General features: G+C 45.7%; 1 protein-coding gene across 6 annotated transcripts; it reads right to left on the reverse strand.

The window, feature by feature from the left end:
* Nucleotides 1-13,595: 13,595 nt before the first annotated feature.
* Nucleotides 13,596-54,347, reverse strand: ACP5 (acid phosphatase 5, tartrate resistant). 6 transcript variants are annotated; one of them, XM_069231924.1, is made up of 7 exons: nucleotides 53,662-54,347; nucleotides 51,375-52,006; nucleotides 50,995-51,110; nucleotides 39,249-39,521; nucleotides 34,368-34,495; nucleotides 19,588-19,933; nucleotides 13,596-15,633 (listed from the first exon to the last, which is right to left on the reverse strand). In XM_069231924.1, the coding sequence occupies exons 4-7, from the start codon at nucleotides 39,519-39,521 to the stop codon at nucleotides 15,388-15,390; spliced, it is 993 nt and encodes a 330-aa protein (XP_069088025.1). In that variant the 5' UTR covers nucleotides 50,995-51,110; nucleotides 51,375-52,006; nucleotides 53,662-54,347; the 3' UTR covers nucleotides 13,596-15,387. The 6 variants fall into 6 exon arrangements, with proteins under 6 accessions (XP_069088025.1, XP_069088024.1, XP_069088027.1 ...); XM_069231923.1 differs by lacking the exon at nucleotides 51,375-52,006; XM_069231926.1 differs by lacking the exon at nucleotides 50,995-51,110.
* Between the last annotated feature and the right edge of the window lie 17,742 nt (nucleotides 54,348-72,089).

The following is a 72,089-nucleotide window of genomic DNA, read 5'->3' on the forward strand; positions in this document are numbered from 1 at the left end:
ATCAGCCCAACCTGAGGTCTCTAGGTCATTACCTAAGAGACAGTCTACAGGTAAGCTAGGTGATACCACCACCTGCTTAGGGCCAGTAACTCCACCCCAACTAAACTGAATTATAGCTAAGGGAAGAAACTTAGTGGAGTTATGGACATCAATAATTTTATACTGTTGTCCAATGATGTGTTGTTCAGGAGGCACTAGGTTTTCAGTCACCAAAGTGAAACTGGCACCTGTGTCCCTGTAGGCCAAGGCCTCAACACCATTTATTGAAACTGTCTGCCTGTACTTATCCATTGTAAGGGGACAAGCAGCCAGTGTGGCAAGGCCAATGCCACTAGGTGTGACAGAAACTGTCTTGGGACTGATTACATCAGTTTCCACTATGGACCCATAAGTGAACCCAACTACACCCTTTGCTTGACTGTTGCCAGCAGTCCCACCACTAGTACCACTACTGCTAGGGGCACTAGAGCTTGATGTATTAGTGGTGGTAGGCTCAGGGGGTTTACCTGGACAGGACTTATCCCCTGGCCTATGGCCTCTATTTTTACACACAAAGCACCAAGGCTTTTTAATGTGTGCAGGTTGGGAAGAAGAGGAAGAATTAGTTTTATCCCCACCCTCTGAAGAGTGTTTAAGATTTGAAGTGGGATCTTTGGTTTTACCCTTATCCCCATGCTTATCTTGAGATTTTTCACCATCTTTCTTCTTATTGCCATCTTTGTCACCCCCTGTATGAACTTTTCTGTTCACCCTTGTTCTGACCCATTTGTCTGCCTTCTTTCCCAATTCTTGGGGAGAGGTCAGATCAGAGTCCACCAAGTACTGGTGCAACAAATCAGACACACAATTATTAAGAATATGCTCTCTCAGGATTAAGTTATACAGGCTGTCATAATCAGTAACTTTACTGCCATGTAACCACCCCTCCAAGGCCTTCACTGCCTGGTCAATGAAATCAACCCAGTCTTGTGAAGACTCCTTTTTGGTCTCTCTGAACTTTATCCTGTACTGTTCAGTGGTTAAGCCATAACCATCCAGGAGTGCATTCTTAAGAACTTGGAAATTATTGGCATCATTTTCTTTCACTGTAAGGAGCCTATCCCTACCTTTTCCACTAAATGATAGCCATAGGATAGCAGCCCACTGCTTTTGAGGGACATCCTGTACAGCACAGGCCCTCTCAAGTGCAGCAAACCACTTGTTAATGTCATCCCCCTCCTTATAAGGGGGAACTATCTTGTGCAGATTCCTGGAATCATGCTCTTTTGCAGGATGACTATGGGGAATACTGCTGCTGCCACCATGGGTATCTAAACCCAACTTCTGTCTTTCCCTCTCTATTTCTAAAGACTGTCTATCCAAATCCAGCTGTTGCTTCTTGAGCTTCAGTCTGGTTTGTTCCACTCTCAATCTATTGAGCTCCCTTTCTAACAATCTGTCATCAGGGTGGGTGGGAGGGACATTTCTAGATACAGAGGTATGATGGGAATGAACAGAAGGAGACCTGTCCCTTACAGAGGGCACCCTAACAGCTTGGCTACCAGCATAATGTGAGATCACATCCTCAGTATGGTGTGATTCAACCTCTGTACCAACTATGCTAGACTGTCTAGTAATGGGCAGGCTGAGAAGTTTCTTTCCTGAACCTTTTCCTGGGGGAGTCCCTGGATCAGATTGAGAACCATTAGCTACTTTTTCTACAGATTGGGCACTTATGGCCTTATCCTGTACTCTAAGCATATTAATTAACAGTTCTAAGGAAGGATTCTTCCCTACACTCAAACCTCTCTCTATGCAGAGACTCCTTGCTCCTTTCCAGCTAAGGTGATCATATGCAAGTTTGGACAGTTCAACATTTTTTCCTGTGCCAGACATTTTTTAGAGAGAGTTAAAGTGATAGAAAAAGAGAAAAAAGTTTTCAGAACTTTTTGGAAAGACAGAAAAAAACTTTTTAAACTTTTAAGAACTTTTTGAAAGTTTAGGAGTACTTTTCAGCACTTAGAAAAGAGTGAAAAGAGGAAATGCAAAACTTTTTGGCTATGTGTATATACACTGACCTTGTTTTGTATATTTTTCTCTTATGAAAAGTACAATGACAAGAGTGGTAAGTAGTCTCAAGCACTTATCCCACCGCTGCACAACCAATGTAGGAGGCTGGACTGGCTTGTAGTGAGTACCAAGGGGTACTTGCACCTTGCACCAGGCCCAGTTATCCCTTATTAGTGTATAGGGTGTCTAGCAGCTTAGGCTGATAGATAATGGTAGCTTAGCAGAGCAGCTCAGGCTGAACTAGGAGACGTGTGAAGCTACTACAGTACCACTTAGTGTCATATGCACAATATCATAAGAAAACACAATACACAGTTATACTAAAAATAAAGGTACTTTATTTTTATGACAATATGCCAAAGTATCTTAGAGTGTACCCTCAGTGAGAGGATAGGAAATATACACAAGATATATATACACAATAGCAAAAATATGCAGTATAGTCTTAGAAAACAGTGCAAACAATGTATAGTTACAATAGGATGCAATGGGGAAACATAGGGATAGGGGCAACACAAACCATATACTCCAAAAGTGGAATGCGAACCACGAATGGACCCCAAACCTATGTGACCTTGTAGAGGGTCGCTGGGACTATTAGAAAATAGTGAGAGTTAGAAAAATAACCCTCCCCAAGACCCTGAAAAGTGAGTGCAAAGTGCACTAAAGTTCCCCTAAGGACAAAATAGTCGTGTTAGAGGGAAAATGCAAGGAAAACACAAATCAGCAATGCAACAACGATGGATTCCTGACTGAGGGTACCTGTGGAACAAGGGGACCAAGTCCAAAAGTCACAAGCAGCTCGGAGATGGGCAGATGCCCAAGAAATGCCAGCGGTTGGTGCAAAGAAGCTCTTACTAGGCTGAAGAACTGTGAATACTGCAGGAACGACAAGGGCTAGAGACTTCCCCTTTGGAGGATGGATCCCCCACGCCTTGGAGAGTCGTGCAGAAGTGTTTTCCCGCCGGATGGACGCCAACAAGCCTTGCTACACGCAAATCGTGCGTTTGGTGTTTTTGGACGCTGCTGGGGCCCAGGAGGGACCAGGAGGTCGCAAATTGGACCTGCAGAGAGAGGGGACGTCGAGCAAGACAAAGAGCCCTCACTGAAGCAGGTAGCACCCGGAGAAGTGCCAGAAACAGGCACTACGAGGATGCGTGAAACGGTGCTCGCCGAAGTTGCACAAAGGAGTCCCACGTCGCCGGAGACCAACTTAGAAAGTCGTGCAATGCAGGTTAGAGTGCCGTGGACCCAGGCTTGGCTGTGCACGAAGGATTTCCGCCGGAAGTGCACAGGGGCCGGAGTAGCTTGCAAAGTCGCGGTTCCCAGCAATGCAGCTCAGCGAGGTGAGGCAAGGACTTACCTCCACCAAACTTGGGCTGAAGAGTCACTGGACTGTGGGGGTCACTTGGACGGTGTCGCTGGATTCGAGGGACCTCGCTCGTCGTGCTGAGAGGAGACCCAAGGGACCGGTAATGCAGCTTTTTGGTGCCTGCGGTTGCAGGGGGAAGATTCCGTCGACCCACGGGAGATTTCTTCGGAGCTTCTGGTGCAGAGAGGAGGCGGACTACCCCCACAGCATGCACAAGCAGGAAAACAGTCGAGAAGGCGGCAGGATCAGCGTTACAGAGTTGCAGTAGTCGTCTTTGCTACTATGTTGCAGGTTTGCAGGCTTCCAGCGCGGTCAGCGGTCGATTCCTTATCAGAAGGTGAAGAGGGAGATGCAGAGGAACTCGGCTGAGCTCATGCATTCGTTATCTCCAGTTTCCCCAGAGACAGAGACCCTAAATAGCCAAAAAAGAGGGTTTGGCTACCTAGGAGAGAGGAAAGGCTACTAACACCTGAAGGAGCCTATCACAAGGAGTCTCTGACGTCACCTGGTGGCACTGGCCACTCAGAGCAGTCCAGTGTGCCAGCAGCACCTCTGTTTCCAAGATGGCAGAGGTCTGGAGCACACTGGAGGAGCTCTGGACACCTCCCAGGGGAGGTGCAGGTCAGGGGAGTGGTCACTCCCCTTTCCTTTGTCCAGTTTAGCGCCAGAGCAGGGGCTAAGGGGTCCCTGAACCGGTGTAGACTGGCTTATGCAGAATTGGGCACCTCTGTGCCCAAGAAAGCATTTCCAGAGGCTGGGGGAGGCTACTCCTCCCCTGCCTTCACACCATTTTCCAAAGGGAGAGGGTGTCACACCCTCTCTCAGAGGAAGTTCTTTGTTCTGCCATCCTGGGCCAGGCCTGGCTGGACCCCAGGAGGGCAGATGCCTGTCTGAGGGGTTGGCAGCAGCAGCAGCTGCAGTGAAACCCCAGGAAGGGCAGTTTGGCAGTACCAGGGTCTGTGCTACAGACCACTGGGATCATGGGATTGTGCCAACTATGCCAGGATGGCATAGAGGGGGCAATTCCATGATCATAGACATGTTACATGGCCATATTCGGAGTTACCATTGTGAAGCTACATATAGGTAGTGACCTATATGTAGTGCACGCGTGTAATGGTGTCCCCGCACTCACAAAGTTCAGGGAATTGGCTCTGAACAATGTGGGGGCACCTTGGCTAGTGCCAGGGTGCCCTCACACTAAGTAACTTTGCACCTAACCTTTACCAGGTAAAGGTTAGACTTATAGGTGACTTATAAGTTACTTAAGTGCAGTGTAAAATGGCTGTGAAATAACGTGGACGTTATTTCACTCAGGCTGCAGTGGCAGGCCTGTGTAAGAATTGTCAGAGCTCCCTATGGGTGGCAAAAGAAATGCTGCAGCCCATAGGGATCTACTGGAACCCCAATACCCTGGGTACCTCAGTACCATATACTAGGGAATTATAAGGGTGTTCCAGTAAGCCAATGTAAATTGGTAAAATTGGTCACTAGCCTGTTAGTGACAATTTGAAAGTAATGAGAGAGCATAACCACTGAGGTTCTGGTTAGCAGAGCCTCAGTGAGACAGTTAGGCACCACACAGGGAACATATACATGCACACCTATGAGCACTGGGGCCCTGTGTGACAGGGTCCCAGTGACACATACATATAGGCCACAAACCTATGAGCACTGGGGTCCTGACCAGCAGGATCCCAGTGACACATAACAACCATACTGAAAATATAGTGTTTTCACTATGAGCACTGAGGCCTGGCTGTCAGGATCCCAGTGAGACAGTGAAAACAGTGACAAACACCCTGACATACACTCACAACCAGGCCAAAAGTGGGGGTAACAAGGCTAGAAAGAGGCTACCTTCTCACAGCAGGAACCACTACCCAACCTTCTGTGGATATAGGACCAGGCCGACAGTGGATGAAGAAAGTCAGCAGTGCAGCACAGGACCAGAAGAGGAGTTCCAGAAGTGATGTCCCACGTCAGCGGTCATGATGCAATCAGTCAGTGGTGCTAAAGAACCACTAACAAGCCTTGGAAGTCGGTGAAGAAGGTTTTGCAAGGCTGAAGATGACCAGCAAGGCCCAGGGAACTCGACCCAAAGAGGGGGGTCTGAGGTGACCCTCAGCAGCTAGGAGAGCCACAAGAAGAGGAGGCAGTCCCCACAGGCAGCAGGCAGAGGAGTTGCAGTGAGGCCCACTCAGCACACAGCCTTGGTAGCTGCAAGTGTCACGGTGCACAGGGGTATTGTGTTGCGAGGAGAGGCAAGAGGTTACCATCTCCCGAGTTGGACAGCTGGTAGAGAGGACACAGGACACCACTCCAGATCACCACCTGTGATGCAGGATCCACGCAGTTCCAGAGGAGGGGATTCACACAGCCGGTCGATGTTGCAGTTGGTGCCTGCTGATGCAGGAGAGTGCCTCCTTCACTCCCAGGAAGATTCCTTCTTACTTCTTGTGCAGGCTGAAGACCCTGCACCCTGGGCTAGGAGGGCCTGCAATAGTGGTGACTTGCACTGACCTGTAGTGAAAGGGTGCATGCACCTTTTCACACAGGCTGCAGTGGCAGGCATGCAGACACATTTTGTATGGGCTTCCACAATACGTGCTGCATCCCATGGGGAACCCTTAGAGACCCAATTCCCTGTATACCTACGTACCATACACTAGGGACTTGTATGGGGGCACCAGTATGCCAATTGTGGGGTGTGCTAAGTACTGAACAACCAAATTTAGAGGGAAAGAGCACATTCACTGGGGTCCTGGTTAGCAGGATCCCAGTGAACACAGTCAAAAACACACGGACAGCAGGCAAACATTGGGGGTAACCATGCCAAAAAGAGGGTCCTTTCCTACAAGCATTCATCTCTGATTGGTAGTGTGGAAACCTGGCGGCTAAGAGTTGGCATTTTCTGTTCTCTTCCTACACGAAAAAGTAGGCTGTTAGTGTGCCCCGAATCCTGAAGATTTTTTCTAGGCTCTTTTGTTTTATCTCCCACTTGTGTGTCCTGCTTTCCTGTCTGCCTCTATGTTGTCCTTCCTCTGTAGGTGGACTGTTTGTAAGTTGATCCCTTGTGGTATCACCCATTTCCGTTTGCTTAGGGTAAAATACTTTGTGCCCCCTTGTTTGTTCAGGTAGAACATTGTTGTTGTATTGTCCGTCTGGATTAGAACAGTCTTCCCTGGTACTTGTGTTTGAAAGGCTTTAAGGGCTAGTCACACAGTCTTCATCTCTAGGAAACTGATGTGTTTATAGCATGTCTTCCTCCACCGGCCTTGAATTCTCAAGTTGTGTGTGTGCACCCCATCCCTTGTGAGACACGTCTGTTGTGATGGTCACCGATGTAGGTGTTATCTTGAAAGGTCTCCCCTTAGTTATGTCCTTGGATGCCCACCAATGTATCTCCTTCTGTATTCTCTTTGTTACAACCACTAGATTATTCCAATTCCCGGTGGTTTGTGACCAGTTGGTGCTTATCCATTCCTAGAATGGTCGCATATGGAGTCTCACAGGGGTTATGAGGGGCAGCATGATGCCATCATGCCCATTAGTTTCATGGCTGTCCTCACTGTCCGGTCGCCCCTTTTGGTAAAGGCGAGTATGATCTGTGATTGCCTGCACCCTCTTCTGTTAGGGTATGCATGTGCTTTCCTTGCATCCAGTCTGACTCCTAAGAAAGTCTTCTCCAGTTGCAGCTTTGGGGATGAATTTTTGTGGTTTATCCTGAAACCCAGCTTTTAGAGGGGCGTGATCACTGCTTAGTATTCCTTTGACATTTTTCTTTTGTATGTGATTTTATTAGCCAGTTGTCCAGGAAGGGATAAACGTGGATTCCCTTCCTCATTAGGAATGCCACAACCGTTGCTAAGTATTTAGTAAATAATTTTTTTTTAAAAACCTTGGTGCGGACTTTATTCCAAAGGATAAGACCTTGAATTGATAGTGAACATTCTCGAGTACGACCTGGAGGTATTTTTTGTGTGCTTGATTCATCTGTATGTGCAAATAGGCATCCTGTAGGTCCTATGGTTGCCATGTAGTCTCCCTTTTGTAGGAGTGGGATTACCTATTGTAGGGTTGTCGTCTTGAAAGGTGTGTAAATGACTGTTTATTAACCGGAGGTTGAGGATCGGCCTCAGTGAAAGGTCCTGTTTTGGCATAAGGAAGTAGGGTGAGTAGTTTCCCTTGTTTGAATCCTTTTTTGGTACTCTTTCTATTGCATGTTTTTGCAGGAGTTCTTTTACTTCTTTCCTCATTTACACCAGTTCTATTCTCTGGTATCTTTTCCTCTTTGGTGGGTTTGGTGTTGGTAGGTTTACAAGTTCTATACAGTAGCCGTGGAGTACCGCGTTTAAAAGCCAATTGTCTGTGGTAACCTTTTCCCATTCTTGTGGGTATTGTGCTATTCTGCCTCCCACCAGTGTTGTGTGAGGGTTTGGAGGTATTTCTGAGTCACTTGGATGTTCCTCCCCCTCTGGGTGGTTGGCCCCTTGCTTTCCCTCTACCTTAAAAGGGCTGTCTTGTAGGGTGTTGCCATTGCTGGTGGCCTGTTTGTTGTGTACGCCCCTGGGGCTGTTGTTGACCTGATGTAAAAAAAAAATCCCCTTCCTGAGGGTGTTACCCCTGTCTATCCCCTCCCCACCCCCCATTCTGAAGATCCCTCTGTATTGGAGGGCCCCCATTGCCTTTGCTGTTTCATTGTCGTCCTTAATTTGTTGCAAGGACTTGTCTACCTCTCGGCCAAACAAAGCATCTCCATCGAAGGGCTTGTTTATGATGGAGGCCTGTACTTCCGGCTTGAACCCGGAGATTCTGAGCTATGCATGTTTCCTCAGGGGTGTCTCTGTACACATTTGTCTACTGGCTGTGTCAGGGGCATCCAGCACTGTGTTGCCAATGTTTTTTCCCCTCTTGGATTATAGCCTTTTCCTATCCTCTTTCAGGAGCCTTTTTCATTAGCTCCTCGATCTAGTCCCACTGCTAATGGCCATATCTATTGAGGAGGGCATTGAAGTTTGCTATACACCATTGTGTTGATGCCTCCCTCTTCATCGTTCTCCCTACCATGTCCAGCCTCTTGCTTTCCCTTTCAGGAGGGAGGGGTCTTGTGGAGGTGTGTGCATTGCTCCTCCTTCTTACCGTAGTGATGATGACAGAGTCTGCCGCCGTGTTCCCCTGGATGTATTTGGGGTCCTTTGGGGACGGTTCATATTTTTTCTCCACACTTGGTCTCACCCCTTGTGTTGCAGTGGGTTCTTCTCCTTGCCCTGGTCCAGTATGCTGGGTAGCATTGGGAAATATAGATTACCCTTGCTTGCTGGCATGAGGGTTTCCAATAGGAAGCAGGAGTCTTCCTTCTCAGGGTAGACCATATGTCTCTGCTGCCCTCTTAACTAGGCTATTTTAGTCTATATGTCCTCGGGTGGCCAAGGCCTCGAGGGGTAGCTGCCGACTTCCTCTTCTGGGCTCTCTGTGTCAAGGTCATTCCACTTGTCCTCAAAGCTCCCTTTTGATTCTTCCCCCTCAGGGTCGTAGAAATCCTCCTCTGCCTCCTCCTCTTCGTGGGGCCTGGGGGTTGCTGGTGCCTCGAGGGCTGTCTCTTCCATGTCTGTGCTTATAAGGTTTTGGTGAGATCTTGAATTGTTTTGAGGCTTTGTGGATTTTTTTTGTGCGAGTGCTGCCATTTCAGCCTCGTCTACGCCTCTTTTCCACCTCCATGGTCTTTTCGACGTCTGGTATTTTCGATGTTCTCTTTTTCGGTGTTGGCTGTTCTTCCTCTGATGGTTTCGGGGTTTCTGTCCCAGCGGAGGTTTTTGCCTTTTTCAGCATTCGGCCATCTTCGTTATCTCTGGTCTGAGATCCGTGGACCTCCTTTGCTTATGGCTGGTCCTTGATTGTCGTTTTCTTGGACATCGGGCCTTGTGAGACATTTTTTCAGGAATCCACCCTGCCCCCCCCCCCCGAAACATTCGACAGCCTCTTTACCTTTTCGAGTCTCCTTCTGACCTCCTTGTAGTTTTCTTTGGCGCATATTTTTTCTCAGGTTCCCCATCGAGAAGTTCAATGTTTGACCCCCCCCAGGTCGATTCTGCACCTCCGACCAGTTCTTCCTCAACGATGGATAGGCATAGGTCCTTTGGCTCTGCATAGCTGTGTGGTGTTCCTCTCTCTGCTTTAGTTGCACCCGGAGTGTCTTGGGTACAAAAACAGCACAGTCCTCGTCCCTGTGGTCTCTGGGCAGGCAGAGATTGCAGTCTTTGTATGGGTCACACTGGGCAAATTTGTGGTGGCAGTTCAGGCAGAATTTAAAGGGGGTGTTTTCCATGACCACTATCTTGCGTCATTCTCCTGCCACGTGAAAAATTCCATCAGCGTCCCTTGAGGGGGGATTATGTCTGTCGATTCCCCTTCTCTCTGTCGCTCTTCTCTTCCCTTACGATATTTGTTCACAAAAAGTACCTCGATTTTTCTTCGACGTTGGCCCAAAATACTTTGGAGCTCCCCCTTTTGTTTTTAGACCCAACGAAGGGAAAAAAAATCTGAAGATGGCTACCACACACAGTCACTTCCACTGCGCCATCTGATGTCATGCAAGGGATGAACCAAGCACCAAACGGTGGTTGACGACACCCAAAAGAGGGAGGTGAGACCCGATGATTATCTTCTTCCACAGTGTTTAGTAGATTTAGTCTTAATGGCCACCAAATGTCCAAGGGCTTGGAAGTGTTTGGGAGAAACGTTCCATATTGCTCTGATTGCTTGTAACAATATGTTAATTCTTTTATCCAACCCTGAAGTGATGGAGTCTGTCCTCCACCCCAGTAACACAACACCTCTCTTTATGCTATCAGCAGAACCAGTGCTGGGAATTATTCAGCATTTGGGGGAATCCCCTTGACCCAATAGAGGAACCTTAGGGTCCATTGAGATGGCCAGTTCTGTAATGTGCAACTGTGTGGTCAATACTACACACCAATAGTTATTAGTTTGTGGACACTGCGATGCTAAATGCAAAGTTAGCATTGGGGTCCCTGCAGCACCTACAATATGAGTAATCAAGCAATCCACATTTCAAACTGAGAGGGGTATGGTATAGTCTGTGGAGGTACTTAAATGTGGATCATTCTATAGCAACTATTCATAGATCGAGCACCTACTTGCAAACAGCAATACACCCAGTCTGTGTTGGTTATCAGATCAACAATGTCAGCATTCCATTTACCTTTCTAGGTAGGAACAATCACTGGCAACTCCCTCTGAACCACTGAGTACAGCTTAGATGTCATGCAATTGATGGCTATTGACGAGAGCACTACAGTGAGTGCAGACAATTTTTTTTTCAATTTGGTTTATAAATTGGTATGATTTGTATTGCCTGACATTAGGAGTTATTAGCTGGTTTTACAAGTAATCTCTAGCTCTTATACATACACAGAGAGAGAGATCAGTATTGTTGTATGCTTCTAGAGTATAGTGTTAGCGTCCAAGCTTCCCCATACAGAGTAACCCATAGGTCTCTGACAGATATTAAGATCAAAAGTATATACAAGATATGGATGTATTTCAGATAGATTTGCTTCCCTGTGGGTAGAATAAATGTCAATTATTTATTCTTCTCTTGGATTAGGAAACCTTGCAGACGTGTGCCTTTTACCCCCAAATAACGCAGTTTGGGGTACAAAAATACCCATGACATTAGGAAGAAAAGTCCTAGGATGGACTGGAAAAGCTGAGCAACTCTGCTAGGTTTGCTGCAGCCTGCTTTGTGCCAGTGTGTTGAGGTAGGATGAACAGTACTCCCCTTTGTAATCTGAGTGCTAGCTGGCTTTGAACATGGATCCGATGGCACTGTCAAATGCATCAGGAGGGGGCTCCACATTCCAGACTTCGCCCACTCACTTCTGACTCTAATGTGGTATCAGAAACAAACAGGTACATAGTGCCTGCTTACCTTATTATGCTGTTTCCCATAATTCAGCATTACCAAACAGGGTGTCAGGTTTTTTTTTTTTTGTAAATCTGTTATACGTGAAGCATTGTTCTTGTGTACACAACTGATACTATGTCTCGATTACAGACCAAGATCCTGGCTAATTGCCTGAATTGTGTGATCGTAGGCAAATCACCTCTTGTTGAATCATTGTAATAGTTTGTAGCACCTAAAAGCGTTGGATTTCATGGGGCACTTCACAGAAAAAAATACACTCCTATATAGTTTGATAGCTATGCTGTTGCTACATTTATGTAATTTGAATAACATTGTATACTGCAAACCACACACTGAATTCTGACATTCTGCAGAGGTTCATAAATATTTCTCGTTTTAGGTTTAGTTATTCATTTTCGTAAACCTCATCCTGTGCTTTAATGTCGATATACAAAATGTTTAAAAACTAATTGTTGCAAGCCATTTTGATTGACAAGAACTGTAATTTTAAACATCCTTAGTAGCAGCTTTCAGGTGATTTTTTACAACGGCTCGGTTCTAGGTTTGTCCTGCCACTTAGCACAAACCAGACCACTCGCTTATTTTCAGCTCGTCCCATGGATTTTCTGGCTGCCCAACCCTAGTGCTCCAGAACGGACCGGAAGCAAGCTGTAGGAACTAACGGCAATCAGGGGACTCAAAGAAGAGGGAGCTGAACTGCCCAGTATGAGGGCGAGCTGCCTCCCCGCTCCCGTCCCCAGACCAGAATGAACTGCCCAGTATGAGGGCGAGCTGCCTCCCCGCCCCCTCTTCTCCCCAGACCAGAAAGACCGCCACAGGGCCCAGCTGACTGGAACATGAAGATGTCTCCAGCAAAGGATCCGCCCAGAGAACCTCATGTGTGTTGCAACCCTGCGGGCAGAATCAACCAAAAAGCAAATGGGTTAAGGAGCTCCAGAAAACCTTCTATGGCTGTGAAAATGGTGAGATTGCACTTGCCCCGACATGCCTGCACAGTACCGGTTTTGTTTGTATATGTGGGAAGCTTGCACTGTTATCACATTTAGAGTACTTGTTCTGTGGATGATCGCTGTACCAAGAGTATATGAAGCTCTTCCATTCACCTGCGCTTAAATAATCACATTTTGCACTGTATTTCAAAAAGGTTTTGGCAAAGCCAATAGGTCCTGCCTAGGAGAGAGCTATTTTTTTTTTTTGTCAATTTCTTTTAGCCACTTTGTACACCACTGCCACTGCTGAGCAGCATGGCTGACATTTTGAAAAATAAGTGCTCTGATGCAGGTCAGCGCTGACCTTGACGAACAGTGATCTGTTTTCTTAGTATGGCAATATTCTCTGCTGTTTCAAAAAAAAAAAAAAAACATTTTATTATCTAGGTCCACGCTGAAGTTTGGCATGTTGGCTGCTAATGAGGACAATACCAAAAATGCCATGCAGAACAGAGAGCATAGCGCCATTTGCATCTTTGTAGCATCTTGAAACCTGGTGTAGCTTTTTTTTTTTTTTTTACCCCCTGGGGGGGACAGGAGGAGGCAAGCAACACAGGGAGAGGTATTGGGGGTGGGGGGGGGGGGGGTTGAGACAAACAACAACACAGGAAGGAAAGCATGGACCAACACAGGAAGCATGGACCAGACAAGCAACACCGCAGGAGGAGGGCGGGTGGGAGAGGTTCATGAATGGTTAAAGGGAGGTGAGGGTAACATGAGGGCTCTAGGTGGGTAGAGAGGTAAAGGCAGGTTTTGGTGACTTGAGGATTCATTGGGGAGAAAAGGTAAAGGGAAATTAGTGTGACTTGAGGGTCCAATGGTGAGCCCAGGTAAAGGAACAAAAACCAGTCATATGCAACAAAGTTTTGTTATTAGTAGGGGATTGTATTCAGCTCTTTGAAATGCCAGGAAGATAAGCTTCAACTCTGATTGTTTCAGGTTGTCTTGAAAGCAAAATAATCAAGAAATGAATCAGTACTTGGTCCATGCCCCAGTAAGCAAAAGAATCACACAGAGACAAAGTGAAGCCTGAAAAGGAATAAAACGAGACTGACAAAGCCAACCCATGGTAAATACGGGCCGGCTATTATCCCCTTTTCAGAGGTGTTAAGAAACAACAGATCCTCACAAGCAAAAGTTAATGCACGCTGTCTCAATGAGACCTCAAAACACACTGCTCAACACTACTTAGCAGCCAACACTGTCAATCTCAAAATCGAGTAAAAGCACAAGAAACGGTATACAGTTTATTTTTCTCCTCATGTATTGACAGACAACATTAAACGTAAATAACAGTCATTATTTCTCCCTGAACACGGCAAGGGAAAGCAAGACCTTGCACTATCAAGCTCTGAAGAGTTAGACCCAAAAAAATAAATGTATGTTCAGAATTGTGTAAAAGAGCAAATTTAGTTAAAATCAAGATACAAATAAAATTGGAGAACAAAAAGACGACAGTCAAAACTCTGCTAAATTTAAACACAAAGGGTGATGGCATGCATAATTTTAACAGCCAGATTAGCCATGCATTTATCTCAAAGTGTTGTCCTTTTCCTTGAATTCAGTCTCTGGAACAATTGTTTTCTCTTTTTACTGGTACTTTCTTCCAGACCCAGCTGTTTGCGTGTGATATTACTATTTTTTTTGTTCCTTTTGACTTATTCAGATAAGAGATGGGCACTAACGACTAGGGTCATTTCGTCTTTGTAAAGACACTGCAGCCAGTCCTAACTCTAAAGGAGCATTACATTTTTTTTTTTTTAATTATCTTTAATGCACCAGGTGCACCTAAAACTGTGTCAATACACACAATGAGGCACTGGAATCCGTTGTCATACCTGCCACTGAGAAGCTCCATTGTAGGCCTACCCTGGAATATACCTTGCTAACAGAAAAAAAAAAAAAAACACACACACACACACACACACACACACACACACACACTCTACTCGCACTCAACAGATCAAAAACACTAAAATGAGAGGAAATAAAAAGTATGGAAAGTGCATCTGCTAAAGTGAATTTTGGTGAAGACATGACCAGTCACGCCCCACAGACATTCTATGGACGTATGGATCTCATTGGCTGTTCGTTGAAGTTCTACATAGCTTCAGTAACTTTTCTAGGGGAAAAATCAATAGGAAATCCCGCAGTTTATGGGCGTTCGGAGAACATCAATAATCACGCACAGAAAAACGTAGTCTTGAATTGCTGAGATTACCTACCAACTTGATTAAAAGAAGAAAAAAAAAACCTATCATTTTTAAATCTATACCTGGTTTAAAAACATTTAGGCGAGGGAATGATGGATTTGCTTTGATCGCAGGGAAGCTGTCTCTACCTATGGCCGCACAAGAACTGCAAATACTAAACCTGAGAATGAGGGATAAAAAACATTTAGAAAAATAACCCAAATTCAATAATCTCCATTCATTAATATGGGCACATAAAATCAGTTGGAAGACAATTGTGATAAACGAGCAAATGCTGAATAGAAAGGAATGGATGGTTATGGAAATATGGGATATCTGGCACTCAACAAGTAGAATAAAATATGCAAAATGTTCATAGAAAATGAATACTGCTATGGAGAGAAATCCCAATAAAACCAGTTTTGGTAACTCACAAAAAAATCACGTCTAAAAGAATGTAAGAAATGCCTTACACTTTTCGCCCTCATTGTTCTTCATTGCCGCAGTGCCCTCCCTTTCACCCCGGTCAACTTATGGCTAGTGAAGACCCCCTTCACTCTCTTCCCAGTTTCAAAAGTCCAACAGGTGTTTTACTGGGGTGTCAGGTCCAAGTGCAGTGAAACACAGGAAACAGAGTAGAAGAGGATAGTATAAGAATAAAAAGAACAGAGGGGGAAAGGAAAGTTCTTTCTATAGAATGAACTATCTAAAGACAAGGGAGATGGGAGGGGTGCACAGAAAATTGGATAATTTCAAAGATAACCACTTCTATAGCTTCTCCATCTAGCATTCATAGGCAGCTTTCCAAAATGTGGGCTTCCTGCGACACGGTGCTCAGTGAAAGCGCTGCCGCCGTGGAAGGGTGGTGTGAAACAGGCTCTTGCCTCCGGCCATGATGTAGGTGACTTCCATCTCGTCAGGGGTAATCTCCACGAAGACGAAGCCCCCCATGGAGGAGCCTTGGGCATAGTAAAAGCGCAGGAAGCCCTCAGGGACTTTGCTTTCATGCTTGAGGGAATGTTCCATAAAGTTGCCAGCGCCACTCAACACGTAGCCAATGCCAACGTCGTCCTGAATGTACTGCAAAAGGAAACAAGCATTGGCAAAAATGAAAATGGTTGACTTTTGCACAGCACATGGACACACAAGTACCTAACAGAGGGAAACGAAGACAGAGAGGCAACCCTGCAGACGTTCAGCCGAAAACAAAACCTAACACTCGGACAGGAACACATTTAATAAAAGCACAGGTGAACCAAGACCAACAGCCCAATCAATTGATCACAGAGACAGCACATGCAGATACCAATGTACAGAGAAGTGAAGGCTCAGACATGCAAAGTAAACACAGTGGCAAAAACACAGGTAGACATTAATGCATGTGTGTGGAAGTGGCGAATCGATGGATACACTGTCTGGCTTGCATGTGATGTGTATCACTCTGCCCTAACTGTACAACCTTTCTGAAATTCTTAGCCAGTTGGGAAAATCTACGACCACAGGTTTGTGTTTTAGGTGTGGCTACAAACACCTGTAGTTGTATGGAAGGCCAAATTAAATCAGTTCTTCAATAAAGTACCATGTGAAGTAAGGTCAGAGAGTGGCTTTGGATCAGCCCCTTCAGCCATTGGCTTTAATGTTTTTCGCAGTTTGGCATTAATTGGATGGGCTATCCTTGAAGGCCTGGGCATGGTGGGGGCATTTCCATTGTCCTAACATACTCACTTTACATTGGGTTTGATTTGTTTTTTTTTAATCATAAAGTAACGACGTGTGCACATGCATGCTTTCATAATTAAGCAACAAAATTATTGCCACTTTTCAAATGTATCTATTATGCAATATTTTGCTACAAACGCCGTTTAATTACTCCACTAACAGAAACCGTCTTCCGACTCCTTTTTATAAACTCTTTTTGAAGGCAGAGCTTAGCTCTTCTAATGCAGTACATTCAGGAGAGGGGCCCTCCTTTCAGCTTCAGCACTGCTGTAGCCCAAGATTAACTCCATGATGGGATTTTCATGTTTGGGACAGCTGAAGGAAACAGTTGTTCGATTGGCTTCGCCAATGCTTGTTTGAGGCTGATCAGTAACGCATTTACATTTTATCAGGGGCACCTATTACTTCCTAGAAAGTCCACGCTGCCTTGTCAAAAGAATTAGGGACAACCACGCAGCATTCCATTTGCCCACGTCTGGAGTATTTTCCGGGCTCTGCTCACCGGTCTTTTATTCCACTAGCAGGCCTGCAGTATCACACCAATGACAACATCCGAGGTCTAGTTCTTTGAGGACCCAATCAAGATTTAATACTGAGCACGGAGGCTCAGGACTTAATGAAAAAAATCCTGCACAGCTATTATTTGTACACAAAAATCCGGAGAGAAACTACGTCAGTTAATTATCTACCCTTGTGCCAGTCTTCCCCGGTAAGGGGCACTTCAACTTGGAGTTCAAATTCAAATGAAAGCAAAGCTATAAAATCCGTTTTTTTTTTTCGAAACGCGTGTTTTGAAAGTAGCATTTTACAACTCCCGCAACCAATAACACTGACTGGTCTGTAAATCTTTTTCCTAGCAACTGCTCTCCAGTGATGCCAAGTGACGCCCTGGGATGCCAGTTATGACTCGTGGTTGGATGACGACATCTGAATATATTAGGTGCCGACTGGTCTATTGGTGTCAGTTCCTAGAACATCTTCTTCACCCCTTCTAGGCACGCATTGAGGCATCGAGGGAATATCAATGCCAGCGACAAATACAGCACGTAACATTATTGCATACTTCGAGGAATGATTAATTGCAGCAATAACTCATAGTGCAAGGTGAGAAACGTCTTCCAGATGGACTCATCATCCTGTAGTTTCAGATCCCGCAGTTTATGAATGAGTCCCAAAGCACTACCATCTAGGAAGGGGCATTGAGTTGTGTCAATTATGCCAATAAATCGGATGTATGACTTTACAACACGTGCCTTTACCACAAATGTAATGCCACTAGTTGGCATTTATAACGCGTTGCATTACATCATGGAGCGGATATATATGTGCATTTATCGGTGTGTATGTGTTTGTCTACACACATTTCATGTACATTGGGGGACGGGGGGGTCCAAACCATCTTTTTATTAAAAATATTTCTACATACATATTTTTCATTTATTTTGGGGGAACCCCACCAAATTCCCTATATTCCTTCTTTACTTCAACTCACCCCCTAAGCCCTAAAATTACTCCTACCTCCCTTTACCACTACAAACCCCTAAACCATAAAATTACCATTACTTCTCTTTACTTCTACTCATCCCTAAACCCTAAAATTACACTTACCTTCCTTCACATCTACCGAGCATTAAACCCGAAGATGACCATTAACTCATTTTACCTCTACCCTTCCCTAAACCCTAATATTGGCCTTACCTCCCTTTATCTGGTTCCACACCTAAACCTCTTTTGTAGCCAAAAAAATATGTTATTTAAAAGTAAATACTTTCCTGCTTGGTAGAGTACGGTGTGGTAAAAGGATCAAAATGCTTTCTGATGATAAAAAGCATTTTGGAAAAGGCATATCATGGTAAACACAGCTGTTGCCCCAATAAATTACAGAGTACAGCTGTGCTCAATCCTCCTGCAACATCAGCATGACTTCAGACAGAAGTTGGATGAGGAAATGTGAACAGCAGGCCTCAAGACCAGATGAACCAGAAAGCAATAATTAGGGAAGCATGCAGGGTGAAGTGTATGGTTCAGAACTTCGGACACTTTCTGTTCTGGATCGGGGTGAAAAGATCGAAACATGGACATCACAATCCGCAGACGATTGCCTCCATCACTTGAAGGTGTACTTCACCCACTCTTGGTGCTCCAGTGAGAAGCAGCACAGTATCTGATTTCACGTTGAGGGAATCTGTAAAGTAAGCTGCCAACAAGAACACTCGCTGTTGCTACGCCCACTGCCACAGGCGAATTGCCTCAAAGCAGGGTCTACAAACCCACATTGTCAAGACTGTTGGCTAAATGGACTGTGGTGGCGGTGTCCCATATGGTGTCCCACACAATATGGATAGTGCGTCTCAATATGGAAGGGAAAATGCCCACACCTCCTGCATGTTTATGTACATCTGCTTCTCTAGCATGGACCAAAGACCTCTTACTATCATTTTGCCTAGGCAGGCAAAGAGTCCATGACACTGTAGCTGGTGCCTGTGAAGAGCTGAAAGGATGACCCACCAAAGGTTGGAGGCATCCATTTACCAGTGCAGATCTGGATGAGCTGACAAAAGAGCCAGCACCTGAGTAGAGGCCCTTGTCATTGGGGCCACTGTTTCTAGAGTCACTACTGAAGGACACTAATTCACCTTTAGAGGTGTGGCAGCAGCAGAATGCATGAGGCTACCCGGCCAAAAAAGCACAGGATTGTCAAACCAGGATCTGAAGTTAATTGAAAAATTTGGGAATAATCACCTAACTATCGGCAATCCTCTGAGCCAATGACACATTTGGCAGGAAGAGTCAAGGTGACAGCTAATGCTGCGGAACTGTTTTGCAGACAACCTGGGTGCTTGGACGGATGTTCATACAGGCGAGTAATCTGCAGGAAGAAGTAGCCTTCAGAACTGCACATTACCTTATAATCTAAACTGTAAACTGAAATGAACCGACCGGTTTAGTAACGATTGTGCAATACGAGGAGCAACAAAGACATAAACAGCAACTTGGAAAAAGAACTGAAAAGCTCAAATTCTCTCTAATATCCCGAATCTCAATTCACAAGAAAGAATGTTGGCACTTGCGATGACGGACTTCTGGGTGCGCTGTTGTGTAGCAGGAATCCCAGGGGATTACCTAGCACCTTACCCTACTGTTTGTGGTTAAAAGAAAAAAAAAGGTTGCCCCTGAGGATTCCTAGAGTTTGATGGCTATGACCACAGGAATGAAGACAGAAGCACACGCATCTCTAGGAGGCAGGAAATGATAAACAAGCTATCTGTACGGAGATTCCCTGCGAAGTGGCAGCCATCAGGCCTTGTAGCCTACCTGCAGATTATGGTCATGTCCGCAGAAGTAGGCTGTGGCATTGTACTTCCTCAGCAGTGGTCGGAGGTGCTTAAGGAGGCAGTGGGTTGGCCCATGCTCAGCCACTGACCACACTGGGTAGTGGCCTGCCACGAGAAGGTAGTCGTCCTTGGACTCTGACATCTTCGTCTTCAGCCACTCTAGCTGCTGGTTGGCCGCTTCCTCACTCAGCGGTTTTTCGGGCTGCTGGCTCTGGAAATCATCCGAGTTGCCACATAGGGTAACTGTGTCGATCATCAGGATGGCCACGCTCACGTTGGTACCAGGGACGGTGAACTTCAGGTCATAGTAGTAGTCGGGGAAGTTCCTGCAAGTGGAAAAGACACCCAACTGTTAGTGCAAACAACTTATAAATTGCAGGCCTTGCATGTCTATACACTGGCATCGTGCAAGACCCTCCAGAGCCCAAATTGAGGTGGAAAATAAATAACATACGTGACTCCCAGCCCATTCAATCGATCTTACCTACCTACTGGTTAAAACAAAGTTTCAACCTTTACAACAGTACTAAATTTGACTGTGCAATACTAAATTTGACTGCAAGTCAAGATTTTCCTTTTTTTTGTTTTGTTCCAGTAACACCTTGCCTTTTCTACTTATTATCAGAGGTTTTTCAGCAAGTTAGTTTCCATGTGGTGATGGTAGAAGCCAATCCTTTGAGTCTCTAAATAGGTTGTGCCATGAAGAATCCTACACATGGTCATTTTCCACTCACAGGGTCCCAAAGAACTACTGCAAGAGTGGCAGCACAAAAAGTAGTTTTTTTCATTTTGACCCAAAACGGCATTCTTCTCTACACTACTCCACAAAGACGAGATGGTCATGGTACACCTACCCTGCTCCCTTGTACTTTTTTTCCCCTTATAAACTCAAAACATGTACAAAGCCATACAAATTCAGCTGTTACAGTTAGAGTTAAAGTAACTATAGCTCGTGCCCCCGCCATGCAGTTTTCTCATCAATAATTTTACTGCAAATGTTACAGCGATATTATCAATGATGTCATAGAAGATGTCAGGAGTGATGTAATATCGGGGGTAATTAGCAGTGCATGGCAAAGGCGCGAGTTATAGTTACTTGAAATAACTAACAGCTGAATTTCTACGGTTTTGTGCCTGTATAATCTGAACCCAACATCCCTGTAATATTTGTTTTTTTGTGTGTGAATTTTTAAGGTTTTTAAAAAAAAAATCTATTTCAAAACTAGAACATCCCTGTAACCTTTGTCTTTGCCAGCAAATGTATAGTTTTTTTTTCTTCTCTTAAATGTTTAATAAGATGCCCATCGCAATGCACGGTGGGGAAGAGGGTGTGGATGCAGGGCCTGGCATTGTGCTGCCCCCACACAAGCTTGCTGCTCCTGCCCCGACGACTCCTTGCCATCCACTGCCTACGTTCATGCCCTGCTCTTTATTACAGCCCTGTCTGACTGTTCTGCCACTGCCCTTCCCATCCTGCCCTGAACAGTTAGCTTGCATCTCCATTCACCTCCTCCCTACTCTCTGATGTCCATACAGCGCACCAGCCCCCTCCTTTCTGCCCGGTCTGATGTGCAGATACTGCCCTTCATTTAGCATGATGTCCCTGCCCACCCTGCCCTTCGTTACCCAATTACATGGCCCATTGTTGCCCACCTGCTTAGCCTCTGTGCGTAGCTTGCTGCCCCTACCGTCCTTCCTTTGCCCTCTGATGTCTGTGTGCATGCCCATGCTTCCTCACTTTTGCCCTCCATGTTCCACAGGCCTGCAACTGCTTCTCCAATCTACACTGAGTGTTCTGTTGAGCTTCCACTGCCCCTCCAGCCTGCCTAGCATGGTCAGATGGCTGCCGCCTGTCCCTGCCACCTCTACCCTGCTCGTCCAAGTTCCATGCCCCTGGCCCCTCCCTCTAGTCCTTCACAATCAGTTTTGTTGCCACTTTCCTCTGCCCTCCATGCGCTGTAACTGCTCCCTCTGCCTGCTCTGTGTGGCCTGTTGTGAAGCCTCTTCCCCCTCCCTGTCCTCCATGGTCCTTGTGCATGCTCCTGCCCGCTCCCTCTTGCCCACCATGGCTGTTGTGCTGCCACTACCCCTCCCGCTTGCCATGCATGGTTTTCTGTGCTGCCCCATACACCCTCCCACCTTCCCTCTGTTGTCTGCATGTATGCCATTATAGTCTCACTCTTGCCCTCCATGGTGTGTTGTGCTTCTAGTATCCATCCTGCCTGCCCTCCATAGTCAGCTGGCTGCTCCTGCCCGCTTTGCCCTTCGTTTTACATGTGCAGGCCCCTACTCACTCCCTCCTTGTGTGGTCTGTTGTTGTGCCCCTGTCCACTACCTCCTGCCCTTCATTGTTTGTTACGCTGCAACAGTCCCCCCTTCTGGTATGGTCAGCTTGCTGCCCTTGTCTCTTTGCCCTCTGCTATGCCAGTCCCTGTCCCCTCCCTATTGCTTTCCAAGGTTTGTTTGCTGCACTGCGTCCCGCTTGCCCTGTGTGGTTTATTGCTGTGCTGCAACCCCCGACACCTGCCCTGTAAGGCCAGTTTGGTTCCCATGCTCATCTCCTTCCTACCCTCCGTTATCCAAGTCCATGTCCCTACCCCATTTCTCCTGCCCTCCATGATCCAATGTACCGTATTTGCCAACATTTTGAACTTGGTAAGAGGGAGATTTTGATAAAGAAGCCTGAAAATTGATTTTCCTCATTTACTTACATTGAAAAAGAGGACATTTTAGGCAGGAGACAGATAAAATAAAGCCTTTATGGTTGTACTGCCACTGCCAATGCCACTGCCTTTCTTCTGCCCTCAATGGTCTGATTTTGTGACAGCCTCTCTTGCCTGTACTGCATGGTTGGTTAGTTGTCCCTGCCTCCCTTTTCTCTGCCCTTAGTGGTCCATTGTGGTGCCACTGCCCCTCCCGCCTGCCCATCGTGGTCAATTTGTTGCTACTGAACCCTCTTCCCTGCCCTCAATCATTCAAGTCCGTGCCGTTGACCTCTGTCGCCCCGTAGTATTTTAATGAACAACTAGATTGCTAACATTCCATATTTATTACAAAAGTCTGGCATGCCTGACAACATCTTGATGTTATCAAAAGTATAACATCTAAAGCATTTCCATTAGAAAATTATAAAAATGAGAGGATATTATTTCTACAAAATGGTTATTGCTCTAAAAAACTAAAATGAGGACATATTGTCTGAGTTCTCAAATAGTAACCAAACACTATTACATTTTTGCTATTTTTATCAGTTGATCACTTGCTTATATGTTTCACTTAGGGGAGAGGATGTGGTATTACAGCCTGAGCTGCAGACTTTGCAACTGGGAAACTAGGTTTGTGTTTAGGTGTCAGCTCGACATCCTGCGATTCTGGGCAAATCACTTAACGTCCCCATGCCTAAAACCAAAATGAATGCGTCCTTGTGTAATGTAACTGATGCTCATTTGGGCCAGACACAGCTCCCAAGCTGCTCAACGGTCCTCCTGTCTGCTGCTGACAGCTCCGCCTGCATTCATGATCCAGACTGCGACAGCTCCACCCACATTCCTGAACCTGACTGCGACATCTCCGCCAGCATTTCTGAGCCTGATTGAGATTACTTATGTCCCTGCTAACACCTCCTTCGTGCCGCTCCACCCTCCTACCTCCCCGGACATATAATGGAGGCCAGAGAGCGGCCACACAGTGGACACATGGAGTGGGTGGCCAAAGGTGCGGTAAATGTAATCACATCCGCGACAAGGGCCAGGACCCCCGTTTCTCCAACCCCCCACCCCTGCACCACTGAGGAGCTCCAGGCCCTGAATGTCGGACACCCCATCAACAGCTGCTTCACAGCCTACCCACGCTCAAAGGACCCTTCACCTGCCTATACTGCAGTTTCTCCTGAAACGTGGGCCCACCTGCTCACACTAACGCCCACATTGCACTGACACAGAAGACTACAAACAACCAAGCACCACTCCAGAACATCCTGCAAAACACCTACTTCTTATGCAAACATGCCACGGTAATCTGTGGCACCATCACCACCCACTACCCGGATGTCATCTTCATCACGAAACATAGCTAACACCCTCCTCAAACCCCCCGCAGCACAAGATAATACACCAAGACCACACCAACAAACATGGCGGGAGCATCGCCATCATCTTAAAGGAAACCATCCAATGCACCATCACTGACAATGACCTAAAGCCCCTAATGGAACACCTCAACTTTCGACTCCAGACTGATGTCAACACCACAATGTGAGGCACCTTCGCATACGGAACCCTAGGACCACGCCTAGCCTTCTGCAACACCACTGCTAAACTCATCGCCTCCCCGTCCACATCGACTCCCTCCACTACATCCCACTCGGCGATCTCAATTTTCACCCTAACTACCCCAACTCCACTTCCCTCAGAAGGCCTCACCCAACTGGTCACCAAACCCACACACAAAGCTGGACACACATTGGACGCCATCTTGACTTCTAGCAACATAATCAATTTCATCCATGTGACTTGACTCACATGGACCGACCACGTCATCGTCCACTTTACCATCTCCAATTTCCAGCACACCACCTCAGCAACTTCCAACCAAAGCCAGAGCAAGGTAAATAAGGCCCTATGGGCACAGGCTCTAGGCAACGCACAGCCCAAGCCCACAGCAGACCTCAACCAGGCTGTCCAAAACTTCACCACCTGGATCACCAAATCCACTGACAGTCATCCTGCTGAAACCAGCTAAAATCAACAACACCTCCAAGCCAGGGAGATGGTACATTCCAGAGCTCAGAAACTTGAAATGAGACTGCCACTGATTCGAGAAACAAGGGCGAGTGACCAAGGACCCGTCCAACAGAGCTGCCTACAATACAGTCAACAACTACCACCACCATATCAAGGCAGCAAAAAGAGCTGCAATAATTGCCCTCATTGACACCACAGCCAACCACAAGCGAAAACTCTTCAAAATCATCAGGAAAATCTATAACCTGATAGCCAAAGAGACCACCATTCACTCATCCCAAGAACTCTGCAACAGCCTCTCAGACTGCTTCCAAAGAAAGATCACCACCATACACAACAATTTCGACCCTCAACCCTCTACCTCCAATCTATACAACATCTTAAGCAGTGAACACCAGCCACACAATAACCTCCTGGTCCCCAATCACCACACAGACCACCACAGCCATCATGTCATCCATCCACTCCAGGCCACCCACCGGCCCCTGCCCCCAACAGCTTTTCAACCTCCGGGCCAACACTATTAGCACAGAACTAACCAGCATCCTCAACACCTTCATCTCCATGGCAACCTTCCCGGACAAATGGAAGCACACAGAGGCCAGACCCCTCTTAAAGAAACCCTCAGCCGACTCCAGCGACCTCAAAAACTACATACCGATCTCCCTGCTCCCATTCCCAGCCAAAGTGCTAGAGAAAATCATGAACCAACAGCTCACGACTACCTCGCATGAAACCACCTTATTGACACCTCACAATCAGGATTGCGGGCCAGCCATAGCACAGAGACTGCACTGATCGCCGCCACAGATGACATCAGAATCCCCCTCGACCGAAGACAGTCGACAGCTCTAATGCTTCTGCACCTTTCTGCAGCATTCAATACAGTCTCTCACCACACTCTCTTCAACAGACTCCACAAGACAGGCATTCAACAAAATGCCTTTAAGTGGGTCGCCTCTTTTCTCTCAGGCTGCACGCAGAGCATCCACCTTCCTCCCTTCACTTCTACACCCAAGAACATCACCTGCAGAGTACCCAAAGGAATATTCCTCAGCCCAGCACTGTTCAACATCTACATGAATACCCCCCCCGCAGACATCATCAGATCCTACGGACTCAATATAGTCTCCTACGGCGACAACACTAACTAATCATCTCACTCACTGAAGACCCCCCACAACGCCAAAGCCAATTTCCGCAATGCATGACCAATGTAGTAACATGGATAAAAAACTGATGGCTGAAACGTAACACCGACAAAACAGAAGTCCAGATCTTCGGGAAGAACACCTCTTATGGGATCACAGCTGTTGCCCAGCAGAACTCTGACCAATGCCCTCTCCATCAGACCACACACAAAACCTCAGCATTGTTCTTGGTTGCCAACTATCCATGAATCGATAAGTAAAATCAGTCTTCTCCCCCTGCTTCTAAATCCTACATAAGCTCAGATCAAATGGATCCCTACCGACACCAGAAAGACAGTCATGCATGCCCTGGTCACCAGCCGCCTCGACTATGGCAATGCTCTCTACGCCGGAGCGTCCTTGTGGCTACTTAAAAGACTCCAGACTCTACAGAACACCACAGTCAGACTCATCCTCAAACCCCAAAGCATCTCCCTCACACCTCAGGAACCTCCACTGGCTCTCCATCCAAAAGAGATGTCAATTCATAATCTTCACACTTGCATACAAGGCTCTCCACAACCCATGGTCATCCTACATCAACCATCGACTGAGCTTCTACGTCCCAGCAAGACAACTACGCTCCGCCTCACTAAACCTCGCACACACAACCCTGCATCCATCACAGCCTCAGTGGAGGCCGCTCTTTCTCCTACACAGCAGCCAAGTCCTTGAACAGCCTTCCCCTCTGCCTCCGAACAGCTCCCTCCTTGGTGGAATTGAGAAAGACACTCACGACTTGGCTTTTTAATAGAGACACAGCACCCTCAGCGCCCAGATACTCTTAGGGGTGCTAGTGCTGCGCTTTACAAATGCTATGACTGACTGATTTAAACCATGCCAGTACCTTCAGGTCAAGTCTGTGCTATTTAACACTGGAAAAAATAATTATATATTTGCCGCTGATCAATAAGGAGATAACTGGGAGCCTGCTGCTGGTGTTGAAAGTGCACGTTTTAGTTTGCATGTCAGAATGTTTCAATGAAATAGAAGAGGAACATATTTGAGAACTCACTCAACACGTGCCCTAATTTTTCTATTTACAGCACCTACCATAATTTCTATGACAAAATGAACCCCCTCATTTTGTTCCTTTCCAAGTTAAATGTTAAGGTTTTAAGTTTTACCAGTTTGATTCAATCAAGATGGATTCATGCTTGCCACACTTTTGTCATAAGTAAGACTGTTAGCGTTCTAGTTATTCTTTAGAACACTCTGGGAGGTTGCAGTAGAACACAAGGGAATCAACTGACAGACAGCTCCTGATGGAGTACATGCATACTCAGAATTTCAGACTTCATTCTCATATGGCTGAGAAAGATATGGTGTGAATTTACAAATAATATGCTCTAATTTTACCTTCTGGAGCACGTTCCATAATCTCGATGGGAAAATCATGAGAAAACAGCTTTCTCTCAAACATGACTCATGAAATCCCAGCAGGGTAAAATCACTTTAGAACACACCAAAATTCCTAAAATTAGTATGCACCATCAACAAATTATTTATATTGCAACTAAAATTGGTGATCACCCTTTATACATACTCCTTTTCGTGAAACTCAAAACTTGCCATTCACTACAATGCATTTTCATCGGGTGCTACCATGTGTGCTGGTCCCAATATTGCTGCCAGCACTTTCTGGTTAAAGTGCTCACAGCCAATCAGACCTCACCATGAGATCTGTGCTTAGGCTCCGCATTCATATACAGATTTGGATTTCCACTATTATGTCGAAAACTACTGAATCAATTTACACCAAAAATCAAAAAGAACGATCTCCGGACCAAAAACTACTTTTCTGCCAAATTTGATGTAATTCTGTCTATCAGTTTGGGCTGTAGGCATATCTAAAGACTCTATGGGAATTAACATAGGAATCACACTTTTTTGCCCCCCCCCCTTTCTTTTCCAGCCCCCCCCCCCCCCCTCCAACTTGACGGATAATCCCAAAACTCTCCATGCACAGCAAGGCCCTAGAGGGCACTTTTGTTTGTAAAATTTTGTGAAGATTCATCAAACTGTGCCAAAGATATAAGCAAGTCTATAATTGTTTATCTATGGAAACTAGGTTCTAACTATACCTGCCTACTGCCACATTGAGACGAGCTACTTTCTTTCAAGAACAGCTGATCTGCCTACATATTGTAGAACTAAAGTTTGTGTGGGGTCCATCCGAGCCTGGTGTCTTCCCATTTACTAGCCCCAGCAAGGTCCCTTAACATGCAACTGGTTAACAAGTTGTTGTTTTTTTTTTACCATAGAATACATACTTTACAAAATATAACAACATGAATACAATTGCTACAAGTTTGTAACTTCATCTTGCTGCATTTCACTAGCCAGGCCACAGTGAGATGTCATACTGAACAGTCTTCTTGCGCCATCTGCTGGATACCGGTTATATTACGAAAGCCTGAGAATCAAATGCTTGAATCGGTCGTGAGATCGGATTGAAAAAAGCAAAGAAAACTGAGGCCAAACAAGACTGCAGACATCAATAAATAAACTAATTGATGTCTTAAAAAAATCAATATGAATGTAGATTAATGAGTCTACGTCCTCGGTATCCAAAACACACTGCTGTCCGAAGGAACCAGACATCAAATAGGCAATCACCTACGAAAAACATTATTAGCAACATTTAAGTTGGAAGATGCAAGGATTTCGGAGACCAACATAAAATTACATTTTGCCGATTAGCGGCGCCAAGTCTCCTAGCTGTTTCTTGAAATCACGTGGCTTATTTTGTGGGACAGTAAGCCACACTTGTCGTAGCCTAGCATCACCCAGAGAGTTGCATTCATTTGGCAACCTCTTTTTTAAAACAGTTTTGATGGCTGGAGTCCACTTTGTTTGAATTTTTTCACATACCACTTGCGCAAGTGGTCAATAAAAGGTCAGAAATGTAGTTTAAAATACCTTAATTAATTACAAGTATTCATTAGTTAATTGTTAAAATGTGTACGAACTACGGACACTTTACTGTGTAATATTTGTTTAATAGTCATGTTATGGAACCACAGTGCTACAAAGGTGTTTTACTAATGCAAATATTCCTAGACACTCGTTTCTATTAACGTAGTAGGAAGCATCACAGTGTGGAAGATTAGCACCACTCAGAAGCTTGCGCCTATGAAATGATGTGGCCAGCCACATCATAGGTTTTTTTCCTTATTTATCCATGATGTACAGCATTAGGGACATTTTATGGCACGACAAAAAACTACTGACAGCCAAAAGGTCTCAAAAGCTACACCTTTCTTACGGTATCACTGAGTAGAACTATTTACTTGTGATCATGTAGTGAAGAACCAGCTCTTTGCCAGTCTTCGGCAGGTCACATGCTTTTCATTCACCCTTATCTGTGCTGGTAGAGAGCTCCACAGTTTGTCTGCTTGTACTGAGAAGGACGTCATTAAAGTATTTTTCCCTTATACGCTTGGATTATAAAATGAGGTGCTAGTCTGGAGCGTACGTTTCCTAGGTTGGAAGTTTTTGAGGGTTGTCTTATGAATCACTAGATTTGTTCCAGGTCCATAAAAGAGCCACAATTTGTTGTTTTTTGTTTCTGTGTCTTGAGTTTTGCATTCATTTAAAGGGCTCTGTTTTCTTTTGCACCGTTTTACTAAGAAATTACCATCTTTTGCATGGTGTATCCCCAGATTTTCACCCCATTTGTTTTTGAAGGCTGTAGCAACTCTGTACATTTTATCTCTGCCGACCAGTAGTAAGTACCTCTGCTCCCACTTTTAAAAATGGTCGAATTGACATGACCCTGACAGGCATATTTAGCTTACCTATAATGTCTCTAGTATATAATACATGGTGTACCCAAAGCGTCTACTTTATATGTCACTAGTGGTTTGCAGCACCCATTGTGCCATCCACTACAGCAGCAGTGCAAACATGGCTTCAGGCTTACCACTGTAATCTAACTATAGCAGTGCAAAAACTGCAATTTGGCCTGTCAAAATAAACCCATTTGACGAGTGTTAAAAAAAGTTTGAATTATTAATGTCACCACTATCTAGGCTATGTAGCCCATGAGAGGGTGAATGGTATTTAAAAGTAGGATATGTAGAAAATTAAAGTTAACATGTCCTTACGGGTGCTAGCACCCAACAATTTTTTTCCCACTGTGGCATGTCTAGCTGTCTTATGTAGAAAACCATTGCACAGATTAAAATACTAATACTGCTGCCACCTCCTAAATGTGTTTTGGGAAGCGGGACGAGAGGATGCACTTCCCCAGACCTGTGTCATGTGACAATAGCAGTCATACACAAACAAGGCAATCCCAGGAACCTCTGCAAACCCTCTCACTCCTTAATATCGTAATAAAACTCCTGGATGAAATATTAGCGACTCGGTTTGTCCTAATAACTATTTCCCTAGTCCATAAAGATCATACAAGGTTTATGCTGGGGACAGCAATCAAACTGAATCCCAGGAGTCTACATAATTGAATAGATTAAATTAGGCATTTGCAGGAGGAATGTCATCAGATGTCAAAGGACATTTGATTCCACTGACTGGCTATACTTAAGTCAGACACTAAAAGTATGAGGGGGTTTGGTCCAAATTATTACATTTGGTTTGTGCTATTACAGAAGGCTCTGACAGCTGCTATGAAAGTAAACTGAGTGGTATAAAACATTCACACTGGGGCAGGGCACAAGATAGGGGTGCTTACTCTCCCACCCCTCTTTAACCCATTGTACTTGAGGTTCAATATAGAGGGCAGACTTCAGGCGCACGTAAAGAAATTTCCTGACATAACAGTGGAATGAGAAAGATTTCATTTAATGTGAATGGTACCCTCCTTTACCTTACAAATCCTGAGATGTTCATCCTTGGAACCCTGAACATTTTCCAGTCTTTTGAGAAGTACTCAGGATACAGGATTAACTGGAGCAAAACGGTGCTATCTGCATGAGCACTTTGGATCAAATAGGAGAGACATACTGTATTTTAAAGCGTCGAGAAATGGCTTCATATATCTTGGATTTGTAGTAACAGAAAAAATGACCCAATTTAGTGACAGAAACCTAAAGGCGTACCTTCGAGAATTCCAGTCCCACACAGAAAGATGGAATACAAAACTCCCACTGTCCCTTTTAGAGAGGACAGCAATATTTAATATGACCATGCTCCCGTAACTGCTGTATATTTTACAAAATACCCGCTTCATCATACAATGCTCCAACTTCGATAGGATTGGTAAGACTGTTGGCATACTCCTATAGGATAGAGAGACCTCTTTGATAGCATTTCAAGCATTGTAGAGGATAGTATACAATGGAGGGATCCCAGACATCAGTGCGCATTGGTGGGCTTCTCAGTTGCAGATGGTGAGTGAATGGGGATTTGACATTAAGGCAGACTTGGATAGATCTAAAGTCTGAAAACTGAAAAATACATAAATATCCAATGCATATATGGAAAAACTAATAGAAGGCAAGTGCTAGAGCCCATACAGGTTGCTCTGGGCCCATGGGATAAAGTTACAATGTATCTGGGGTGGGAAGGCAATGTAACCAAGCTGACTTCCCTATGGAGGGGCACATGCTGAAAGAGGTGAGAAGGTTGACTGGCTTCAGGCAGTGGGACACAAAGGGCATTTTTATGACTGGGGTGGGGGGTGATAGATCCTGAGGGGATAAAAATCGTCAAGAACTTACAGAGAGGGACAATGACCTAAGTCCCAACTAAAGATATATAAATACTTAGAATTACAACATGCACTGTGGACACGAATCGACTGGAAATAGGCCCCACACTGCAGCCCACCCGAGGGCAGACTGATGGGGGAGGAGATTAGAACTAAAATGGTTTCACAAGCTGAGGAGTTTGGTGGTTCGCTGAAATAAAGCACTTTTAGATTATTGCAGTCCAAGGTACGCATGGTTCCTGTTTGGACGGGTTTGTTTGTTTTATTTGGGCTGCCAGTGCCCGCACACACGTTATAAACTGAAGCAGAATGGAAACGCCTGTGGGTATAACATGTAATGGATATATATATATATATATATATATTTATTTAGGTGGAGAGCAACTCTAGTAAGGAGCACTCTGCAACAGCAGTGACACTCTAGATTTGCTCACATCAAATGTCTGTTTATCTAGCAAAGTTGTTAAGCATAGGATTAGCACAGTGCTATCCATGCCGAGCTAGATAGTGACAAAGTCTTTTGCCATTTGTAAAGCAAAGTCTTTAAGCATAGGTTCGACACAGTGTCAACGTTGCAGAGCTGTAAAATGACAAAAGCCATTTACCACTCCAGGCACAGTATTACAGCTTTGGACTGGTAAAATACCGCCCAAGCCAACCTGGAATGAGTAAAAGCAACCCCGGACACATGTTTTGCTCTCATTAGAGCTCATCAGAGAGGTTTAGCTTTGTCCGGACACAAGGGAGCACGCAGTATAAGTCAAAACAAAACCCTTTCAGGGTTAGAGTGACGCATAAATTATGCAAAAAATAATAGAGAACTCTGGGTAGTTCCCAAGTTTAGGTGGAGAGCAGCTCTAGTAAGGAGAGCTCTCCATCTAAATTTGGGAACTACCCAGAGTTCTCTATTCTTTTTTGCATAATTTATGCATCACTCTAACCCTGAAAGCGATTTGTTTTGATAGATTATATATACACACACACACACACACGCACGTATGTGAGCATGGAGTTATTGAGAACAGTTAGTGACTTGTGCAGCGATACAGTTCAAATAAGTGCGCTAGATCAGCATAGTATATAAAAAAAATTAAGACGCCAGCATACAATTTTCTATTTTTTAGTAACATCTGTTGCCATACAAACTTGTAGTGAAACCATAAAATCATAATAGCCATCAGCCCTTGGTATCCTCGAATATCTGTATATCGGAACTTACCTCAGTGTCCCATAGTGCTCAGAGTAAGGCATTATGGAAGGAGCACGAACGGAGTGAGAATAAGTAGTGGATAAAACTAAAGGATACTCTTGTCAGGGGCAGCTCATTCTGGGCGAGTATTGTCTTTCGTACACTCTGAACCCCTTTGAGTCTGCGCAATTAAGTAGGGTTGTGGTTATTCCTTAAGGTAAATAGTTACTCTCACCAAATAATCCAATTTCTTACGGTTTGATTTTCTTTATGGGGTTAGGATATCAAATGCTGATGGATAATTCCTAGATTTCTAATGAGTTTACTTGGTCCAGATCAGTGTCAGACGTAAGTTGTGTTTCAAGCTCCAAAATGTTCAACTTGCTCCACGGTCTGCATGTAGGTTGGGGTACACTGAGTATGGCAGAAGTTTGGCCAGTAATCTTGTGTTGCAAAGCAACCATGTGATGATTTGATCATGTAGTATGGGTAATCTTTTGAAAGGAGACGTATTCTGTGTTGGCAGAGATAACATGTAAGATGTGTCCTGGTATGTAGGTGGGGTCGGGGAAGGATTGTTGTAGGTGCCCAAGCCTGCCAAAATGGTTCTTGGATGAAGTACATTTAGTTTGTCAAACCAAATGTTGAGAAATAAATAGGTGTGATACTTTGTCTAGAAAGGTGTATGGAAATGTTCCAACTTTGGGAGGCAGCCAGTAGAGTATGAGCAAGTTGCACTTCAAGGTGGGGTCAGTCGCAGCTCGCAAGAGGGGGTTGGTCACAAAAAAAAAATATATATATATATATATGAACTTACCTTCCTCGCCGTGCCTCTGGCTCCAGTATTTGCAGGCACAGGCTCCCAGTCTGCCCTGCGACCAATACTAACCCTGCTTTCATGCACTGTGTTGCCGGGTTGGTGCGAACCCTGTGCGCATGTGTTTTTGGTTGGCCAGAGATGGCCGGCCAAACATACTTGCGAACTGATGGGGGGGGGGGGGGGGGGGGGGGGGGGAGTGCTGTGCACTCCTCCCCCATTCCAGTCACTGCCCGTGGTCCTGCCCCTTTTACAATAAAACCATCATAAACATATTTGTGTTTTTATTGTAAAAGGTTTGCAGCTGCTGCTGGCGGGGGCGACGCTTCTCCGCCATAGCAGAGGAGCTACCCCTGCAGTGGGGTAACGTTTAATTTGTCAATGTAGCTTCCCCTTTAAGAAGTGAAATTCTAAGACTTTGCAAAGGCATGAACACAAATGTCTAACAGATTTATCAGTTGGTAGATTGTCAGTTGGGGAACGGAGGGTGGAAAAGAGTACCTTACAGCCATAAAATGCACAAACTAGAGCTACGACAACAGCGACCAACTGCACTTGTCAAAGATGACCCCGCCATTTACACAATCTGGTTATGGTGATCTCATACTGCCAAACGGACCAGCAGGATTAAATTGTTCTCCTCGCTTATTAAAGTTTTAACACTGCACTTTCTTGTTATCCCAGGGAAACGATTACAAAATGTAAACACGAAAGGAAAAACAGACAAAGTTAGAGCCGGGTGATGTGAAAAGGCATGTATTGGGGAATATATATATATAATATATATATATCTCTATCTCAAGTCTCGTGAAGGTGATGACAAGTCTTGCACATTTTAAAACAAAGTCCCTGAAACGCCTGTAAGCGCAGATCTTTCTGCCGGTTTGACATCAATGTCAGAATGTTACTGCATTATATTCCATCTTCATTTTTCCTTTTGGGTACAGTTTTTAGAAGGAGCCTTACAGTTAGCATGAGTGCTATATATCGATGTAAATACATTTTTTTTTTTTATTAAAAAAGCAGTCACCTAATTTGTGACCTGCCCACATCAGCAGAGGCTCGCCAATGCTGGGCTGCCTGGGACTGCCTTCAAAGGCCACCCCACTCAAGATGCACCTGCCATGGAGACATACTCCACTACTCACCAGCGCTTGGAGACGTTCGTGTAGGCAATCTGTGCAGACACATTGCCGTTGTGGTCGTGGTTTCCAGCAATGAGGTACCAGGGCACGTCTTTCAGCGAGTCAGCACGGAAGACAAGCTCAAAGGTGTTCTGGGGACAAAAAAGTACATGCTGCCATCACTGTACAGTCAAAATAGATCGAGGAGGGCTGTTCTCACAATTACCTGATTTTTAAGCACTTCCACTGTTTCTAAAACCAAACAAAAAGCGACACAAAAAAATATGGCAGCCAAAGTCGTCCATCGTCACGATAACAATTAGAACGTTTTTAAGTATGCAAGTGTTCGTCCAGTTCTATGGGCTGATAGAAGGTAACGGGCATTGGTGGATGAGTGACTTTTCCAAGTATCGCCCAGCGTGGCGAAGATGTTTTTAAATCAAGGCTTCCTGGTTCTGGGGCGGACAAATAAGCTACAATATCACGTCAATGAAGCAGATGTGAACAAAATATAGATTGAGCTATGATCCTACAGGTGATGGGCAGGATTTAAACCAATGGCTGCAGTTCGGTCTTGTAAAGAAACTGGCAGGTTATGTACATCGCCCTTTGTCTAGCGACCACTCTGCTTTTTAACCAAAATGTGAACTTGTAAGCCACTGAATGCTTACAGACTCTGCAGCACACAGCCCTCTTCCTACAGGTTCCCGGGGGTCACATGCTGGACCCCTTAAAATCCATCCACCGATCAGTGAGCACTCGCAAAATCAAAATATGGGGTTTCCTGACTTGGTCTCTGATTTCTTGCAGATTTATTTCATCCTTTTCCTGACTTCAGCACTCCAAACTTTTAATTTCAGAAATGCAAAGATGTAATTTACTTTTATATACTGGAATGCTGGGATTTACTGAACGATTCCATTAGAATTAACACGTTTAAAAAGAGGAAATACCCAATCATTTTTTCCAATGTGCATTAACTAATTTGTCCCAGAATGTGGGAGGAACCACTCCAAAATCAGACCCTGCAAAGAACAATGGAAATGTGGGACACAACAGAGGTGATTGTGAGTCAATAACAGCTGCTTCACAGCACATTTACTCTGTAAAAATCAACTATGAGATTACATTTTGAGCTTAAAATTTCTGGGAATTTTATCAACTTGAATTTAGACGTTCTTGGAAAGCTTTTAGTCGGTCTTGTAGTAGTTGTATGTAGGCTGTCTTAGATCTGAGAATCTTGATTATTTCTTGAGTGTGCTCTTCTCCGGCACATATCAAGTCCAGACCGGCCATCGGGCGTCTCCCCGGAAGGCTGGAAGAATGAGGGGACGCTTTTGTTACTGGAGGGCCTGTTTTGTAGCAATGAAGCAGTTTTAAAAGTACTGCAGAGTCCCTTGTATATTCACCAGTTTTCAGGCAACAATAAAAGTGCCAAGATAATTCTTGTAAATAATGTACTTGAAAAAGAGGGATCTTTTGTTTAGTGGCAGTTTTGACTCACCTAAGGTAGCAGAGAGGGTTATTATGCCTGCCGCAAAGAACATGCACTATGAAGATCACCGAACAGTATTTTATGTGCAGTGCTCAGTGGGATAATGATTAGTCACAGAATAATTTTGTTACTGTGCACTTCATAAGTTACAACCATAATCTAGCACACTGAACTATAAAATGTCAAAGAGCTGCATGCAAACTGCGTGGTACAGGCTTGAAAGCTATGTTTGCCCCCAATATTTGATTATTCTAATTTTGGTAAAAAGGGTTTATTTAGGTAGAAATAAATTATTAGTAAAGTCAATCCTAGGCATTGTGTTAATGCCTTCCAGTATGGGTGGCATGTGGATCCTACACCTTGTATTCCCCTTTCTCTTTTTTAACATTTGCTTTACACTAATTTACACGTTTGATGCCTTCTCTCAGTATGTGTGTGATGTAAAGTGCTCCAACACCCTACCATGATGAGAGGTCTACAAAACAAATGAAAAAGTGAGAGAGGGGCTCTGTAGAGTGGAGAGGCACTGTTAGAGGGTGATGGTGAGGGAATCTTTGAAGAGCACAATAGAGATTGACATATCCTTGGCACTGTAAGGTAATCATTTACTATGCTTTAAAAAAAAAAAAAAAAAAAAGAATACAATTGAATATATAATGAAAAATGTTTGGAAGAATGCACTATTTTTGCAATTTCCCCCCCAATTTTTAAAGGGGGGGGGGAGCACCCTAAGCTCCACTGTAGTGGTCAGGCTCACTTGCTCTGCAGCCTTTGGGTGCTGGTCAGACAAAATTTGCCAGGGTTGCTTTGGTTTCAGAGTCTGGCCCTTCTTATGACCACCATAACCGTTGCTCCCTCTCTCATGTTACCAACAGCCCAATATGCATTTAGTGTGGCAACGAGCGTCATTGTACCTTGTGTTACCCCAGGGTATGATTTTCCAAATGCTTCCACCTCTAACCGGATTCAGGATTGTGTGTTGGGTAGGATGGAAATGTCAGCCTTAATGAGTCCTGAAGTATTTTGATGTACGAGGATGAGGTGCTAAACCAGCCTGTGCATTCATTCCCTCTGTTGGTACAGATGCCCACTGCCCAGCAAGTGCATGTGTGACCTCTAGCTGATGGGTGAAAGTGCTGTTTGATGCCTTAAGCCAGTCAATTCCATATTCAGACAGAGTTGCGTTTATGTTCAGAATTCTGTTTCAAGAGGATATTGTAAGATGGTGTATAGTATGTCTTTGTAAGCAGAACTAAAGGAAGCATGTTGAAACCCAACTATCAAACATGTTCTGCAGGAGGTCAGGTTACTGCCTAGTGCTGTTGTGACCTAGTCGGCCATTTAAGGTACAAATGAGCTGTGATGAGTGACAGTTCTAAGAGCACTCGTGAACTAAACCCTGGAGAACCTCAATGAAAGAATATAATCTTGACACAGAAAAATAGAGTAAATCATACTCTTTAAGAATGTAGTTTGAATGACAAAAAGGGCAAAGAAACCCACAACAGGCGGGTTCAACCATCTAGGAAGGGGTGCCCTAAATCCCCCCCCCCCCCCACCAAATGGCACTACTCTGGAACTCTATCTCTTTTTCAAAATCAATATCCAGTCAGCAATCCTAAGTATATCCAGCTCTCAGCACGTAATCCTACCTGTCCCCACCTGCAAAGATACCCAGGTGAACCCAACTTCATGTAGCAAATCGCAAATGCAGCTAAACCCTAGCACCCCCAAACCCTACTTACCAGAACACTTGTAAGCTGCACCTAGGATAGACCAACAACAGATCAGAGCTTACTAAAGCCCCTGTTAATTTAGTTATACAATGTCAGCATCAATCTCTTTTAGATAGGAATATTGCCAAGCTTTCCACCTCTCCTAACCCACGTTCTACTCCTCCACCAGACCTTGCCACTCAACGAGCACTAGCCACTGTACCCCGCATATGGAAGACCTCGGCTGGTGGAGGATCCATCAACTTACTCGCGGGCAAAGCGCTGGAACACCCTGCCCCTCAGGGAATCACCGTTGTTGCATCAGTTCAGGAAGGACCTTAAAACCTGGCTCCTCAACTGAAGCTTAGAGGACAAACCCGCTCAGCGCCTTGAGACCCTTAAAGGCGAGTAGCTGCGCTTTCTAAACATTGACTTGATTTGCATGTTCGGAACATTAGACGTTTGTCTATGGGTTTTAGCTACAGGGTCATATTTGGTTTCTACCATTTTCGGAGGCGAACTGATACACTGGAGCTGCTGAACCCCCAAAATACCACAAATGCTTCTAGATATACGTTTGTTACTACTTTTGACATCCCAACGGACCATTATATCACGAATATACTGAAGATTACAGAACTTTTCTTCAATAAACCATACCACTGAAACACCATAAGAATCCTTACTCTATAGACTTAACATATTTTGGACTTCTATTGGAGTCTTTGTGGTATCTTTGTTCGCACCCAAACCTTAGTTCATTTGATCCATAGGACACCCATGTATATGTTCCCTCAACCTCAAACGTGCCCACCCCTAAGTGCATCCAACTACAATTACACAACCTCAAGTTTACTCAACCCCAAGTACATCCAACGAAATTTGGAAACAATAATAGGGCGTGCAATCCCAAGTGCACCCAAATGAAAGTACACCCAAACCTGTGTGTGCCAAATCCCATTTCCACCCAACTGTAAGCGACTCAACCTCAAATACAGCCAATATGGGACTCCTCAATGGCTGGTACACCTAACCCTAAAAGTGTACCCTACTCCAAGTGAATCCAACTAACAAGGCTGGGGTTTTAAATAGCAAAGTTTGCTCCAATGTTAGAACCAAATTCCCAAATAAAGTGTTTGCACAACATCTCCGGAGCACTGAAAACCTACAACAGTTGTATCTTTCCACGAATACACCCATTCAGAAAATACACCTAGGATGAATTTGCAGTAGGTGTGAAATTCTGCATGCAGAAATATTACACATATGTGCATATTTAATTTCCTCAACAATGACATTATTTTTGCCCCGTGATAAAACACTCCACCTATAACCCATCAAATATGCCGAGGACCATTGGGTCCCCTTTTCTGGTAAACGGGTTACTGGAGGGTTGTTTATATCTGAATTGCGAAGATCAGCATGAAGGTAGTCTGACCTCGAATTTGAGAGATTTCTGTAGTCTGAGTATGTATGGGTGAAGGAGTTTTCTGCTTTGTACCTGTTGATTGGCTGTTGAACAGAGTAAAGTGGCATCTATGCCTGACAAGCTGGGTAGGTGCCAGTGGGTAATGTTTTGAGCACGAGGATGCGGTACACTTATGCTGAATGTTTCTACACACATTGGACTGTCAGGTCATATTGCACCAATCTCTACCTCTAGCCCACCCTACGAGCCATGGAGGAGCTGCGCACCTGAAAGCGCTTGTCGTCGACGTCCTGTACTCCGCTGTAGTAGAAATTGTCGCCCAGGCCAAGGATGAAGTCTGCTCCCAACGTGGCCACTGCCTTCCCCATCTCGCGGGCAGTCAGCATCTCCCGGGCTGTGTGGTAGGGGGCGATGGGCAGTCCGCCCCAATCCCCCAGAGCCAAGAACCGAAGGGATGGCTTCCCAGCAGACGCTGGGAATGAGGAGGTCCCTGGCAGGACTGCCAGCAGCACGACCAGCAGGCACACGCCTGTCTCCATCTGTGAGGGGAAGACAGCAAAGAAAGAAGGGTTGTTATACAGCTCATGTCACCAGAGGTGTTGCTTGGTCAGCAAGATTGGGTGCCTTGTCAGCATCAAACCTCCTCGGGAAAGATCCGGAACAATGCATCGGGAACCCCACCTGCGTTGCTCAGGCAAGCGGAATGATGCTAGCCTGAACAATGCAGGCCTTTTTCTCTGCCTTAACCATGCATGTGCTGAACAACGCACATAAGGCAGAGAAAAAGGAAGATCTATCGGGAGAGGACGCGGTGAGGTAAGAGCGGCAGGATTGGTAGTTGTTTTTAGGGGTGGGGACGGGGGTGAAGGGGTTGGGGTGGTTAGTTTTTTTTTTAACGGGCAGGGGTGGGGGGTTGGTACTATGTTTTTTAGAGTGGGGTGGGGATCAGGGTAATTTTATATTTAGGTGGTGGGGGCGGAGCTTTCGTGTTTAGGGCAGGTGGGTCAGGTTTTTAGGGGCAGGGGGCCAGGGTAATTTTGTATTTGGGGAGTTGGGGTAATTATGTTTTGCAGGTGGGGGTAATTTTGTATTTAGGACGAGTGGAAAGTGGGTTATTAGGGGTGTCTGGGTAATTTTGTATTTAGGGCGGGTTAATTTCTCGGCAATAACGTTGGCATATCATGTTCAAATATTATAAAACAAGCAGGCTACGTGTGCATGCAAAAATTCAAGGTGAAAATCAACAGAAACCGCACCATACCCGACTAAAAGCATGTGTACCCAACAATTCATCCGAAAATACATTTTGTGAGGGGTGTAGCACCCCAAACACCCACCTGCAAGCTAAGAAGTGCGAACTCAATCTGAGCTCTTTGTCCCGGGTATGCACGACTGTGAGGCGATGTTCTCGGGACTGGAGGATTCTATAGTATGACTCTTTAAACGGCGGCAACGTCTTCAGACGTTCGTGTTAAGTAACGGTGGCACGCACAAGTGCTGTCAGGCGCAAGAATTTCTTAGGAAAACAGACTCGTGTTTTTTCGTGGTCTATGCTCAAATAAGCGTTTTATGAGCACAGCCATTAAGTCTGTCAAAAGTTTAATAAATTTGGAAAGCGACCTTTTCCACTCCCGTTTACAAGCCATGCTTGAAATTTATTCTTTAAGTGAAAGAAACTCCTTTACTGGCAAATATGTTGGAATAAACAATAATACTAAGGCACGGCTGGCCATACGACGAGGCAAAGCCCAGGTCACGTGACCAGTCACAGGACTGGAGTGATACCAGTCAACACAAAAGAGGTGAAAGGTGACTGCTAAACTGGGAACTCCTTTCGACCCGTGAGTGTGGGGCATTCCGCACTGATTGTTATACGGTTCTTGGAACAATATTGTAAACAAGTTATTTCGAAACGAGATTTCACCATGTTCAACAAGGTTACTTCAAAAGAGGGATGTGCTGGACTGTATGCCCTCACACTGCCATGCTATCACAGCTTGCTGGTGCACCGAAAAAGTGAAGGAAGAATCTCAGGAGAGATCTGTGAAATAATAATAGGCGCCCCCTTAATTCCGAGCAATGGTCTATAGTTAAATAACCTGTCACACATTCATGAGGCTCTGCGGGAACCTGGTAACCGGGGCATCAAACGAGGCCCGCGAGGGCATACAAACGGCCAGAGTAGATTGGGTTGGCGAGCTTGCACCTTCCAGCATTTTAATACGAGTCCGCTTTATCTTTTTAAGTCAGCCCTGTTCTGTGCAGCTAGATAACGGCACGCAGCCTCTGGGGCGCCTCAGACCGCAGTGGAGTCTAAAATGTGCTCCTTTGTGTTTCAGATTTATGTATCCTCGACAATGTACCTTTTACCCAAGCCCTACCCCCTTGAACCCGCCATCATTTGATTCACTCGTCCCTCGCCATACCCAACACCCCTCCACTGACCAAACATGCAGTCGCACCCCTCACCCCCATCTCCCCCACCCAATCACCTCACCACACTACTAACACCCCACAATCAGCATGGACTTCATTGCCCTACTGCCTGTAAGCCCTGTCCTGCCTCCAGCCGGGCCCACCACTATGTCCTTCTAGCAACCACCGCTCCCCCCTGCCTTACCTCACGCAGGTCTGTACGGTAGCAGGGCTGGGACAGACGAGATGGCTGGACCCGAACTCCCCTGACATTTTCCAACATCGACGGGAAAATCCCCACTAGGCCGATAAAATACTTAAGACTACAGAAAGCAGGCGTGCTTTGAATAGGGCCCCCTAAACCCGTAGGGGCTACTGGCTTCTCCTGATTCGATTCTGCTGGATATGCAGGGTGACATGCCATACTTGCCCAACATTCCTTTCCTCAGTTGCACTCCGCTTAGCACTGCATCTCCAGCCGAGAGAAGCACCTCTCTAACATCCACGTCTTACACTGATGACATAAGTCCTGATCCACTTAAATCCCTCTTACAGAAGGCTCTCCTTCCTCTCCCTTGAAACAGTGGAGACCCCCCACAACCCACACACTTCCCATTAGCCCTAAAAACCTTAACCCGGATGACATTTTCGGCTATTGCCCCATTAGGCACTGCTAATTGTTTTCGGTGTTGTGGTATTGGGAAGTCCACCATTCAGGTGGCTGGCAGCACACTCCAGGTTAACAGCAATAGAGACCCTCAAATACAATACTCCTCATTTTAGCAAAGGCATCTTTTCTGAAAACGTTGACTCTAATGACAGCTGTCTGGCTGCTGCCCCATTATACACTGCGGAGCCTCTTCTGTTCTGTAGTAGTGAGATGTCCATCATTCCGGGAACTGAGTGCGCACTGATGGTTAATGACAAGAGCAGGCTTCTCCAACGAGTAGCTAGTGAGCTACTGGTAGCTCTCCAGCTGCCTGTAAGTAGCTCTTCTGTGTTCATCCAAGCTAACATATTGGAACCTTCTGCTTGGTTGAGGACTTATAACGTGAATCCCCAAAGTGGGTACTTTCAAAAGTCATACGCTGATTTTTCAGTGTCAAATCATTTTGGGAAACTTATTACTAGTATTATTACTTTTGTGCCAGGGTGAATGCAGCTGTGGCTGACATGTTTTACCTACATAAAGGCATTCCAAGGTTTACATTAGAGCAGGCAACTCCGCCTCTTGCACTGAGGTGATCACTGCTGGTAATCTTGCATAGGGTGGCCACTAATGTAATCTTGTCTGTGATCACTATTACAACACAAAAAAAGTTTAGTAGCTCGCAATTATTTTAGTCGAACATAAGTAGCTCTTATTACACATAAGGTTGGAGATCTCTGGACAAGAGAGACCCGTAACTCCAATACCCTTCATGGTATCAGCAGCTTTCTTCCTTAAAACTTTGACCCTGATCACATCTTAGACTACTGCCCCACTATCCACTCCTGAGTTACTTCTGTGCTGTAGTACTGAGATGCCCACTATACAGGTGGTGGATTGTGCATTGCAGATTTCAACACTGTTGGCCACAAAGTTCTAACTATGGACCTTCTCAACACTCTTGGGCTTCTTTGAAGCTATCCCAAAATGGTTAACATTCACTCTCTTGGCAGACAATTCGTCTAGATGGAGCCCTGCTCCAATCACAGGTGATGTGTCTCTCAGGTGTTTAACTGGCCCACACCCCCATGGTATTCAACTATTACACTGATCCTCTTGGAAAAGTATTTGCCCAACACGATTTCCCCCCACGCTAATACCTCAAAGTGTCCTCAGCCATTGACACCCAAAGCCTCTGATCCCATCTCACCAATATATAAACCTGGATTTTCCTCATCCAACATGGCTAAAACAAACTTACCATGATCAAAGGTGGGGTCTCTCCAAGTATAAGGTCACGCCTGATACAAGAAAATGCACCCTTGAAGGATTTACAGTAAACCTCTCCAACTTGCCAGGCCTCTTGATTTTCACATACTAACAGAACTTCCCTTTAAAGACCAAAAAAACCTAGTAAAAAAAAAAAAAAAAAAAACACGATCTGCTCCTTATCTGATTAGCCTCTTGCACAAAATTAAACCCTACTTCCTGAACAAGAACTTCTGAGCCATGGCCCAAGCTGTAGTCCCTCCACACACAGATGTGAACAATGCAGGTGCTCGGCCTCCCTGCCCACATCATGGTGCAGCAGAAAGCTGTCGCGCACACCACTTCCCTTCTGCACAGTAACCAGGGAAAATGTGAACAGATCACTCTGACTAAATCAACTCCCGTGCGTCTCGCCTTCTGGTTCACATTGTAGTTGAGATCCACTGTGTGATGCCAGTGGCGGTTTGTTCATTAGGGCCATGGGACTCTGCCCTGCCCAACTTGCAGCTCGGTTATCGTATTTTTTATGGGTATATACATAGCGATAACTTGCACAAATATGTTGCTTTAAGACTTACCCCAGGCTGTCTAAGGCTCACTCATTGTGAGGGTCAGGCAACCAGGCACTTCCTAAAGATCCATAACACAGATGCCCATCACCAGTGATGTAATTAAGTCAGGCTTATTGTTGTACGGTCCTTTATTTTCACTACAACTGGGGGTGTTGTGATCTAAGGCAGGAGCCCTACCATGCAGCACCCACATCTCTTGCAGTGGACCTTATCAGTCTCTCCCTTGCAAGAAGTCAAATTTCAAGAGGATCAGGGATAAGGATGTACTCCTCATAGGAGCCAAGCACGTGAGATGAGTTGCCCCAGTACCTCAGACTAACTCCTCCTCTAGCACAGGTAAGGAACAACTTAAAACGTCATTGTGTATCAATCTTCCAGTCTCCTTCCTGTTGCCCCCATACACCTGATTCATGAAAGTGTCCACATATGAACCTTGTAGCTCCATGTGCATGTCACTATGTAAAGTACTATTCTGGCTTCCAATCTACATAGATACAGCTAACAAGAAATATCAATAAAGTAATATAAGTGCGCTTGTAGGACCTCTCCCAAGGCTGTGCATCGGACTTAAGGTTATTCACGTGCTCTACTACTTCTGCATGTACACTCATCCAACCTTCGCTACGAGCAGAACTCTTGGTACGCGCAGACCCTCTACTGGAGCTCTGTGTCCGAGCACAAGTAGGAATTGTTCAGCAATGTTGGTAGTACTAATGCTCAAAATAGAAATAAGTTAACAAACTGTCTTGTAAGCAACAGCGCATGCGCCATCTGAGGTGACTCCTAGAAAATACTCCATATCTCAAAAAATGGGGATCAGTGGGTGAAGCAGAAAGGGGTGGAGTCATGAAAAACAGAGTCTGTCGACGTATGCATTTATTTTTAAAAGCCCTGCCATTAAGAAATTAATCAAAAAGGACAAATGTGACAGAAAACCTGTTCAGGCTTACCGAACGGGCTCAAACTGGCTGTATTTTGAAATATCGTATTGGGCAAAAGTAATTGCTGCCGAGATATTTTTGTGACCACTCATTTTCAGGGAACTATAACAGTAAAATAATCTACTTGCTGGACAGAGCTGTGTTTTGCCTAGCTATTTTTTTCTCCTCATAGATAGTTCTCATGTGCCTGCTACAAACATGCACATCACAGATTTGTATTTTATGTAAGTAGCTCTGTGGGTTACTGCTTTTGTGACAGATTCTTTCACAGGTTTAGAACTTCATTTTTTCTCCCACTTTCCTGTTGTTGTAACCTTTAAAAAAAAAAGAAAAAAAAAAGAAGGTCCCTCAGGTAGCCATAATGTCTAATTAGTACAGACAACCCCAATAACTTTGTTACGTTTTATATCCTTAATAAATGTTTCACCAGACCAAGCCCTCCCAAAATAGAACGCCTACCAGTATGTATGAAATGTGACTCCTACACCTTGTAACCTTCATTGTATTTTGCAACATTTCCTGTAAGCTAATTGTGTGTGTGTTGTAAAGCACCCTGACACCGTACATGCAGATGAGTAGCACTATAAAATAAATGTCATTGCTCTTTAAATTCCTAGTGTAATTATGCATACAGACAGATACAACTCACATTCTTACAGCAAATTCATAACTCTTACATACAGGGGCTGAACAAAACCAAAAAACAGAACCCTAATCATGATTTCCTCGAGTTTAGTGATAAACAGCAGGTCCCAGATTCCCCTTTGGTGCATTGCATGTAGGTGTTAAGCGCCAGATAATTCCCAGCCAGACTACAACATGAGCAGAGCCGAAGGCCCGTCGCGTGGGGACTGTGTTGGCCTCAGCTGGACGTGAAAATAAGAAACTTCCCTAACCCTCTACAGCTTTCTTCCCCGAGCGGAATGCAGACAACTCGGGCGCAGCCGAGGGTGTCCCAGTGTCTGCAATTACATCAGAACCAATCAAGCATTTCACTAGGAACAGCGCCGATGGGTGTCCGACCCGGCTCATCGTAACTGCCAGATCCGGTATGTGTGACCCCTTCGTGTTCTGCAACGGTAGTACACACAATACCCGGAGCCCAAGCCTGGGAGCTCCTTTCCCAGGACTCTTCGCGTGACATGAAGTCTGTAATGTGGTGCACTACATACTTAAGCCAAACAAGACACAGGTCTCTTCTGAGCCTCCAGTTGTGATCGGCGATTGCCATTATGTGATCGCGGTGCTCTAATGCACACCTATGAGCCCCCGTGTGACCAGTGACTCTTACAGGGCATTATGTCTGATTGGAGGTAGACAGCATGACGTACTGTTGGCACTACATACGTACTCTCTCTAGAGAACAATGTATTATCTCATGTCAGCACCATGCTGCCTCACTGGCAACACACGAACCAACCTAAGCCTAGGTGGGTGCGGAGTCTCTCCCAGGATGCGTCTCCGATTGGAGGCTGATACTGTGCTTCCATCTTTGTCTGATGAGAAGCCAGCGCCGTGCCAGAATATAATATTACACACGGCAGAGCAAGACAGAAGCAGGTTCTCTCTGGCAGATGTGCCGGAGGTTGGCTCCACCGGTTGGTATTTGTATTAACTAAATACAACCTGGTTAAGCAGTTCCACAGGCTCCATCCAGGTCTGGCCTGATAGGTTTGGTGCTGTAGTACTGGTATCACAAAAGTGTACATCCGAGTGTGAACGTGTTCCAACTCAGGAAACCCCTGCCTGATCTGAGGTCGATACCGTTCTGCAAACGCATCCTGAAGAGACCACGTGTGAACATACACTCTCTTAGGGAAATGTACTAGTTTTAGGTTACTCAAAGGCACAGCCACTGAAATGTCATGCTACTGCAGCAGTTGCGTTTTGCACATAATTATGGTTTTGTCGAATTTGCCACAATCTATCATCATCTGCTGCATAATCTGCATATTTCAGCAAAACAAAAATGTTGCTAGCTCAAATGGATCAAAAGCTACTAACAATGTGGCAACGTGTTACAGCACAGTGGTAGGCCCTTCAAAAAGGTTGACTGGGCACTTCTCTGTTGCCAATTTCTGTATTGGGTGCTTCAGGCCCTTCGCAAAGTTGACTGGCCACTATGCTGCTTTTTTCTGTATTTTGGTGTCAAAGTAATACTAAAGATTTGAACGCTGTGGCCATGAAGTGTTAAAATTTGCAAAGAATGCCAAAATAATGAAGTAATATCAACATAAAAAGTCACATTACCATATAATTTGCCTTTTGCTGCATAATATAGTCAACTCTGCTGCATAATTCAGTCCTCCCGTGCCGCATAATTCCCTTGGGCCGGGTTATCGGCATTACTTACTCTCCCAAGGTCAGGTGGGTACTAAGAAATACCATTACTATGCGAGGGCCAGCATTTAACCAGGCAGGGAAGTCATAACACGGATACATACAATTTGGCAAAAAAACACCTCAATTAAGAGGGGGACAGAACTTTACCAAGGGTGGCAATTGGCTTCATTCCACGGAAGACCAAAATTTGTCAAAAAGTAGCGCTATCATGGGACAGCCAGTTGCCAAGAATTACTAAACTAGTACCAGATCCAACATTCTACGGGCATCTGTAATGAGAGTCACCCCTATGAATGCCCAAAAGTTGTCAAGAATTACCACCATAATACTAGGATCAGCAAGTTTCTATGGTGGACAGTGGGTCACGAGGGAATGTTCACGAGTGAGCAGCTGGAGGTTAGATGTCAAACACATCGTCTCACAGAGGAGGCAAGCAGGTGTGCTTCAGGCAGAAGACCGTTCCTGCCACCAGGAAAACACCCTTACTCCGTCAGCAAATGTCCCTCTTTCTAACATGGGGGGGGCAAGAACCTGCATCGGCCTGCAGTGCCATCGAGGTGAAACCTAAAAAGACTATAATGCAGTCTCACACGCTTTGGTGTTATCACGTTCCTTGGGACTCTGAGTCAGGACATCCTGAAAAAGGCAACAACTCCCGATGAGGCGACCCGTGAAGCGATTTTCAGGGGACACACATCGGGCCGCATGTAAAAATGTTGAGGCCCTATAAAGGGCGGTGTGTGCATAGATATGCAAACACGTATATTTATAAAGACATATATGTACACATACATAAAGTCACTTTTAAACATTTTAAGCAAAAATGGCTAATACATAAAAAATATACACATTAGCTTAACATGTTTAAATCCGACTGTGCATATAGATCTATAAATGTATAGATAACACACACATACAAAGTTACACTTAAACACTTTAAGCCGATTTACTACACGTCTCACTTAACACGAGCAGGTCCTACCCGAAGCGCATCACGTGTGGTGGAGTCGGCGCCCTGAGGTAGCATTCCTGGCATACTCACATTACCTGAGCCTCGCGGTATGCACGTCCTCTTCGCACAGACGCCGAGTGCGCACTGAGCTTGCACCCTGCCTGGGACTGCCCTTTTGGAGGCAGGTGCACGTGTGCTGTATCAGCCTTCCATGGCGACAAGGAAGCGGCACCGAGTGAGCCCGCCCCTGCCTGAGGTCACGTGACTGTCCAGAGACCTCCCAGAGAGCACCATAAAGCAGGATGTACAGACCGTAGAATAACGCACCTGACGATGGGGGTCGAGGGGTTAGTACCCAGAGGAGCACCTCACCATGTGGAGACCTGGCCCGCACAACTAAGTGAAAGATTTGAGCCCTATGTAGTACCGCAGGTACTCGGCAGTAAGTTTCCACCACGTTATCAGTGCAAGGTAGAAGCTCTCATCTTCCACTATTAGAGCACCGAGGGCCTCAAAATCCCACTGCAAGTGCAAGAAAATTAAGTTCTGCCTGTATCAATAGCATGCGAGATGGACACCCATTCTACTATCTCCATGCTAGAGCACTGAGCGCCGCCCCGGCCAAATCAGAGTGGTGCGCTCAGTTAACAGTCCACATTACTAGTGGGGTTTGAGGAGGAATACCATAAGCAAAAATTGCATTCTGGGAATTGTAGTGCTAGTTTGTTCCAATTAAACTACAGTTCTAGATTGCAATCGTCTGTCGAAAAAAAACACTGGACATAGTGTTAGCATATAATGGAATACTACTCCTCCCATCCAAACATAGAATTTCAGAGAAAACACCAGTCTCTCATACCCGACAAAACACTTGAACAAGCATTGGTAAAACCAATAGGTTTGGCTCTGGCTATCATCCTCTTAATTCTATTAATGCTGGTTTTGTCATTTTTTGGTAAACCTTCAGGGTAGGGGAAGCTGCTGGGCCCTAGGGCTTAGCCATTTTAAAATAATATTGGCTAAAAAAAAGCAACAAGCCTCACAAAGCCAATAGGTCTCACCCTTGAGACTTATTGGCTTTGTCAATGTTTGATGTTTTCCAATACAGTGCAGCACAGGGGGGAAAACATTGTTCTTATGTTGTGCAACATTTGTCAAAATTGCAAAAAAGAAAGAAAAAAGAGTGATGATGCAGTCGCTGGAGGCATCCTTTTGTAGGACGTGCTTGTATCAATACACAAGTGTGCATGTGATAATGTGCATTCACGCACCTTCAAAATAACTTGGGTAATACTGCTTTTTTATTAACTGATTCAACAGTACATAAAAGAAAATTAAACTTCACTTGCATGAAAGTGATTTTGTTTTGTTTTTTAAGGCATAGGGGCTGGCAGCTGTTTGATACCTGGTTCTCTACCAAAAAAATTAAAATAAATAAGAATTGTGTATATTAAACAAGCATTGGCAAAGCCAATAGGTTTTACCCTATTTTTTCTATCTAACTGGATTCTAAAATATTAGAAAAATGTTATAATAAAATTTGTTTTAAGCTTGATAAACCGTCAATGGTTTATCAAATTTAAAACAAATTTTATTATAACAGTTTTCTAATATTTGTAATCCAGTTAGATAGAAAGAATAAACAAAGGCAAAACCTATTGGCATGAGGGCATGCGGCAAAGAAGACCGTGAAGAAAGACGACATGAAGTAAAGAAGGAAGAAGACAGCAAAGAAGGAAGACAGCAAAGAAGGAAGAAGAGGACAGCATGCAGAAAGAAGACGGAAGCAAAGAAAAAGAGAGAAGACGGAAGCAAAGAAAGAAGACATCAGAAAAAGAAGATGTCAGTGAAGAAAGAAGATGTCAGCAAAGAAAACAGCATCAGAAAGAGAAAAAAATAAGTCAGCAAAGAAAGAAGATGTCAATAAAGTAAGAAAACAGCAACAAAGACAGAAAGACAGCAACGAAGAAAGAAGACAGCATACACAAAGAAAAAAGAAAGTACTGTCAGCGTCGTAGCCAGAGGAAGGACACTGGCCAGTGTCCAATGGGCAGTGACCGAAAGGAGAACTTGGTCCAGAGGCAACTCAACAGCAAGATTGAATAAGAAGACAACAGGAAGTGACGTGCAAACGACGTGCAAGCAAATGAGAAGCACGGAAATCAGAGCAACGTTGGAGTAAGCCAATGGTAAGTTAGAGGCTGGTTCTAAGCCCAATTTTCAATAGCAATAGATTTTGCAACCATGCCACAACCGTGCGTGCAGGCAAAACCTAATAAAGGACCAGAAGGATGGTTAAGAAGGAAAGGATGGTTAAGAAGGAAAGGCTTGGGGTCGTGGAGGAGAAAAGCAAGAGAAAAAGAGCACATGGGGAGAGGGCAACACAGAAGGGGAGCAATATGGGAAAAACGTGAGAATGCACGAGAGAGAAAGAGAAACACAGAGCAATGGGGATAGGCACCTGGCAAGGGAGAAGCCCACAAGGGAAAGAGCTGTAAAATATCTGTACTCACATGGAGCGCATAAACAAAATGAGAAAAGTGGTTCCACACCTGAGCCGTCCAAGGCTACAAGTCAGCCAATCAAAAGGATGATAAAGGTGCTATGCTCCATGGGCAGGACAAAACAGAGGATGAGAAAATCAAGCCATTAAGTGAGAAGCAAGCAAGTAAGAGTGACAAAGCCAACCAACCTGTAAACCCAATATACGTTTATGGTAAGCCCATAAAAGGTCCTTTACAAACCTGCCTGGTAGACAAAACATAAAAATATGTTTTGGTCTCAAAGCACATAATGTGACAGTAGCACTGGACAGAAGGGACCCACGTTTTGTGGTATGTGCTTATTGTGTAAGAGTAGAATGTCACTCACAGTGAAGTTATCCAGCGGTAGAAGTAGGCTGACCCTCTGCTCCGTGCTGGAGCGGGCGGAAGAAAAATGTGAATGACAACAGCAGACCAATGGGTGAAGGGGGCTGGCTGAAAATCCTTAAAAGAATAATATACACAAAATGTTATTAAGACCTCTGCAGCAAACACATTCACCCACTAAGCCGACTACCAGGATTGGACTATGTAGCAATACATGTGTATTAATGCAGCAGGATCATTAACTCACTAAACCGTTTTAGAAAGAAAAGAACCAGTGTAACAGGTACACACCGCACTCTGCAGCAAACGCGTTAACTTGACAAGTTACAGCTATGAGACCAAGATCCAACAATGAGGCCTGTGGGTGACACGGATACTCACCTCTGCCTTGGTGAGTTATCCTGCCCGCATAGCATGTGCACAGGGGGATTTCTCGCTGGTCTGGGTGAAGCGAAGAGAAATGATGACCAGGCCCAGACTGGGAGGGTACACAGGTCACTGTTTCCCAATGGTAACGTACGCCGCGTGGCTGTGTTTGTTCCAGTCATGTGACCACAAAGAAGGAATAATGCTTCAGTCAGGGGTGAGTCATAAGCAGCTGAGCACGGCTGCGGGTGAGCAAAGTGCGGGTCACTAAGGCTGCCGGAGGATTCTGGGACAGCTTTAATAGGGACTAAAAGCGGGACTTGACATAAGACTGTGGTTTTCGCGGCAACCAATGAATGGTACGTTACTTTCTCCCGGAGACTTGGGAAGTATGTCCGTTGAGACCAGGAAATCTATGTCCCTACGACTGGAGCACTGTTCCCACAGGAAGGGAGCAACTTGTCCGACACCCACCCCCCACCCCCAAACATCTGAAAAGCACTCGGTAATGCTGTAACCGGACAGAAGCAGCCTGTCCTTTTGTGACCTCCAGCGATGGGCCTCAGGAGCACTGCTGCCTGACCCTAGTGACCGGAAATGGGAGACGACTTCCTTAAGGAGGACTGGGTCTTGCTCCACCTACAGTTCTAAAAAAAAAAAAAAAAAAAAACACTTAGGCGACCTCCCCAACACAAGACACTCTTCGCCAGGACAGTGTTTCAGACCTGGGCCCTTCTGAGGCAAATCATTATTCTAGTACCAATGTACATTTCCACCCCTCTTTCCCCCCAAATGCACTAGGATGGGAAAGACGGCGCGGGACTAGAGACATGCATCGATTACATGGAGTGAGGCAGCCCTTGTTGAGAGGAGTAGTGTTGGCTGCGAAATGTCACCATTTCGTTCCTTTTACTCTAGCCACGAGCCCCCCGGAAGTCTCACTAAAGCACGTTTCACACCAAACGTGTGATCAAACAGCAGATGAGACCGACCAAGACTGTCAAGAGCTTTGCAGCCCGCGGTTTATTTTAGCAAACACTAAACAGCCCCCTCGTGCTGCTCGAAGGAAATGGGAGGACTGTTGTTCACGAAATGCTACACGTAGGTCCGTATTTTAATCAGCAGACTTCCGTCTCTTGTAATAACTGAAGCGAATGGAGAGGGGAAGCGGTCTGTTTACCTCCCCCAGCGTCACGTGCAACCCTGAGAACTAGTGCAGGTTTATAAGAAAAAAAACGCACGATACAGGGCAAGTATACACCAAGCGAAAGGTGATTTTTTTTACGACTGACAGATTGTTTGATGCCCGCGGGTTGTTAGAGACAGAAATAAGACTTCACAGAGCCAGTTCTTTTCCAACAAAAGAAGGAATGTGAGCAACGCGGTATATTGCTTCCAGAATGGCGCTTTCTTGTTTTTCTTGCGCGAGCCGAATAACCTTTAGGAACTGAAACACTAGCACAGTCTCTGAAACACATCACTCAAGATTTGTAGCGTGCGTTGTCCCTATTTATCAAACGTGTGCCGAGTATCCTCCGCCCAGGGGTCTTAGATCTCGTTTCTGCCAGGCGCTCTTTCTGTAGTACCAGAATGTTACCCAGGAACGACCCCAAGCACGCATTCATGCCCACAACTTAAAACAAGATAGTGGGAAATTTTGAGGGGGGAAAAAAAAACTGTGGGGGGGGGGGGGGGGGGGTATTTTCAGGCGGGAGTGTATTTTCAGGCGGGAGACAGCTAAACATAAAGACATTTTTACTTCAAAAATAAGGAATCTCCCTGCTGGTTTATTGGTACAGGAGCATACACACCAACTGACTCGATTCAAGCGGCAGAGTCCGGGTTTTTTAAAACCAAAAATGGCTCTACTTTAGCTGCCGCCAAACTTAAATGGCCTTAATATATGTTAATGGAGAAAATAAAGGACTTTTTTTTCCAAAAAAAACCCCTCTCTTCCTAGTTTTAAATTGTCTCCTAGTGTTACCCAAATGTCAAGAACGCGCCCCAAAACTGCGCTCACTCATTTAGAGCTTTACTTGTTGCATGCAAGGGAAGTTCGGGCCCAACACACAAAATACAGACTACACAAACCAAATCTGCCAGGTTCCTGCCACCTACCAGACCAAACACAGCCCACCGCCATTTGTACCATTGTACCGAGCAAACAAAGTCCTTGGTCAGTTTTAAAAAAAAATGGAATAATTAAGAACAAGTTAAAATAACAAAAAACATCCAAACAGCTTGGCTATCGATGCCAGAATAACTGTGCATTTGTAAGAGTCGCAGGCGCTTGTGTCCTTACCTCGGTGTGGTCCCGAAGAGAGGGGTTTCTGCCCCCAAAACAGCCTTTGTTCAGGACTGTGAACCGGTTTCGGCTTTTCTGGCTCTCTGGTTTCAAACTCTGCAGGTCAACAGGTTCGCCAGCCCCTCTCCCTCCTCCTCCTCCTCCAGTCAGCCCCCACCCCTCCTTCTGGCCTTGAGTAACTAAAACGCACACAAAAGATATTCACGCCCCGAAACGTTTTACTTTTTGACATATTCCCAGTTGAATTTAGAGATGGGGCATCCTTCAGGTGAGTCCGAAGAGACTTGGGCTACAATTTCAAATTTTTATTAAGATGACGGAGATTACCCAGTGTGAGCCCCCGTTGAAAGCAACGGGACTTTAAAGACGAATAATACCCCAAAAGTGTGTGATCCTCGGCGAACCAATCGGCGCGGGCCCTGGGAGCTCCAATGCATGATCCACTCACACCTAACGAGTAAGTTTTCCCAGGGAGTGAGTCTCCATTAAAACAACGAGTTAAGTCGAATGACCAAAAGTGAGTGACATTTCGCACAAAGATGCGAGTCACAATTTAAATCAGCCGTGCTGTCCCAGTGAATTTGTTTTCACACTCATTATTCCCATGTCAGGAGTGATTCGTTATTGCAGTCCAATATTCTCGAGCGGGCTGGCCCTTCTCGAAAATTAGTTTCTCGCCTGCGCTGCACTTTTGGATCTACTGTCCACATAACACACTACACACCTCATTTCAACGCCTAGTATTTTTTTCCTCCATTGAAAGCCCGCGGCTCAGTAGCCACGTGACCTCCTTCAGCTAATCCTCGCTTTTTACAAAACTAAGCATGCTGGGACTTGTAGGCCCTTTACTTGAAATAACAAAATAAACCATAAAACGCAAATTACAATCGACTTTTACACACTGGAATGTACTGTGGGGAAGGAAACCGAAAGGCATTATACTGGGGGTCTAGCACCCTCACCTCACACTTTTTTTTTGTATCCTGATTTTTATCAGCTTCCATACCCCCAACGATGCAACCTTTGCTTTGACCCGCCTGACCTTTTCTAAAGTAGCTTCATTCCTTTACCTCCCCTGAGGTTCAAAGGTCAACCCCTTCTTTAACAGTCAAGAAAGCACCCTCCTCGTATTTCAGAGGAGGGTCTCTTACAGCAGGGCTGGTGGGCGAAGGAGGCAAACAGTACGAGAGGGAGGCAGTGAATTAGGGTGTAAGGTTACTGAGACAACGAAAAACCCAAAGTTGCAAAATGAGTCTATTAAGGTGACCAGATTGCTCCAGACATACATGCCAACATTTATGCACATGAAAGAGGGAGGTTCTGAAAAAATAAACGGTGGAGTTTATTTTCCCAATTGATTTGCATTCGAGGACAGCCAATCTTAGACGGGAGAAGGATAGAATAAAGCCGCTTTTGGCTTCAAAATAGGGTGGGGTAATTGGGGAGGGAACTAGGGATCCTCCCACTGGATTCGGGTCTTTTGGCACGTATGCTTCACGTCACCTGAACATCACGTTTTCATTCAATAGGAAGCTGACTCTATATGGTGCACTAAAAAGTACACCTTGCTGAGAGTCCAGTGAATCCCCAGCTGGTTTACCGAAGCAAAAGTAGATAGTACTAGTGCTCTATTTTGTAGTAATATGGGCAGTGCCAGGTCTGTGTTCCACTGTAAAGTCCTTTCCCTGTAGGGAGATGGACCACCTTAACAGTTTGGGATTTTCACTTTCCATCTGCATTAATCATCTGAGAGGCCCTAGGGACCGGACTGCAGCAAAGGCTTCCCTCTCAATGGCACTCCAACACTGCTCTCTGGGGAGTAACCTTCTGCTAATAAAAGCAACAGGTTGGTCATGGCCATCATCATTGATTTGGGATAGGAATGCTCCTATCCCATGTTCAGAAGCATGTCTGCATTATGAACTTCTTGGTGTAATATGGAGCTTTTAGAACAGGTGCTGAGCACATTGCTTCCTTTACAGTGCCTAAGGCCTTTTGGCAGCTCACTGCCCAGTTCACTTTCTTAGACATCTTTTTGGAGGTCAGTTCTGTGAAAGGTGCCACAGTGGTGCCATATCCTTTCTGTAGGAGGCTGGACTGGCTTGTAGTGAGTACCAAGGGGTACTTGCACCTTGCACCAGGCCCAGTTATCCCTTATTAGTGTATAGGGTGTCTAGCAGCTTAGGCTGATAGATAATGGTAGCTTAGCAGAGCAGCTTAGGCTGAACTAGGAGACGTGTGAAGCTACTACAGTACCACTTAGTGTCATATGCACAATATCATAAGAAAACACAATACACAGTTATACTAAAAATAAAGGTACTTTATTTTTATGACAATATGCCAAAGTATCTTAGAGTGTACCCTCAGTGAGAGGATAGGAAATATACACAAGATATATATACACAATAGCAAAAATATGCAGTATAGTCTTAGAAAACAGTGCAAACAATGTATAGTTACAATAGGATGCAATGGGGAAACATAGGGATAGGGGCAACACAAACCATATACTCCAAAAGTGGAATGTGAACCACGAATGGACCCCAAACCTATGTGACCTTGTAGAGGGTCGCTGGGACTATCAGAAAATAGTGAGAGTTAGAAAAATAACCCTCCCCAAGACCCTGAAAAGTGAGTGCAAAGTGCACCAAAGTTCCCCTAAGGACAAAATAGTCGTGTTAGAGGGAGAATGCAAAGAAAACACAAATCAGCAATGCAACAACGATGGATTCCTGTCTGAAGGTACCTGTGGAACAAGGGGACCAAGTCCAAAAGTCACAAGCAGCTCGGAGATGGGCAGATGCCCAAGAAATGCCAGCGGTTGGTGCAAAGAAGCTCTTACTAGGCGGAAGAACTGTGAATACTGCAGGAACGACAAGGGCTAGAGACTTCCCCTTTGGAGGATGGATCCCCCACGCCTTGGAGAGTCGTGCAGAAGTGTTTTCCCGCCGGATGGACGCCAACAAGCCTTGCTACACGCAAATCGTGCGTTTGGCGTTTTTGGACGCTGCTGGGGCCCAGGAGGGACCAGGAGGTCGCAAATTGGACCTGCAGAGAGAGGGGACGTCGAGCAAGACAAGGAGCCCTCGCTGAAGCAGGTAGCACCCGGAGAAGTGCCAGAAACAGGCACTACGAGGATGCGTGAAACGGTGCTCGCCGAAGTTGCACAAAGGAGTCCCACGTCGCCGGAGACCAACTTAGAAAGTCGTGCAATGCAGGTTAGAGTGCCGTGGACCCAGGCTTGGCTGTGCACGAAGGATTTCCGCCGGAAGTGCACAGGGGCCGGAGAAGCTTGCAAAGTCGCGGTTCCCAGCAATGCAGCCCAGCGAGGTGAGGCAAGGACTTACCTCCACCAAACTTGGGCTGAAGAGTCACTGGACTGTGGGGGTCACTTGGACGGTGTCGCTGGATTCGAGGGACCTCGCTCGTCGTGCTGAGAGGAGACCCAAGGGACCGGAAATGCAGCTTTTTGGTGCCTGCGGTTGCAGGGGGAAGATTCCGTCGACCCACGGGAGATTTCTTCGGAGCTTCTGGTGCAGAGAGGAGGCAGACTACCCCCACAGCATGCACAAGCAGGAAAACAGTCGAGAAGGCGGCAGGATCAGCGTTACAGAGTTGCAGTAGTCGTCTTTGCTACTATGTTGCAGGTTTGCAGGCTTCCAGCGCGGTCAGCGGTCGATTCCTGATCAGAAGGTGAAGAGGGAGATGCAGAGGAACTCGGCTGAGCTCATGCATTCGTTATCTAAAATTTCCCCAGAGACAGAGACCCTAAATAGCCAGAAAAGAGGGTTTGGCTACCTAGGAGAGAGGAAAGGCTACTAACACCTGAAGGAGCCTATCAGCAGGAGTCTCTGACGTCACCTGGTGGCACTGGCCACTCAGAGCAGTCCAGTGTGCCAGCAGCACCTCTGTTTCCAAGATGGCAGAGGTCTGGAGCACACTGGAGGAGCTCTGGACACCTCCCAGGGGAGGTGCAGGTCAGGGGAGTGGTCACTCCCCTTTCCTTTGTCCAGTTTCGCGCCAGAGCAGGGGCTAAGGGGTCCCTGAACCGGTGTAGACTGGCTTATGCAGAATTGGGCACACCTGTGCCCAACAAAGCATTTCCAGAGGCTGGGGGAGGCTACTCCTCCCCTGCCTTCACACCATTTTCCAAAGGGAGAGGGTGTCACACCCTCTCTCAGAGGAAGTTCTTTGTTCTGCCATCCTGGGCCAGGCCTGGCTGGACCCCAGGAGGGCAGCTGCCTGTCTGAGGGGTTGGCAGCAGCAGCAGCTGCAGAGAAACCCCAGGAAGGGCAGTCTGGCAGTACCAGGGTCTGTGCTACAGACCACTGGGATCATGGAATTGTACCAACAATGCCAGGATGGCATAGAGGGGGCAATTCCATGATCATAGACATGTTACATGGCCATATTCGGAGTTACCATGGTGAAGCTACATATAGGTAGTGACCTATATGTAGTGCACGCGTGTAATGGTGTCCCCGCACTCACAAAGTTCAGTGAATTGGCTCTGAACAATGTGGGGGCACCTTGGCTAGTGCCAGGGTGCCCTCACACTAAGTAACTTTGCACCTAACCTTTACCAGGTAAAGGTTAGACATATAGGTGACTTATAAGTTACTTAAGTGCAGTGTAAAATGGCTGTGAAATAACGTGGACGTTATTTCACTCAGGCTGCAGTGGCAGGCCTGTGTAAGAATTGTCAGAGCTCCCTATGGGTGGCAAAAGAAATGCTGCAGCCCATAGGGATCTCCTGGAACCCCAATACCCTGGGTACCTCAGTACCATATACTAGGGAATTATAAGGGTGTTCCAGTAAGCCAATGTAAATTGGTAAAAATGGTCACTAGCCTGTCAGTGACAATTTGGAAAGAAATGAGAGAGCATAACCACTGAGGTTCTGGTTAGCAGAGCCTCAGTGAGACAGTTAGGCACCACACAGGGAACATACACATGCACACCTATGAGCACTGGGGCCCTGTGTGACAGGGTCCCAGTGACACATACATATAGGCCACAAACCTATGAGCACTGGGGTCCTGACCAGCAGGATCCCAGTGACACATAACAACCATACTGAAAACATGGTGTTTTCACTATGAGCACTGAGGCCTGGCTATCAGGATCCCAGTGAGACAGTGAAAACAGTGACAAACACCCTGACATACACTCACAAACAGGCCAAAAGTGGGGGTAACAAGGCTAGAAAGAGGCTACCTTCTCACACAACCCCCCCCCAAACGAAGGACAATAAGGCTAACCTTGGCCAGTTGAGACTTTATTGTCTAAGTGGTGATAAGTAGAGAGTAGCTCTGCAATAGACTGGTTACTCCCTTTATCATCCACTATATGGTTACTTCCCTGTGGGGATGTAAACCACCCTGTTTGAAGTTTTTTAGCTAAGCAACAATGTGAAGATGTATTTTCAGAGTTTCTATCAGTAAGTTTTAGTTTAGAGCAGTGGGAATTGTCCACTGAACCTATTTGTAGTGATGGAAATGCCAGACAGGGATGCTGTCTCAGAAAAGCCATAGCTGGGCAAAAACTTTGTCCATCTGGCTGGAAGAGAGAACAGGGATGCTGTTTCTCTTGAGTTGGAGCAGGGCAGGGATGCTGTCCTATGAGCTCCACACTAGGGCAGGGATGCTGTCCTAAGTGTTGTGAGGTAGTGCAGGGTTTCTGCACTAAAGTTTCTCTGGAAGGGTTGGAGGGATGCTCCATGTTAACTAAAATGGTGCTGTTTTTCTCACCAATGTTAGTTATCCCACAGAGAGGTACTTCCACCTCAGGGAGTCCAGCTTTGCCAGCTGATGATTCCCTTAGAACAGGTGCCACCCCAGGAGAGGTTTCTCCCACCACAGGAATAGTATCCTGAATGGTAGGGTGGTTAGGGGATACTGTGATACCCTTTTTACCTGTTGATGGAGAGGGATCCTGAGTTTTCAGGCCTTCTCTCCTTTGCTTTTTCATTTCACTTGAAATGAGAGGGAACAATTCCTCAGGGATGCCCAGCATGGCTGCATGGGCATAAAACTCTACATCAGCCCAACCTGAGGCCTCTAGGTCATTACCTAAGAGACAGTCTACAGGTAAGCTAGGTGATACCACCACCTGCTTAGGGCCAGTAACTCCACCCCAACTAAACTGAATTATAGCTAAGGGAAGAAACTTAGTGGAGTTATGAACATCAATAATCTTATACTGTTGTCCAATGATGTGTTGTTCAGGAGGCACTAGGTTTTCAGTCACCAAAGTGAAACTGGCACCTGTGTCCCTGTAGGCCAAGGCCTCAACACCATTTATTGAAACTGTCTGCCTGTACTTATCCATTGTAAGGGGACAAGCAGCCAGTGTGGCAAGGCCAGTGCCACTAGGTGTGACAGAAACTGTCTTGGGACTGATTACATCAGTTTCCACTATGGACCCATAAGTGAACCCAACTACACCCTTTGCTTGACTGTTGCCAGCAGTCCCACCACTAGTACCACTACTGCTAGGGGCACTAGAGCTTGATGTATTAGTGGTGGTAGGCTCAGGGGGTTTACCTGGACAGGACTTATCCCCTGGCCTATGGCCTCTATTTTTACACACAAAGCACCAAGGCTTTTTAATGTGTGCAGTTTGGGAAGAAGAGGAAGAATTTGTTTTATCCCCACCCTCTGAAGAGTGTTTAAGATTTGAAGTGGGATCTTTGGTTTTACCCTTATCCCCATGCTTATCTTGAGATTTTTCACCATCTTTCTTCTTATTGCCATCTTTGTCACCCCCTGTATGAACTTTTCTGTTCACTCTTGTTCTGACCCATTTGTCTGCCTTCTTTCCCAATTCTTGGGGAGAGGTCAGATCAGAGTCCACCAAGTACTGGTGCAACAAATCAGACACACAATTATTAAGAATATGCTCTCTCAGGATCAAGTTATACAGGCTGTCATAATCAGTAACTTTACTGCCATGTAACCACCCCTCCAAGGCCTTCACTGCCTGGTCAATGAAATCAACCCAGTCTTGTGAAGACTCCTTTTTGGTATCTCTGAACTTTATCCTGTACTGTTCAGTGGTTAAGCCATAACCAACCAGGAGTGCATTCTTAAGAACTGTAAAATTATTGGCATCATTTTCTTTCACAGTAAGGAGCCTATCCCTACCTTTTCCACTAAATGATAGCCATAGGATAGCAGCCCACTGCCTTTGAGGGACATCCTGTACAGCACAGGCCCTCTCAAGTGCAGCAAACCACTTGTTAATGTCATCCCCCTCCTTATAAGGGGGAACTATCTTGTGCAGATTCCTGGAATCATGCTCTTTTGCAGGATGACTATGGGGAATACTGCTGCTGCCACCATGGGTATCTAAACCCAACTTCTGTCTTTCCCTCTCTATTTCTAAAGACTGTCTATCCAAATCCAGCTGTTGCTTCTTGAGCTTCAGTCTGGTTTGTTCCACTCTCAATCTATTGAGCTCCCTTTCTAACAATCTGTCATCAGGGTGGGTGGGAGGGACATTTCTAGATACAGAGGTATGATGGGAATGAACAGAAGGAGACCTGTCCCTTACAGAGGGCACCCTAACAGCTTGGCTACCAGCATAATGTGAGATCACATCATCAGTATGGTGTGATTCAACCTCTGTACCAACTATGCTAGACTGTCTAGTAATGGGCAGGCTGAGAAGTTTCTTTCCTGAACCTTTTCCTGGGGGAGTCCCTGGATCAGATTGAGAACCATTAGCTACTTTTTCTACAGATTGGGCACTTATGGCCTTATCCTGTACTCTAAGCATATTAATTAACAGTTCTAAGGAAGGATTCTTCCCTACACTCAAACCTCTCTCTATGCAGAGACTCCTTGCTCCTTTCCAGCTAAGGTGATCATATGCAAGTTTGGACAGTTCAACATTTTGGCCTGTGCCAGACATTTTTAGAGAGAGTTAAAGTGATAGACAAAGAGAAAAAAGTTTTCAGAACATTTTGGAAAGACAGAAAAAAACTTTTTAAACTTTTAAGAACTTTTTGAAAGTTTAGTAGTACTTTTCAGCACTTAGAAAAGAGTGAAAAGAGGAAATGCAAAACTTTTTGGCTATGTGTATATACACTGACCTTGTTTTGTATATTTTTCTCTTATGAAAAGTACAATGACAAGAGTGGTAAGTAGTCTGAAGCAGTTATCCCACCACTGCACAACCAATGTAGGAGGCTGGACTGGCTTGTAGTGAGTACCAAGGGGTACTTGCACCTTGCACCAGGCCCAGTTATCCCTTATTAGTGTATAGGGTGTCTAGCAGCTTAGGCTGATAGATAATGGTAGCTTAGCAGAGCAGCTTAGGCTGAACTAGGAGACGTGTGAAGCTACTACAGTACCACTTAGTGTCATATGCACAATATCATAAGAAAACACAATACACAGTTATACTAAAAATAAAGGTACTTTATTTTTATGACAATATGCCAAAGTATCTTAGAGTGTACCCTCAGTGAGAGGATAGGAAATATACACAAGATATATATACACAATAGCAAAAATATGCAGTATAGTCTTAGAAAACAGTGCAAACAATGTATAGTTACAATAGGATGCAATGGGGAAACATAGGGATAGGGGCAACACAAACCATATACTCCAAAAGTGGAATGTGAACCACGAATGGACCCCAAACCTATGTGACCTTGTAGAGGGTCGCTGGGACTATCAGAAAATAGTGAGAGTTAGAAAAATAACCCTCCCCAAGACCCTGAAAAGTGAGTGCAAAGTGCACCAAAGTTCCCCTAAGGACAAAATAGTCGTGTTAGAGGGAGAATGCAAAGAAAACACAAATCAGCAATGCAACAACGATGGATTCCTGTCTGAAGGTACCTGTGGAACAAGGGGACCAAGTCCAAAAGTCACAAGCAGCTCGGAGATGGGCAGATGCCCAAGAAATGCCAGCGGTTGGTGCAAAGAAGCTCTTACTAGGCGGAAGAACTGTGAATACTGCAGGAACGACAAGGGCTAGAGACTTCCCCTTTGGAGGATGGATCCCCCACGCCTTGGAGAGTCGTGCAGAAGTGTTTTCCCGCCGGATGGACGCCAACAAGCCTTGCTACACGCAAATCGTGCGTTTGGCGTTTTTGGACGCTGCTGGGGCCCAGGAGGGACCAGGAGGTCGCAAATTGGACCTGCAGAGAGAGGGGACGTCGAGCAAGACAAGGAGCCCTCGCTGAAGCAGGTAGCACCCGGAGAAGTGCCAGAAACAGGCACTACGAGGATGCGTGAAACGGTGCTCGCCGAAGTTGCACAAAGGAGTCCCACGTCGCCGGAGACCAACTTAGAAAGTCGTGCAATGCAGGTTAGAGTGCCGTGGACCCAGGCTTGGCTGTGCACGAAGGATTTCCGCCGGAAGTGCACAGGGGCCGGAGAAGCTTGCAAAGTCGCGGTTCCCAGCAATGCAGCCCAGCGAGGTGAGGCAAGGACTTACCTCCACCAAACTTGGGCTGAAGAGTCACTGGACTGTGGGGGTCACTTGGACGGTGTCGCTGGATTCGAGGGACCTCGCTCGTCGTGCTGAGAGGAGACCCAAGGGACCGGAAATGCAGCTTTTTGGTGCCTGCGGTTGCAGGGGGAAGATTCCGTCGACCCACGGGAGATTTCTTCGGAGCTTCTGGTGCAGAGAGGAGGCAGACTACCCCCACAGCATGCACAAGCAGGAAAACAGTCGAGAAGGCGGCAGGATCAGCGTTACAGAGTTGCAGTAGTCGTCTTTGCTACTATGTTGCAGGTTTGCAGGCTTCCAGCGCGGTCAGCGGTCGATTCCTGATCAGAAGGTGAAGAGGGAGATGCAGAGGAACTCGGCTGAGCTCATGCATTCGTTATCTAAAATTTCCCCAGAGACAGAGACCCTAAATAGCCAGAAAAGAGGGTTTGGCTACCTAGGAGAGAGGAAAGGCTACTAACACCTGAAGGAGCCTATCAGCAGGAGTCTCTGACGTCACCTGGTGGCACTGGCCACTCAGAGCAGTCCAGTGTGCCAGCAGCACCTCTGTTTCCAAGATGGCAGAGGTCTGGAGCACACTGGAGGAGCTCTGGACACCTCCCAGGGGAGGTGCAGGTCAGGGGAGTGGTCACTCCCCTTTCCTTTGTCCAGTTTCGCGCCAGAGCAGGGGCTAAGGGGTCCCTGAACCGGTGTAGACTGGCTTATGCAGAATTGGGCACACCTGTGCCCAACAAAGCATTTCCAGAGGCTGGGGGAGGCTACTCCTCCCCTGCCTTCACACCATTTTCCAAAGGGAGAGGGTGTCACACCCTCTCTCAGAGGAAGTTCTTTGTTCTGCCATCCTGGGCCAGGCCTGGCTGGACCCCAGGAGGGCAGCTGCCTGTCTGAGGGGTTGGCAGCAGCAGCAGCTGCAGAGAAACCCCAGGAAGGGCAGTCTGGCAGTACCAGGGTCTGTGCTACAGACCACTGGGATCATGGAATTGTACCAACAATGCCAGGATGGCATAGAGGGGGCAATTCCATGATCATAGACATGTTACATGGCCATATTCGGAGTTACCATGGTGAAGCTACATATAGGTAGTGACCTATATGTAGTGCACGCGTGTAATGGTGTCCCCGCACTCACAAAGTTCAGTGAATTGGCTCTGAACAATGTGGGGGCACCTTGGCTAGTGCCAGGGTGCCCTCACACTAAGTAACTTTGCACCTAACCTTTACCAGGTAAAGGTTAGACATATAGGTGACTTATAAGTTACTTAAGTGCAGTGTAAAATGGCTGTGAAATAACGTGGACGTTATTTCACTCAGGCTGCAGTGGCAGGCCTGTGTAAGAATTGTCAGAGCTCCCTATGGGTGGCAAAAGAAATGCTGCAGCCCATAGGGATCTCCTGGAACCCCAATACCCTGGGTACCTCAGTACCATATACTAGGGAATTATAAGGGTGTTCCAGTAAGCCAATGTAAATTGGTAAAAATGGTCACTAGCCTGTCAGTGACAATTTGGAAAGAAATGAGAGAGCATAACCACTGAGGTTCTGGTTAGCAGAGCCTCAGTGAGACAGTTAGGCACCACACAGGGAACATACACATGCACACCTATGAGCACTGGGGCCCTGTGTGACAGGGTCCCAGTGACACATACATATAGGCCACAAACCTATGAGCACTGGGGTCCTGACCAGCAGGATCCCAGTGACACATAACAACCATACTGAAAACATGGTGTTTTCACTATGAGCACTGAGGCCTGGCTATCAGGATCCCAGTGAGACAGTGAAAACAGTGACAAACACCCTGACATACACTCACAAACAGGCCAAAAGTGGGGGTAACAAGGCTAGAAAGAGGCTACCTTCTCACACTTTCACAAACGTCCTGTAGTGCCCAGTCAAGCCAAGGAATGCCCTGACTCGGGTCTGGGTAGTTGGAGCTACACAGTCCAGAATTGTCTGAATCTTGGGTTTTAGAGGTTGAACTTGGCCTCCACCCACAAGGTGCCACAAGTATACAGCTTGACACTGCCTTATCTGGCACTTGTTTGACTTGATAGTGAGGCCTCTGGTTTTCAGAGTGTCTAGGACCTTTCCAAAGTGGATCAAGTGACCAGGCCAGGTAGAGCTGAAGATGGCAATATCATCAAGATATGCTTCACTTAAGTCTTCTAACCCAGCCAGGGCTTTATTCACCAACCTTTGGAAGGTAACAGGGGCATTCTTTATCCCAAAAGGCATAACAGTAAACTGATAATGCCCATCAGGAGCGGAGAAGGCTGATTTCTCTTTTGCTCTAGGGGTCAGACCTATCTGGCAATACCCTGATGTGAGATCAAAAGTACTGAGATATTTGTCTGCCCCTAATATTTCAATCAATTCATCAGCCATAGGAATTGGGTGGCCTCTGTTTTGGTTAGACTATTGAGGCCCCTATAGTACACACGCAACCTAATTTCTTACTTCCCATCCTGGGAATGAGGATTGGGGAGTAAGACAACTGGGCTGTCCCAGGGGCTCTCAGAGTGCTCAATGACTCCCTATCCCAGCATCATGCCTACTTCAGCCTTGATGCTTTCTTGGACATGATCAGAATGTCTGTAGAGTTTATTCTTGACAGGTAAGCTGTCTCCAGTGTCCACATCATGTGTACACCAGGCAGTCTACCCAGGGGTCAAAGAGAAGAGCTCAGCAAACTGGTGCAAGACTTGCTAGCAGCCAGTCTGCTGTTGGTCAGTGAGGGTGTCTAAAAAGAGCACTCCTTCAACTGAGCCATCTTTGTGGTTGCTGGAGAGGAGATCAGGGAGAGGGTCACTCTCGGCTCCCTGTTCCTCATCAGTGACCATGAGCATGGTAATTTCAGCTCTTCCATGATAGGCGGTTGACATGGATAACCTTTTTGGGGATCTGGCAAGAGCCAAAGTCCACCAGGTAGGTGACTTCCCTTTTTCTTTCTAGGATAGAGTAGGGAAAACTCCATTTGTCTTAGAGAGCCTTATGAGCCACAGGCTCCAAACCCCACACCTTCTGCCCTGGTTGGAACTCTACCAGTGTAGCCTTTTGGTCATACCAGAGCTTCTGGAGCTCTTGGCTGGCCTCAAGATAGGTCTTCAGATGCTTTTTCCATCTACTCAGCCAATCTGGTATGTAGGCCAAGTACATAGTTCACAATATCCTGTTTGGGTTCTCTGAGAAGCCTCTCCAATCCCTCCTTCACAAGACAAAGTGGTCCACTTAGAGAATGCCCAAACAGAAGTTCAAAGGGGGAAAAACCTACTCCCTTCTGTGGCATTTCCCTGTAAGCGAAACACAGGCATGGAAGCAAGATATCCCATCTCCTTCTGAGTTTTTCAGTGAGGCCACCAATCACACCTTTCAATGTCTTGTTGAATCTCTCAACAAGGCCATTGTTTGTGGATAATATGGGGTAGTGAACTTGTAGGTCACACCATATTCAGCCCACATGTGTTTCATGTAGCCAGACATGAAGTTTGTACCTCTATCTGACACCACCTCCTTTGGAAAGCCCACTCTGGTAAAGACACCAATGCGGGCCCTAGCTACTGCAGGGGTAGAAGTAGTCAGACGAATTGCTTTAGGACAAATCAGTGCATGATCCACTACAACCAGTATGAAACTGTTTCCTGATGCAGTTGGAGGGTCAAGGGGACCAACACTGTCAATCCCTATCTTTTCAAAGGGAACCCCAACCACTAGAAGTGGGATTAAGGGGCCTTTGGGTGGCCACCTGTCCTGCTACTGACTAGACAGGTGGCACAGGAGTTACAAAACCCCTTCACCTTCTGGGATATACCTGGCCAGTAGAACTGGTTCACCAAACTACTCCATGTTTTAGCTTGGCCACGATGACCAGCTAGCGGGATATCATGGGCCAAAGTGAGGAGAAACTCTCTAAACCGCTGAGGTACCTCCACTCTCCTAGTGGCACCAGGTTTGGTTTCTCAGGCCTCAGTGAAAAGGAGTCACTCCTCCCAGTAGGTCTTGTGGGAGCCACTGATATCTCCCTTCTCCTGATCAGCAGCTTGCTGTCTCAGGCCTTCAAGAGTGGGACAGGTCCTCTGCCCCTGGCACAGATCTCCTCTTGAGGGTCCCCTGGGCCCAAGAGCTCTGCTATGTAAGGCCCAAGCTCTTGGGGCTCAGCTCCCTCCGGGGGTGACAGGTTTTCTCCCTGAGGAGAGGGGACCTGATTTGGCATCTGTTTGGAATCTGGTTTCCCAGACTTCTTGCCTCTTCTCTTAGGAGGTTGGGCCAAAATTCTTAAAGAATCTCTTCTTCAGAGAGTTCGTCACTGGACCTTGAGGGACCTGGGCCATCCACACTAGAGGGAGGTGCTCTAGAGACCTTGGGTCTTCTGTAAGGTGCAGGTTCCTCTCTTTCAAGTGGCGGAGGGTCCAAGTCCTCCTCCTCACCCAATTTTCCCTGACCCTCAATGTCAGTGGCCCCATCAGAAGGATGGACTGGCTCATACTCTGCTACCAGCTGCTGGAAGTTTTCAGTGGTAGAGTTGAAGCCAGTTTTGATTTCGTATCCCTTTGCAGAGGGCCTTTAGGTGCTCACGAGAAAGCTGGAGATAAGGGGTATGGTTGAGCTCTTTATCTATAACCCATACCTTCTGAGGCACTTCTATTGTACTAAAGTTGGGACCTTTTAGGGGCTAGAAAAAACATTCCTGACACAGATTTTAACGTCCTAACTACAGCAAGTTTAAAAAAGTTAAAAAATGTTAAACTGTTAAAACTACAGGGACTTAACTAGGGCCCTAACAGTTACTTTTAGGAATTTGGAAAAAAATAACCAATTCAAAAATGCAATTTATCTAAAGGCAGTTTTTGGATCTACTCGTGTAGTCACTTATTGACCAAGTGATATCCGCAAATGGAAAGTCGCAGACCCCACCGCTGTTCCACCAGTGTAGGAAGCTGACTCTCTAAATGGTGCACTAAAAAAAGTACACCGTGCAGAGAGTCCAGTGGATCCCCATCTGTTTTATATAGCCAAAAATAAATAGCACTAGCACTCTACTTTGTGGCAGTGTGGGCGAGCCATTAGGATAAGGGTAGTGCTAAGCATTTGTGGTACTCACAGAGGCAATAAAAGAGAGACATATTCAAAGAATAAATCTGAAGCCGAATTAGAAAAACAACACTTCCTTTTATATATACTTTGAAACCAAGAATTTCATTACAAGGTAAGCATGTTCTTAAGTATAAATTCTTTTCACCAGCAAAAGTGGACACATTGCAATTTCAGAGTTCTTCAATGTTATCCTATGGGAGGAAAAACAAGTTCAGCAAACAGGTACTGTATGACGGCTTACAAGACCAGTCTCTGAGGCATAAGGTCAGTACTGGGTAAGAGTCAGGACCACACCAACAGGTCACTCCAGGCAGCACTGGGGCCGCCAAGTGCAGAGGTGTAGTATGGCATCGGGTGCCCAGTGTATTTCAATGGGGATTGGTCTCTGTGAAAATAGATTGGGCAAAACCAACAGGTAGATAACAAACCTGGGGTGCTTGGGGATGTAGGTGCACCTTTGGTCCGCTTCATCAAGGCCCAGGGGTGATGAATGCAGGGGTGTCCTTTGGTGTCAGGTTTCTTTGTCCGGAAGCACTGGCGAGTGAGGGGCCGTGTGGTCTGAGGCTGCAGACCTCGTCATGGAGTCCAGGAAGGGTAAAGATGGGGCTTGAGTTCAGGAGAGCTGGGAGACACCGTGGACACCAGGGGCCCACTTCAGTTCGAGCTGTAGGCAACGGGTGCAGTGATTGCTTCATGTGCTGGGTTTCTCTCACCACAGAGGCTGCAGAAGAAGGGGGCCTGCGTGCAGAGGCTGCAGAAGACATCAAGGAGTCCAGGAGGGGTGAAACCATGGTGGCTCGGACTCTGGGGCCAACGGGGTTGGTATCAGGTCAGCTGCTTCTTTTCTCCTCTTCTGCTGGTGCGCCTCTTCAGTGTCTTTGGGTTTCTTAAGTCATCAGGCTATGAGTTCTTGGGTTCAAGGGTGCCAACTAAATACTCGATGTAGGGGCATTACAGTGAGTGCCAGGTAGCAGCCAATGTGTTGACTACACCCTCTCTAGGACCACTTCCATGGCATTATCCTGACCATAGAGGTCTGACTCAATTCCATAACAAGAGGGAGGAATTTAAAAAGTGGTGTCCACTACAGCTCATCCACCTTAGGGGTGGGACTGGCATGATGTGGGCACACCTAATCTAACTAATTTTCCAGCTTGTCTTGCCACCAAGAAGTGGGGTCAGGACAGGGGGGTTGGTCATCTCTGCCATCTGGAAAGACCTAGGTTGCATTACAAAGGTGGCTAGGCCTTTGAAGCTTCCCGCCCTGCAATGCTCTTCCTGCCTGAAGGAGTTGTCAGCACCCCCGCCCAGTTCAAACATTTGTCTCTGGCCTTGGAGAGCACTGGCTCTCTTCTTAGGGGGTCAAAAACATGGCAAGGTAGCTGAACTGGTCAGGACCAGTCAGTCAACACACTAGTAGTGGTAGGTTTTCAGGGGGCACCTCTAAAGTGCTCTCTGGGTGCATACATTGGTAAATCCAATACTGGCATCAATGTGGGTTCACCATTACAAGATGTTTAATACCAAGCATCCCTATCTTCAGTGAAGCCATCATATAGCTGGGGAACTCGCATTGACCAGTGTCCAGCAAGTGAACTTAAAATGGCTCATCTGTTTACTTACTATGTTTGAGACAAAAGACATGGCAGGGTCATATCTGCTCAAGCATATATGCCCTTACATGAAATATAATGCACCCTACCATACAGCGTTAAGCCCTGCTAGAGAGGTGACTTACATATAGTACATGCAGTGTTAGGGGACATGGCACACAGGCTGTGTGCCATGTCATGTTTTCACTTTTGTCTGCGCCAAGACACGTAGCCTGCAATGGTAGCCTGCCATGTGCTTGCTGAAGGATCCCTTAGGGTGGCACAGTTCATGCTGCAGCCCTTCGGGACCTTCTTTAGCACCCTAGGACCTAGGCACCAGGGGTATCATTTACTAGGGACTTACAGAGAGTGATAAGGGCTTTGCCAATTAGGGGAACAACTGTGCAGTTTTGGGGAAGAGATCTGGCACTGGGGACCTGATCAGCAGGAACCCAGTGCACTCTCAGTTTGAAATCACATTAGATACCAGGCAAAAACTGTGGGGTAACCTTGTCAAAATAGAGACTTTCCTCCACAATCCTAGACTTTGCTTTTACATACAATTGTTACCAGATGTGGCTCAATTGGCTCTACAGAACTAATGTCAGAATGCACTGATATGGTAAAACAATACCCAGTCTAGGGAAAATTGTCCAGGTGATATGGCATCATCTGATTAATCTAGGCGTGTTTTACAGAACTCACTAGTGTCCCATAAATTACGCATCCTGTCCAGGTTTTTTTCCTGTGCATTTTGGTACTTGAAGAACTGTTATTCGGCAAATGCAGGAATTCGAGTGCTATAATGCAAAGAAAAAACACGGACTGGTCTATCGACTCCCCCAAGCATTGTGGGAAATTACTCTGGGCAGTCCTTGCTTTTTATCATACAACTTTTTGCATGATGGGAGTCTGAAGCCCATAGCTGGTAAAGAGTAAACTACAAGTTCCATAATGCACAATGCAGTTTTGCTAAGAAGTCTTGGTTGACTAATGGTGTATTGTAAATTGCATTTATATCGCTTGTACTACCCCTGACGAAGCACCGAAGCACTTTATGCTGGGCGCCACGCGTCTCCAGAACCCAATGTTAGGGGTTATTCCAGTGTCATTGATTATTGATGGTTATAGGGATTACTCTTGTGTGCTCAAGCAGACAGTTCCATTCATTCACTTAAGTTTCTTTGTGGTAGATAAGTTCAGGCAGATGGTTGGTGGGGTTTATAGATGTGCTAGAAGAAATTAGATATTGTCAGGCTCTAGGGACCTGGATTTTAAGGAAGGAGAATTTGAGATGTTTGAAAATAATTTTGGACATTTTGCAAATGTACGTTAATAAAGACTAGGGAAACATGTATGTCAGAGGTAATGCTTAGAGAGAGGAGGCCTGGAAAGGATGGGTGGGAAGTGAAGGGTCATTTGAAAGAAACAGAAAAGGGAACATTCTGAAGTAACGGTCAGTTTCCATGCTGCAGTTTAGAAATATAGGGAATGCTTTTCAAGATAGCATGAAATTTGAGGATGCAAGACTGTTGATAGAAACAACATTATTTGCATGTAAAGTTAGTGCTAAATTAGGTTCTTTTGATAGGCACCCAGGCCCTTGAGTGCACTTAAATGTCCGGCAGCCCACCAGTCCATGAAACATGACATAATACTGTCTTTATTCATAACTGTTATTTAAGTGTATTGTTTCTGAAAGTAGTTTTCAACCACACACTGTTCTGTCTCAAGACAAGAAGTGTCTGTCCACTGCTGGACTACTAGACTATTGTTTCAACAAGGATTGCTGATCAGCTCAGGGGCTGGAAACGTAAAGTATTGGATGGATACAAATATATTGAATTTCATTTCAGGACCGGAGGCTATCATTATGCATAAATCCTTTTAATGCCACTCCAATGCACCACTTGAAAGTACATTACATCACAAAACAAAACAATCCAGAATGACACCATAGCAACTAATAAAAGGTCCATGCGTAGAACAGTCATCCTCTTTTGATTGCTGCTCCTCATCCAGTTAAGTAGCACTTTATATTTCTCTGCTCTATTATAACAAGTCTTCTTTTAACTTTCTTTGTGTGTTATTTTCATCTCCAATTTATGGAGATGTATACAACAACCCTTGTGCACTTTTATTTATTCCTTTAATAAGGCTGGGATCCACATTTAACTTTCCGCTGGTGAATCACAGCATTCTTTTATCGGATATCAGTAATCCTTTTGCTTTAAGCTTGCTTTTGGCTTTGGGCCATCTGTGGCTTTTGTCACGG

Source organism: Pleurodeles waltl, chromosome 4_2 (assembly GCF_031143425.1).
Source record: "Pleurodeles waltl isolate 20211129_DDA chromosome 4_2, aPleWal1.hap1.20221129, whole genome shotgun sequence".
NCBI classification, from domain to species: domain Eukaryota; kingdom Metazoa; phylum Chordata; class Amphibia; order Caudata; family Salamandridae; genus Pleurodeles; species Pleurodeles waltl.

Coding starts and splice junctions, on each gene's coding strand:
- ACP5 (XM_069231921.1), bottom strand. CDS start 48,207: ATGCCAGGAATGCTACCTCAGGGCGCCGACTCCACCACACGTGATGCG. Junction 39,522..48,153: donor CCACACGTGATGCGCTTCGG/GTAGGACCTGCT, acceptor TTCCCCTCACAG/ATGGAGACAGGCGTGTGCCT. Junction 34,496..39,248: donor TCGACGACAAGCGCTTTCAG/GTGCGCAGCTCC, acceptor TTTTGTCCCCAG/AACACCTTTGAGCTTGTCTT.